The sequence below is a fragment of the Leptodactylus fuscus genome, chromosome 2, assembly GCF_031893055.1.
Source record: "Leptodactylus fuscus isolate aLepFus1 chromosome 2, aLepFus1.hap2, whole genome shotgun sequence".
NCBI lineage: Eukaryota > Metazoa > Chordata > Amphibia > Anura > Leptodactylidae > Leptodactylus > Leptodactylus fuscus.
In genome coordinates this window covers 80,041,352-80,102,569 of record NC_134266.1, presented here as the reverse complement: position 1 = coordinate 80,102,569, position 61,218 = coordinate 80,041,352, and the positions used below count along the sequence as shown (strand labels likewise).

The 61,218-nt window shown below is 39.3% G+C and overlaps 1 protein-coding gene across 1 annotated transcript; it reads right to left on the bottom strand.

Annotated features, from left to right (window-relative positions):
- Positions 1 to 586: 586 nt before the first annotated feature.
- On the bottom strand, positions 587 to 53,838 carry WNT2B (Wnt family member 2B). Its single transcript, XM_075264060.1, has 5 exons — positions 53,482 to 53,838; positions 22,617 to 22,837; positions 11,541 to 11,818; positions 10,431 to 10,695; positions 587 to 981 (listed from the first exon to the last, which is right to left on the bottom strand). The coding sequence occupies exons 1-5, from the start codon at positions 53,664 to 53,666 to the stop codon at positions 752 to 754; spliced, it is 1,179 nt and encodes a 392-aa protein (XP_075120161.1). The 5' UTR covers positions 53,667 to 53,838; the 3' UTR covers positions 587 to 751.
- Between the last annotated feature and the right edge of the window lie 7,380 nt (positions 53,839 to 61,218).

Below are 61,218 nucleotides of genomic sequence, written 5' to 3'. Positions count from 1 at the left end.
TACAAGCAAGTTTACAAAATGAGGGTGTCACAGTCACATCCATAGTCCTCTATAGCCAGAATCAGTCTCCATTTTTATACCATTTTTATTTTTCTTTCTTTTTCTTTAACTTTAAGTCGGCACAGGAGATCTTCAATGCGTACGAGTTTATCAAAGAGAAGTTTCTGAAAAATCTCCATGATCTTCTAAGCAGCTTCATAAGGATTATTGACTTTACCAGTTCAAATATAGTCCCATAAATTGAATTGCCATAATCCAAGCATGAGGATGTCTGTGTGTGCATGATAAGTGCAGCTACGTCCTTCCAGTGAATTGTATCCATGATTCTGAAAATGGAGAACCGTTGCTGATCCTGTCCCAAAAATACTTGAATATTTGGAGACTTCTGCAATAGGTTACTTTAATTTTGTTTTATCATTAATATATGTATGTATGTTGATGAAAAGCACTTGCATATAAGGACCAGACTCCATTAATGATAACAGCCACACAGCAGGAGAAAGCTGTAAAGCAGCAGTTTGGTGAGTACCGCTAGTAGACCAGGAATCACAATTCGAGAACCATTTATTTTATTGCAAACTTCTTAGCTGGTCTTTGTCAGAAGAGCCACACTGCATCCTGGGAAGTATAGTCTTGTCTTTAGTGCCTTGCAGAATTAATTAAATAAGAAGCCATGCAGCCATTCTACACTTATACCCAGAATCCCGTGAGGCCCGGGACTTCTTGTCCAACCAGCAGACCTTGCTTGAATTCAAGTCTGGTCAAGCCATTCCGCCCTTTTTGGTGCTTTACACGTATGCACATCCACTGTCTCCTCGCATTCTTTACACCGCACGGCACAACACCAGTGGAATTTGCACTCGCATTTGGTTGTCCGCGTTACTCGTGTGGTGTCATAGCCCCTCCCACAACACATAACTTCACAGCCATCTGTCCCACGCGAGATCTTGTCACATACTCTTCCAGCAGTGCCTAAGGATCCTAGAAAGAGAGAATCAAGTTATAATATTTGGTTAACCTTAGCAAACTACAATCATAAAACAAGTTTCATGAAAATGCATTGAAGTTACACACTGAACATGTATCATTTTAAGCTGGGTTCATACTATATTCAGGCTCCTTGTATAGTGAGTACACTAGGAAACATTGCTGATTGATGTGTCTAAAGAGTCAATGCACTAGCATACATTTTGCAGGTATATGTTAGCATACATTTCACACAAATATATTAACTCTGCATTTCACTACAGCTGTATAAATAAAATATATGCAGTATACAGTTTGTTTTATAGAAGTAAGTCCCGATTCACTTCTGCGTTTGGATTTCCGTTTGGGTAGTCTGCTTGGGGACACCCCAAATAGAAACCTATGTGCATAAAAAAGTAGCTTCCTAAGGAGACCCATGGACCCCATAGACTATACTCGGGTCAGTGTGGTGTTCTGCTCGGTTTACGCATGAAAAATGCAGAGAGAAAAGTGTTGCTTGCAGGACTTTTCTCTTCACATATTTCATGCGGGTAGGGGAGCAGAATGGCCTGAACGCAGATGTGAACCAGGTCTCAATGTCATGATATACAACTACAGCTATTATATTTATTGGTTCCGGTATTGTAAGTTGAAACCATTGTAACTTGAGACCATGCCTCTATGATAAACGAGTAAATGTCATAAAAAATGTAGAAAAATAGATTAAAGAAAAATTATCAAATAACTAATATACAGTAGATATAGCAAATCTTTACACATAAAATTCAGAAACCGCTCTCACCTGGCATAGATAAAAGCCTGTTCAGAACATATAGTACTATGCTGTACTGTAGATAGGTACTACTGGTTCTACCAGTGAAATGACTGTTTGTACTTTGTAGGAACCTCCAACCATCCATTGTACAGTATGTTGAGTCTACTTTCAATATACAATGGTCCACGGTATATTGAAAATGTTGTATCCTGCTTATTTTTACCATGTCGGATTTCCATTATTTCTAAGTTACAGTCCATAAGTACAGGCAGTAAAGAGTGTGTATAGTTCATTCAGCCCTACAATATATTTCTGTTCCTGCTGCATGGAGATTGGGTAGCCCAAAGGAGTTACCATGTTTGATAATAAGCTAAATAAATAATAATATTGTTCATGCCCTGGACTTGCCTGCAGACGGGTGTAATGGCTTTCTAATCTATAGGGAGCTCATCTGAAAGCTCCCATATTTTTTACTATTGTATAGTTGCAGTTTGTGACAGTAGCACTGCTGCAGTATAAAGTAGAAGAGGAGGCCCAAGCCAAGGGCTCATATAGAGGATATTTAATCATCTCCAACAATTCCAGTTCTTTACATCAATTAATAGCTGCTGCTCCACTAATTCTGAAACAGATGGCATTTTTCTCTAGCCTCCACCATTCCTGAGCAATCAATGCTGTTAGTTTTGGTTCTTGATATGTTATCTAGGCTCTGTACTGTCAAGAGGGTTGTGTCAGGTAGTAGCAGGCAAAGTGTGTGATTCTGTTCTCTGACACTGGCTGCCTCTGATTGAAGCTTTTAATTATGCCCCCTACCTGACATTACAGTGCTTAAATGGCACCTCAGGCATCAACACTTCCTGCACTTGCTGCTCAGGAATGGCGGGCGTAAAGAAAAGATTGCTGATCTCCCAGTGGAAAGCTCTAAGTAAGAACCTTTTCACATGATCCATAAGTGTTCATTTAATTTTTCACGGATGTCTACTAGGAAACCAGCCACAGAGCCATACATTTCATTAAAGAGGACCTTTCACCACCTCCAACAAGTCCAGCTCTTTACAACCATTAATAGGTACTGCTAAACTGATTCTGGCACAGTTGGAGCAATATTTTTTCTGTAACCCCCACCATCCCCGAGCAATTAATGCTGTTAGGTTTGGTGACTGATATACTATCTAGACTCTGTACTGTCAGGGAGGATTGGAGCTCTGAATCACAACGCATTCCTGACACCACCCTGACATTGCAGAGCTTAAATAGTACTTTAGGCACCAAAATAACTGCACTTGTTTCTCATGAAGGTGGGGTTTAGAGAAAAAAATTGAACTGTGCTGCAATCAGTGGAGCAGAGGACATTGACCTCTTCCCACCAGAGGCATTTTTCTATTTTGCTTCCAGGACAAACTCTTCTTCAAAATGGTATCATTTATTATTTACTGTACAATGTAGAGGGAAGCTGTTCATTTGTGCTTCTTTCTCACGGGCTTCATTTTAATGGCGGTCACTATACAGCCAAAATGACATGTCACCTATATTCTATGTTTCAGTATGATTCCAAATTTTAAACCCTTAACAAAAATCCAATACTATGAAAAAAATATATTTTTATGAAACTCTCCATATTCTCACACCCGTAACTTTTATATATATATATATATATATATATATATATATATATATATATATATATACAGTCCTATGAAAAAGTTTGGGCACCCCTATTAATCTTAATCATTTTTTGTTCTAAATATTTTGGTGTTTGCAACAGCCATTTCAGTTTGATATATCTAATAACTGATGGACACAGTAATATTTCAGGATTGAAATGAGGTTTATTGTACTAACAGAAAATGTGCAATATGCATTAAACCAAAATTTGACCGGTGCAAAAGTATGGGCACCCTTATCATTTTATTGATTTGAATTCCCCTAACTACTTTTTACTGACTTACTGAAGCACAAAATTGGTTTTGTAACCTCAGTGAGCTTTGAACTTCATAGCCAGATGTATCCAATCATAAGAAAAGGTATTTAAGGTGGCCAATTGCAAGTTGATCTCCTATTTGAATCTCCTCTGAAGAGTGGCATCATGGGCTACTCAAAACAACTCTCAAATGATCTGAAAACAAAGATTGTTCAACATAGTTGTTCAGGGGAAGGATACAAAAAGTTGTCTCAGAGATTTAACCTGTCAGTTTCCACTGTGAGGAACATAGTAAGGAAATGGAAGACCACAGGGACAGTTCTTGTTAAGCCCAGAAGTGGCAGGCCAAGAAAAATATCAGAAAGGCAGAGAAGAAGAATGGTGAGAACAGTCAAGGACAATCCACAGACCACCTCCAAAGAGCTGCAGCATCATCTTGCTGCAGATGGTGTCACTGTGCATCGGTCAACTATACAGCGCACTTTGCACAAATAGAAGCTGTATGGGAGAGTGAAGAAGAGAGGGAGAGGGAGAGAAAGAAGCCGTTTCTGCACGTACGCCACAAATAGAGTTGCCTGAGGTATGAAAAAGCACATTTGGACAAGGCAGCTTCATTTTGGAAACAAAAATTGAGTTGTTTGGTTATAAAAAAAGGCGTTATGCATGGCGTCCAAAAAGAAACAGCATTCCAAGAAAAACACATGCTACCCACTGTAAAATTTGGTGGAGGTTCCATCATGCTTTGGGGCTGTGTGGCCAATGCCGGCATCGGGAATCTTGTTAAAGTTGAGGGTCGCATGGATTCCACTCAGTATCAGCAGATTCTTGAGAATAATGTTCAAGAATCAGTGACGAAGTTGAAGTTACGCCGGGGATGGATATTTCAGCAAGACAATGATCCAAAACACCGCTCCAAATCCTCAGGCATTCATGCAGAGGAACAATTACAATGTTCTGGAATGGCCATCCCAGTCCCCAGACCTGAATATCATTGAACATCTGTGGGATGATTTGAAGCGGGCTGTCCATGCTCGGCGACCATCTAACTTAAGTGAACTTGAATTGTTTGTCCAAAATACCTTTATCCAGGATCCAGGAACTGATTAAAAGCTACAGGAAGCGACTAGAGGCTGTTATCTTTGCAAAAGGAGGATGTACTAAATATTAATGTCACTTTTCTGTTGAGGTGCCCATACTTTTGCACCGGTCAAATTTTGGTTTAATGCATATTGCGCATTTTCTGTTAGTACAATAAACCTCATTTCAATCCTGAAATATTACTGTGTCCATCAGTTATCAGATATATCAAACTGAAATGGCTGTTGCAAATACAAAAATATTTAGAACTAAAAATGATTAAGATTAATAGGGGTGCCCAAACTTTTTCATAGGACTGTATATATATATATATATATATATATATATATATATATATATATATATATATATATATATATTTCTGTGTACTGGGATGCATAGGGCTTTTTTTTTTTTTTTTTTTTTTAAAGCAATATGTATGTGTTTCAAAGTAACTTTTTAATTCTATATGTATTCTAGGGAAAGGTTGGTGATTTGAAATTTTAAGTTTTTTTTTTTAAGTTTTGCTATTTTATCAGCCTCTTAGGGGGCTTGAACCTGAAATCTCTTGATTGCATGTTGCACTGTCTGCAATATAGCTCAATTGCAGTCTATGGGTTTTTTGCTATTGAAGCTGGCCATACACCAACCTCAATAGTAATATTCCTATGACAGGCCTGGGAGCCTTAACTTTGGCTAGAGGGGCTGGGAGGTTGCAATGCCTGTTATCAGAGTGGACTCTGATAGCGGGCATTAGCACCAGATCTCCATTGTATATTACAGCAGAGACCTCATAGCTATGGAGGCAACACTGCAGCAGAGTGGCCACAATTTTTTAAGACCCTGCATCAACTGTAATAGTTTGGTGGATGTCAGGAAGGGGATAACAGATGCTAAGAACTTGAATTGGTGGAAGTGGTGAAAGGTCCTGCAAAACAGAATAGAATAGGACTAGTCCAGAGTTTTGTCCCCAGGCTCATGGCCCCCTCACACAGGCCCATGATAATACACAAACAACACTTAGCATAAAACATAACTTTTAATGTCAAATATGGTCAGCTAAAATCTTTCAACGGTATAGCTAGGGCTAAAATTAGAATACATAACTCAATAAGAAAAGTAGGGAACACTATAGAGATATAGCTTTTTTGCAATGTTCCTAGATACTGCAGGGTAGTTCAGCTTAGGGGAGTGATAATCACACCTTAACAGGTGACGGTTAGCACTAAATAGGTGCCTAGATGATGATAATCTCACTGATACTGTAGCTGATAACAATGTTGTATAGAGTAAATACCTTCTTCCCCCCTACTGTTTTGATGCTGTTCACACTGCCCTAAAGTGTCCACTCAATAGCAAAGTTAACCTGACACCTAAACATATAACTAGTGTCCCTGTCCATTTGATAAATATGCCATTCTATAGGGTTCACACTAGATATGCTGTAAATAATAAATCTCTCTACGCGTTTCGATTACATATTCTCATCAGGAGAGGATAAGGAAAAATAATAAAGAAGATGTTGCGGTAAAAACCAAATTTCCCGGTTCCCCGATGGTGGGAGCCAGTACTCAGTGTCATGATAATACACAGTCCTATGTAAGGGGCTATAAGAAAATAATGTGTCAATGTGCTAACTGTAAAAAGACACCACTAGCACCCTGACAAAGTACGACAGTGAACTTAGTAGAAAAGTTACTCTAGGGAGTAACTTTGCAATCCTTGTATTTCCAAAGATTAACATACAAGTTAATTCTGCTCAGACCATATAAATATGTTGCACATTAGTGCATAACCTGATAAAATCTACACTATACATTTTGCTTTCTTTACAGTTTACCCCATATACACTGTAGTGTAGCCCCTGGAAGCTGCAGCATTACAGTCCTGTCAATGAAATATCTTCAAGTATCGGTTTGACATCTCCAGGTCTTGTTCCCCATCCACCTCATGTCATGTCTAAATGACATTGCATTCTTCTGGTAATAAACTCCTTTTCATCTTTTCTGTGTGGCCTTTTCCATCTCCCTCCAGCAACTGGAAGAGTAAAGGGATTAAACACCCATTGAAGCTACTCAGAAATGTTCCCTCAGGGCCTGTGCTACTTGCAAGATGATTTGAAAAAATAATTTTCTCCTTGGCAAAATGAACTCCATGGAATAGAACTCTCTAAACCTTTCCTTGTCAACAGCTTCATCTAGGTCATCATTTTCTATGACTAAGGAGAAAGAACTCTTCTCATCATTTCAGTGTTACGGACAGACGGGAAGACTTGTTGGGTTCATATGCTTAAACATGGCGTCTGAAGAAGGCACCCTTCAAACCCTAGACAGCCGGAGCAGTTTGCTCACGAGGAATAGGTAAAAAATACCTGGTGAGTGTTAGGCTGGGTTCACACAATGTATTTTGGCACGTAATGTGGCACGTAGACGCCGCGGGAGCTTTTGTGGGCCGTATACGCTCCCATTGATTTCTGCGTGCCACATTACGTGCCAAAATACATTGTGTGAACCCGGCCTTGCAGAAATCACTTGATTGCAACGATAGCCTCAAAACGTTGTGCAACAAAATGGCCATCATTTTTGTCCAGGTCAATTTCATCAGTATATTATGTAAATGAGTCTGTTGAACCTCAATTCCAAAGTAATGTCTGATTTTCATTAGTTGATTTTCAATAAATTTGCATTTATTGATACTTTTGCCAGTTTCCAGTTATTTCATTAACCATTGGTGTTTTTTCTTTCTTTAACAGAAGGGTACCAGAATATGCCAGAATTTTGATGCAGTTTATGCCAGACAAGAAAAGCACATACGGTACTGTATATCACATTTATTAACCGTTTTAAACATGGACAGTTTCTGCGCCTTGTACAACTGGTGGACAGCCTTTCAGAAAGCAGTGGAGTTCGTAGGAAAAGTGAGTGGACTATGGGACACCAAAAATGATGGAAAATATTGTTGCATTTTTTTTCCTGAAAAGTAAACTAACTCACAAGTGGTATGAAATTTTAGACTAGATTGTATAACCAGATTTATCATTTAGCATCAGCCCCTGAGATAAATCTGGTGTATTTTAAAGCTGTAGTCTAAAGCTGCCCTGTATTTTAGTATTAGTATTCTGCCCCACCATGTTATGAGCATTACAAGGCTTGATGGGCAGATACATAACACAGCAATTCTCTCTTTTGTGCAGAGGAAAAAGGTTTCAGAATACCGTCATCTCTGTCCCAAGTCATAACTATTGCTGTCAGGAGGAGGAGCCATAAGCCTGAATGTAAAACTCAGTACAGGTCCTATTCCTGTCCGTTCGGCTTTTTCGGCTCATTCATTGAAGTTTATTGGTCTATGGAGAACATGGATAGCACACAGTTGCCATCCATGTGCTGTTTGTTCCATTTTTCATACATCCATACAGAGTACATGTTTGCATCCAAGTAGCCTTACCAGTAAGTCACTTCCGGTTCCGCTATGGAACAAACAGTTTTCCATACAAAAAAATTAAAAAGAGGTCATCACAGCTTTCTGATGTTCTATCTGTCGATCACATGGGTTACTTTCCTGCAAGCCACATTAGGGTATGGTAGGTTACAAAGAGAGTAGCAGGAAACATTACTTTGTACTTAGCATATGGCCCCAGATCCCAATGGCAGACCCGCACCCATCATTGGACATATTGAGAACAGTAGTTATATATAGGCATGCACAGACAGTTCTGGGTGGCCTAGACAGACAATCAGTAGAGAAGATTGTCTGGTCCAACAAGACAAGCTCAAGCTGTTCTTGAAGTTTCTTTGCCCAACATCTAGACACAGATTGTACCTTGATTGTACACCCCTGGCTCTGCCTGGACCATTTTCAGGTGCAAAGAAAAAGGAAATTTGGTGTCACGGTGCCTAGTATATGTCCTTCCATTGACAACCAGGGACTGTTTCAGTGGTGTTGTGAATGGGAAACCTGGACTGCTACAGACTGAAATTGTATAGCATTGAATGATGTATCCAGGTTCTCTTTGGAATTTGACAATGGTTTAGGGACATCATAGTGGCTCAGTGGCTAGCACTGCAGCATTGGAGTCCTGGGTTCAAATCCTGCCAAAGACAAAACATCTGCAAGGAGTTTGTATGTTCTCCCCATGTTTGTGTGGATTTCCTCCCATATTGAAAATGTACATTGTGGGGCTCACAATCTACAAAATGAATTTGACAATGGTTAATTTAAGTATGAAGGTCTCATAGTAAGTGCATCAATCCTGCCTGTGCTGTGGAGCAACACACTACCCCAACTGCTAATATCATGATCTGGTGAGTAATCTCATATGATGGTTAGTTAGCCCTAGTTGTGATGTGAGGGACACTAGCAGGTCAACTGGCATTTTTCTCCAGGATAATGCTTGTCCACAGGTAGCAACACTTTCTTGGCCTGCCTGCTGACCATATTTATCAGCATTTGAGCATTTATGGACCTGCAGACCTAGCTGCAGCATATGCCACAGAATACCATTTTGGAACCTGTATGCCTTCATGCCCTACCTTATCTCATCGTGCATCCAAACTAGAAGCAATCAACAGGGAATTGAGTTGGACATGGCTGTGTGATTACTGAACTGTCTGACCACGCTCTTGAGATGAAGAAATATAATGGCAACGTAGTGATTCCCATCTCTTCCCACTGACTGGTATATGAGAGTTTTTGCCTGTTCAACTCTCTGAGATACATACTGTATGTTTTCGCTGATTCCGCAGGAACAACATTTGGATAAGTAATACTGATATGATAATGGGGGAGTTTGGTGGATAGTTATAAGAATAGTAATATCTCAGCTAAAAACTCTCTTGCATCCATGACCAATTTAAGATTCTATTTACATCACATATTGCATTATGCTCAGTTTGTCTGCATATTAGGGTCCATTCAGACGGAGGAGAATCATGAGGAGTTTGGTGTTCCACACCAAATTCCTCATAATTTTCCTCCATGTGACCCTTAGAGGATCAGAACATTTGAAAAATTGATGCAATGTTTGATAGATTTATTTAGCAGAAATGGTAAGTTGTTAATAAACCTCATAGATAGTTGCTTTGCTGAAACATTGCTCTGTTTACCCCATTTCATCACAATGGAGGACGACAGAAGCATGCTGATACAATTTTTTAAATTTTATTAGCGCTATATATATATATATATATATATATATATATATATATATATTCCGTTGAGATGACCATTTCGTAATGTCTCTGCTTGTAAAAGTTGGACGCCAACAGGAAAAAGTCATAAGTATGAACAGAGGTTAATCCTCTAATTTTGCCAATGGTTCATTTTGACATTTTTACAAATCATCATACAAAACATCCTACATAAAATACATAATTTTGTGCTGTTATAACTTGTGAGTAATGTCTCAACCTTCAAAGAAAGCGTGTGTTGTGTCAGGTAGGTTAAATAGAACTCATTTAACATAACTGCAACATTATAATGTCTAATAAAATGATAGAGATCTGATATATCAAAGCAGCTTTTCCCCCCTGATGACTTTTAACCAAGAGGAAGTGTCTGACTTCTTCATGTTTTGGCTGCCAGGAGATCAAACAAAGTGATGAGTTTTGCAAGAGTTATCTTCTGAAAGCCTGAGGGAATTTACAGCACTTTAGTGAAATGTTTCTCTACCAAGACAAGCCAAATGAGTCTTACCTGCAGACTTGTCCATCACACAATAATCAGGAGAATTCTCAAAATAGACAAGATCCTTCTTGGTGGGTTTTCTGAAGTTCTGATTAGCCACTGTGAAGCTAGTCCCATCTTGATTCATGGTGACCTGGATTGCTCCATTGTATTTCCTTCTAAGATAGTCCCCTGTTTTTCGGAAATCTGACATGGCCTTCCAACAAGTCCTTAATGTGCATGACCCACTGACCCCATGACACTTACATTCAAGCTTCATGAAACGTTTTACTGCCTGTTAGACAGAAGACAGGAATTAGATTGGAACATCACATAAAAGGTTTATAAGCACTCACTACACATAAGACCAAGCTTTTACAATCACTATAGTATGATTCATGGCACCTAGTGGGCTGTCACTAATAGTGAGTCCGGCAGAGATTTTACTTTGCGAATTCTTCTTAGAACTATGATTTTTGTTTTTATGAAGAGATGTGTTTATTAAATTAACATTTAAGTCCTGCAAATATAGTGATGCTTATCTAGATCTGTGATCTGTTCAATCTATCCTTACCAATCCTATGGAAGCCTGATATATGGCCTTATTACTACAATATGGTTCTTTTTAACCCAAAAACAATTTGTGACATAAGGTTTGACAAAGCAATTAAACTGCTCAAAAGAGACAAGAATCTAAAATATCCAATTGACAGATGATGCTACATTATGGACCTAAGAAATCTGGCAGATTAATGTTTCCCATAAACCCCCTCCTCTTCAGATGTTATCTTATGACTCCCTTTGAAACCATAACTATTTATTTTCTTTGAGCTGGAGGACCATAAATTACCCAGCGTGGAAATTTATTTATTGCACAAAATATTTCTGCCTCAACCTCCAGTGGGCTTTTTCCAAACAGCATTGATAGCTTAAAAAGTTTAGACATTATACCCAGATCTGGAGACATCTGGAAAGTCTTTTCCTGTCTCTCCACTTTTTGTTAGCTAAGAGAAATTCACTTGAAGGACTTTTTGGTTGCATGAGTCAGCTAAGCAGAGCATTCAGTTCTAGATCATGTTTTATGTGAAGCATTCATCTTACTTTGTCATTGTCACGTACACTTCTGTAAGTGCAACTTACCATTCTTCCAACGCGGTTGTTATGCAAGTTCATCAACGCCCGAGCATCCCTAACTCTTCTTTCCTTAGCATCCACAAAATCCTTAGCAAATTCAATTCCAAAGTCAATGTTGTCACTGCAGCCTCCCCAGTCGAACTCCCCACGTTCATCTCTGAAGCGCCCTCTCTTTTTTGGGTCACAGCTACATGATTTCAGTTCACCTTGACTGCAAGCACGGGTAATGGCGTACACCACTCCAGCATAAGAAATGGCATAAACAAAAGCTGCCTCTCGGCTACCTATATAAAAATGGAAAACAAAGAAGTTACTTCTAGGTATATATTGTTATTAGACTATGCTGTGTAAGTGAAATATACTCCAATCTACTTCCAAAAGACCACTTCATTGAGAAGACCTCTTTCCCCCATCTAGAACAGATTTTCAGTTTCCATATATCCCTGATACATCATATTCTTTGAGAGGACTATCCTTGTAGAGAAGTTTTGCTAGTCACCTCAGAGAGTTTTTCCTCTACTTGTGCGTAGGTGGAAAATTCTAACCATCCAACCAATGTTTTATTTTGTAAACTATATGAAATAGCATTTTGATCAATAATAATTCTACTCCCTATAAGGACAAGCATACAGTCTGTATTATGATGAACATCTCCAGTATAAGAATTGGACTGGAGCGATAGATAACTAAAGCATTAGCAAGATTGTAGTGGGTCATAGATAAGATATACCGTATATACTCGAGTATAAGCCAAATTTTTCAGCACAGTTTTTGTGCTGAAAAAGCCCCCCTCGGCTTATACTCGAGTCTACTGAATATAGGGTATCTGCAGTGCTCCTGTTCCGTTGAAAAAGGGTTAATAGGAGCACTGCAGATACCCTATATTCAGCCAGGCTGAATTCCAAGTGGGAAAAAAAAAAACAGTCCTCAAGCTCAGGGAAGGGGCAGACAGACAACCAAAACACCCCCTCCCCTTCCCCAGCACCCAGCATCTACTCAAAATCTCCGACCATTTTAATTTTTGAGATTTTGCAGTAGCTGCTGCATCCCCCCCCCCCCCCCCCGGCTTATACTCGAGTCAATAAGTTTCCAAGTTTTTTGTGGTAAAATTAAGGGGCCTCGGCTTATATTCGGGTCGGCTTATACTCGAGTATATATGGTAAGTAACCAGCTAGTACTGTAGAGGAAGATTCCTGCTAAGATCTGAAGGATCACATAAGCTATGTCACATCTCTGTTTGAAGTTTCATCAGGAGTCTATGTTAAAGATTCTGTCCGCCATGCATGCAGCGCTATTTTTTTTTTTTTTGGTAAGCTATATGTCAGCGCAGTTCTTTGGCCACAGTTATTGTTGTCATGTGACAGAAACGATACTGCAGCATGATTTTCGTTACAAATGAAAATTGCGCCACAGAGGTCAGCAGAGCCTGATATCCATATTTACTCTTTGGTCCATATAAAAATACAGTGAGGTTAACCCATTTATGCCAGAGTCATGATCAGCAGCCTATTGTTCTGAAATATTAATCGCACTGTATTTTTATGTAGACCAAAGAATAAATATAGTAACTCTTGAAAAAGTGATTGCGACACATTTTTTATTCACTCTGCATATATTGTGAATAAATGAACACAACTTTGCAGTGGGTGTTAAGTTTTTCTATATGATTTTGTTATCTCTCCTTTGCAGACTATAAATTTATTATAGTACATGGTATTATTACTATTTATATTATGGGTTTATTACACTATATATTAAAAATTTATTAGACCTTCTATGTCAGTTCTCTGGCTTAAAAGTAATGAAAAGCTGCAAAATGTTTGTACAAATTGTTTTTTAAGCAAAAATTCTATACTTTTTTCTCCTTGTAATTAAGGGGCATCCTCAAAAAGTGCAAAGGCTATGTATACTAATAAAAAGCAAAACCTACAGCTTCCTCGTATATCTTTCATCATTCCTATGGATCTGCTATGTAGACTAGTGTTGAATATGCCAGTCTTCTATGGGAATAGACAACAAACAAACTGTTTCGTCTTATCCTGTAGTCATATTTCCTTCTATTAGTTGTCTACTTCTGGCTAACCTCCCAGATGCGTAAGTGTAAGTAAGTAGGAGACAAATGGATGAAAGTATAAGACCGCAACACTGTAGGATTACACTATGCATTATTTGTTTGCTCTCTGTCACCATGTACACACATAGGCACTGTACAAGCAAAACCAAAATTTTAATGAAGGCCTATTGCAAAATTATTTATTTTTATTCTAGGTGTATAAGACTCATTTAAAAAAATTGTTCTATTGTGGCCTTAATCTTTAAGAAAAATAATTCCCAACTTCGATATATGTCGATTAAATGATCAACAGCTTAATGTTAAAGAAATTACATTGCCTAAAAATAAACCAACAGTATTCAATATACCAAGTTAATTTCTTTCCCATATAGAACAGAGCCATACAGAGTTAATGCACAGTAGGGCCCCATACATTTCTATAGGTAGATATTTCTGTGCATAATGATCTTGCTTTTTGGACTGTGATTAAATAATCATATCTTAATTAGAAGATCCATAGCAAAACATAATAGAAAATGATACTTAATATCCAGGTGTGTTATCATGCTGCGTATTACTATATGAGCTCTTGGATTTAATAAAATACAGCTGTTGTAAAAGCTCTATCTCCTGCTGGGAAGATTCACCAACTGGTTGACTTTTATCTCTTACCAAAGAACATCTACAAGAATCACAGATCTCAAATGTACCATAAATCCAACAGAAAATCAGAGGAAAAAAAAAATTCCAAAGCTCTTCTGGACATGGTGTCTGGTATTTGCTGGCATTTTAATTTACAGAGCATTTAAAGAGTTGTGAAAAAAAAACTGTAAATGAGAAACATGAGGGCGTCAAAACTACCTGTCAAGCTTAGGTACTGCTGAAGAAACAATGTGGTAAAGCTATGTACTTAATTAGGATTCTGTCAAGTAGACGCCAATGGAGATCACGCAACAGCATGTTTTCTAGTCAGCAGAGTATGATTTACTGGCGTATAAACCCTAGGAGGACTTGTTGACATGTTGCTATAATTTTGATACATGGTTTCCAGCTACTTTTTATATTTTCATGACCATCATAAAGAACCCCCAAAATTGGTTAAAAAGCTTAGTGGTACTGATAAGTCATAGTCTGCTGATTCGTTATGTTATTTATGAATATTACAATAAACCTATGAATTAAAGTACAACATGTTGTTTTTCACTTCTGCTAATATTTTATTTCTCAGTCTATAACCTTTTGGTTGGCAACCTTGCTCTCACAAGTACTCTATATGAGGTTCCAGCCATTGGCATGCATGAAAAAGATTGCAAAGATCACGTGTACCCTTCATTATGGTACTGAGTTTTGTCACTCAGACCATGTTTGTCTCTCTAAGGGCCCTAGAGTGGTTATTTTGACTAAAGCCTAAAACCTGCTGATTTAGAGGGACCTTCTGAGCAACTAAGGTGGAAGGGGTGTCCTGATTTTTTTCAACAAGAGCAGATGTTTGGTAAAGAAGGGTCGGATCATTGAATTTCAATGCATGTTTCTTTGTTTTTTGGGGGCCAGATGTGTATGGAGGCAGCTGCCCTCTCCCCTAATAGAGTGTGCATATGTATGGTTCAGAAGAAATAGCTGCCAGCTTAACATGTATTTAGCTAGCAAATGTCTAATGTGTATATCCAGCATAGTTGTATCTGTTTATCACATAGTTAGCACTGTATATGTAACTGCTATATGTACAAAGTTTTATTGTAAGCTCTATCTACAATAGATTGAGATGGCAAATAATGGCACCACTGCCTTGCAGACCTGCGGTCCTAGGTTTACATCAATAGGGCAATATCTAGAGTTTGCATTTCATAACTGAGAATAATCTACCATGTGGCTTGTGTTTTCAACTTTGGGAAAAGCAGACCGTCTTATCTAGTGCCTGGATTCAAAAATATTTTCTTGAAGACATTTCTTCCACCATAACCTTCCACCTTATCCAAATATTTACATATCCAATTACTGTTTAGAAATGTCCCTGTTGTTCTGAGACATCCTTAACTTGCACTGCGTTTGGAGCTACAATAAGCATAGATGACCCTTTGTCTCATTTATGCAACAATTGAACACATAACAGTAGAAGAGGAAGGATAACAGAGAGACAGGCCACGACAGGCGGCGTGTTTACAGGAAACAGACCGCTCTTCATTAACAGATCGGCTCCTTCCCAGCAAAAGAATCTCCGTAAAGTCCCGGATTAATATTTAGTTCTATAGCAGCAGCCAATAAATATCTTTGAATGTAAAGAATTCGCCAATTTACAACCAATGAGAGCACAGTTTGCTGTTTAATGCGCAATAAACATACAAAAGACGATGTGCAATGCAGCAAACCAGCAAAAACCTGACATGAAATAGAATCCTCTTGATGGTGACAATCTCGTGGTCATTCTGAGTTTTCACGTTGTGACCAATAATACAACGAACAATACAGACATTTTTTTATTTCAAAATGGTTTGTTCGAGGTTTGTGAAAATTGTCATTATGGCATGATCAGTGTTTCCTTCGTTTCCTTGGTATAAGAAGCCGTTCAGTAATCACAAATGATATATGTATATATATATATATATATATATATATATATATATATATATATATTTATATATATTATACTTTGCTTTCTAATAAGCGCCAAGGTTTTGCAAGCTATGACTATTCAGGGGGTTGTAGACTAAATACTGATGTAGAAAACATATTCTGTATGATTTTTGGTAATCTGAATTATATAAAACATAACATAACCAGTAACTGTATATAACCAATAACATAACCAATAATAATAACCAATAATATAACCAATAGCCAATATCTGTACATGTGGTATTTTACTGATATAAGTATGAATGAGCTCCATGGTGTTATGGAAGACAAATTCTAAAACTCCATTAGAGATAGCCATTTCACTAAGTGGCCTTATTCTGACAGATCTGTCTTCACAACGCATGTATTAGTGCCCGCTATGGGAGTTTCATGCCAGGTGAACCTGGTGCTCAGCTATGTATTCACTGCCAGGCACCTATTCATAATGTATTTAACACCCAGGATTGGAAAAACATATCAATTATGATTGTATCATTGAAATGGTACCTTAGGGAGCTAGCTCCCTCTGTCAAGCAGTGGCACCCCCAGAAACACAATTACAGGGTGCCAACGCCATTACCAGGCACCTGGCGGTTTAATGAAGGTCCCACAGCCCTTCCTACAGTATATGCCATTAGGCTCTGCCAGAGGCATAACTTAACCCCTCATTCACATCTGCATTTGGTAATCCATTCGGGGACCCTCTGAACGGAATACCAAGCGCACTGGCAAGCAGTGTGCAGTGAAAGCACATGAACCCCATAGACTATAATAGGGTCCGTGTACTCTCTGCATGGTGTCCGCACAGAACATTCGGACAGAAAAGTACTTCGGGATCTACTTTCAGGTTCGTGTGCTCTCCACGTGGTTCCCACACGGACCTCATTATAGTCTATGGGGTCCGTGTGCTTTCACTGCACACTGCTTGCCTATACGTTTGTTATTCCGTGTGTGTGTGTGTGTGTGTGTGTGTGTGTGTGTGGGGGGGGGGGTTATAGATTCCCCGAACGAATTACCAAATGCAGATGTGAACGAGGGGTAATACACTACCTGTTAGTTTGATACTGACAGAATAATACACTGCTCTACATAAATAGTGCAATGTATTATATAAGTGATCAAAAGAGGAGGCCTAAAAAATAAGTGTTAAAACAAATATTAAAATATATTAATATTATCATATTAAAAGTATATATAAACAAAAAAGTTAAGAAACCATACATTTACCCCACCAAAATGTTTTATAAGTAAAAAAAAATACAAAAAAGAAAAACACTTATTGCTGCGCCAGTAAAAAACAAACAAACAGTACAACTGCCACATTATTTACCCGTCAGGGTGAGCAACATAAAATGCCTGCTAACATAAAATGGTTATAGAAAGCTAAAAAAGGTCTTATTTTCCCCAAAATGGCACCACTAAAAACAAAAGGTAAACATAAAGACCCCATGCAATTCCAGGGTAATCTTATAAGGGTCTAGGAGGCAATAATCATCTAAACAAAGGTCTATGTTTACAAGCTTTTATGCAGAAAGATGTACAACCGTCATACGAGTATTTTTATGTTCTCAGCAACCACGTGATCAGCTGACGACCAATCGCTAACATGTCTACATATAGGAGGGAATGGATACCAACGTTCCTTCAGTCAATCTTAGTCTAGAAGTCCCTTAAGATACCAGCTCACATGTTCAAACAATCTAAGGAACTCAAAAAGGACCTTTCACTACTTCCACTGATTCTAGTTCTTATCCTCTGTTCATAGCTGCTGCTCCACCAATTCCAGTGCAGTTGCAGTTCCTCTAGTCCCCCAAGCAGTCAGTGCAGTTAGTTTTGGTGTGCAGTGTCAGAGCTCAGAATCACACCCCTTGCCTGCTCCTATCTAACATCACTCAGCTGACAGAAGAGAGACTATAGTATATGAGGCACCAACAATAAGAGGACATATTGTTTGGGAACCATTTGGGCTAGAGAAGAAATCCCACCTGTGTAGGACATAGTGGAGTAGTGCCTGTTGAATAATGCAAAGAGCTGGACTTGGCGGAGGTGGTGAAAGTCCTCTTTAACCCCTTGGTCTCGCAGGCAGTTTTGGGCTTTATGACAGTCCCATTTTTCAAATATGACATGTGACACTTTATGTGGTGATAACTTTGGAACAGTTTTTACTTTGTGTTTTGTTGCAAATTTGGTGAAAAGTTTGAACTTGCCCTCTTTTCATATACAGAGTTATACCACTAAAATTAGCTAATTAATAGAATTTATCATATCTCTGCTTTATGTTGACATCAAATTTTAAACATTCCTTTAATTTTTTCGGGACATTATAAGGCTTACAGTCTAACAGGAATTTTCAAGAGATTCCCCCCCCAAAAAAAAAAAATATATTTTTTTTTAGGGGACTAATTCAGTTACAAAGGGGCTATGAAGGGACTTTGTATTAGATACCAACATAAATAACCCCCTTTTCAAAACTGCACCACCAATTCAAGACAGCATTTGGTAAGTTTGTTAACCCTTTAAGAGCTTCACAGGAATTAAAACAAAATAAAGATGAAAAATATACATTTCAATTTTTTTCAATACTATATTCATTTACCCGTACAATTTGCACATTCACAAGGGGTTAAAAGAGAAAATGCTACCTATAGTTTGTTGTACAATTTCTCTCAAACACAAACATACCCCATGTGTTTATGTAACCTGCTGTTTGGGCACACGACAGGACGCAGAAAGGGTGGCATTGAGCTTTTGGAGGGCAGATTTTACTTGAATCGTTTTCAGGTGCCATGTTACATTTGCAAAGCACATGAGATACCAGAACAATAAAACCTCCATTAGATTACCTCATTTAAGAAAATACACCCCTCAAGGAATTTATCAAGGGATATAATGAGTACTTTGACCCTACAGGTGTTTCACGGTATTTACTACCATTGGGATATGAAAAAAAAATTACACTATTTCCAGTAAAATGGCTCTTAAGCCCCAAATTCTCAGAAGGGGTTCAAGGAGAAAATGCACCCCACAGTTCATTAGACAATTTCTCCTGAACATGGTGGTACTCCAAATGTGGTCGTAAACTGCTGTAAGGGTACATGGCAGAGCTTGGAATAGAGAGAGCGCTATTTGTCTGTTGGAGGGCAGATTTTGATGAATAGTTTTCAGGTACCACTTCGCATTTGCAGGACCCCTGAGGTGCCAGAACAGTGGAAACCCCCAAAATGTGACCCCATTTTAGAAACTAGACATCTCAATGAATATTCCAAATGGTATAGTTACCATTTTGATGTAAACTGTTACACAGTTGTGTATACTGTATCTTTCAGACTATAAGACTGACTATAAAATGCACCTAGGTTTTAGAAGAAAGAAATCAGGGGAAAAAATTTTGAAGCAAAAAAAGGTAAAATATTTAATACATGAGAGTTGTAGTTTTGCAACAGCTGCAAGGCCGCATTGACAGGTGACCCTGTAGCTGTACGGGGATGTATAGAGCGTTTTTTTTACAGGACTAGATGCACTTTTTAGTTATAGCATTTTGGAGAATGTCTATTGCTTAGATCACCTTTTATTTAAATCAGAGGCAAAACAGCGGAAAAAAAACAAAACGGTTTCTAGTGGTCTGGAACAGCTGAGCTCCCAATGCTCAACCGCAAGAAAAAAGCCCTGGTAGACGCGACGTTAATGTACATCGTGGTGCGCAAATTAGGTCTCTCCACGATGTAACTGTACGCTGCGCTTAAAGGTTAAGTAGAAAACCTATGTTAAAAGTATGTATATCACTTAGAGTACAAACACTGCTATGGATCAGTAAATAATCTGCATGTCTAGCAATGGGCAGCATAAAACTTTAAGGATGACCCTGAACTAGAGCCATGTGTTCTAAAAAGATTGTTTTAGTGTTATTCGGTATAATTTTTGAGCAATGAGGTCACTGCAAACTATGAACTGACATATCAGGCCATTCACTTAATGGGTGTGCCTGCGAACAGAAATGATTTACACACCCCTCCACCAAAGAATGTGTTAATGAACATGCATGCAACTCAACCATGTCCAAATAGATTTCTGTTTTGCATCACATGGATTTTTGTTTGAGGAAGGTGCTGCTGTTTCTTTAAGAAGTGTGCAATGTTTGAGTAATACAAAATACCAATATGTCTTACACTAGATAGGACAGTATAAGGGGCATACTGATCTTCATGCCATAAAATAGGAAAGAATATAAGCATAACTTGTAGATCAGTGGAGGTCTAACTGATAAAATCCCCACTGATCGGGAGAATGGGTACATTCATCCTCCATTCTGAATGCAGCGACAGTTTGCGTATCACTCCATTCAACTTTATTTGAGTGCCAGAAATAGCCAAGTGCTGTACTTCAGCTATCTCCGGCACTCACCTTGAAATAAATGGAGCATTGCCTGACCACTGCTTCTTTCCAAACGGAGAACAAAAGTCCACCATTCTCTTGATCAGTGGGGGTTTGAGCAATCAGAACCCCACAGATCTGTAAGTTATATCTTATCCTAAGCATAGGAGATAACTTGGCTGTGTGGTACCTCTCCTCATTTTTTACTTTGTTGTCAGATAAGTTGCCCTATGAAGTGCTGTTTTTCCTGTTTATCTCAATAATATAGATCAGTCTGTATGGTTGTTGTATAAAGATGCTGCAGAAAGAACCACATTTATATGAATGGCATTAATTTTTAGTCTGAGAAATTTCTGATCTGCCTCATGTGAATGTAGACTATAATTTTGGAAATGGTTATTTCTATTTAAATTCTTTGGATTATATATAAACTAAAATGTTATTTTTGGCTGATGATCTTAATCACACTGCTTTATTGCTTTGCAGTACTGCTTGTTGTGTGAATGATGGAGTACTGGTACACTTACTGAAAATCCTTCAGGGAGCCTATGCCAAGAATCTTGTGATATAAGGGACTCTCTTCAATGAAGTGGTGTAATTGTACAGTAGTAAAGGTGTGACTATGATATTGATTCCTGTGTTCTCTTCACTATTTACCATGCACACTGACATACACTGTAAAGTGGTTGCTCTTGGTATTGCAGGCCAACCCCATTCATTTGAATAAGACTGAGCTGCAGCATGGCCTTGTGACCAATGGGTGTGATGTCACTGACCTGAGAAGAGGAAGTGGAGATCAATATTGCAGTCTTGGACAAGCCATTTATATGAGTTGTCTGATTTAAAAAAAAAACAAAAAAAAAAAAAACTGAAAATATTCTATTATATTATTGTGAGAGAGAAAAACAGAATTAGGATTCTAATCTATTAACCAGAGGTCATTGTGTCTAAAAAAAGACATCTATGTTTTGTGGTTGCCTTGAAATTTATAAATTTGAAATCCTTTTGACAAAAAGGTATTTGCAAAGTTTTTTTTTATTTTTTGATATGTGGATATGTGGACTACGGGGTGTAGTGGGAGGGAGAGATGTGAGGTGTTGGGTGTAGTGTAGGTCGGAGAGATGTATGGGGTGTAGAGAGAGAGATGTGTAGGAGGGAGAAATGTGTGGGGTGTAGGGGGAGAGAGATGTGTAGGGGGAGAGAGATGTGTAGGGGGAGAGAGGTGTGGGGTGTAGGGGGAGAGAGGTGTGGGGTGTAGGGGGAGAGAGGTGTGCGGTGTAGGGGGAGGTATTTCCAAAGTTTACAACCAGTTTTGTTTTAAAGATCTGAACAATCACTTTTCAGGTCATGTACCTCAAAATGTGCAATCTCGGGAATTGTTGGAAGACCCCATAAATAGTAGTTGCTTGATTAGCTGAATGTTCAGGTGTAACCTGCTGTCAGACACCTCTGTGCCCCCTTTCCTGTCATTTCACTTTGTCCCAACCACCAAGACACACAACACTGAACACTGCTGACATCTCAGATAAATGGCACATCAAGAGGCATTGCACAATCATCCCAAACCACTTGATCTGATTTTAGAGGTTTCATGTGAGTAAAAATCTTTGCTTTCAATCTGATTTATTTCCCCCCTACCATGTGCCACAGATTGGAGCTTAGGTGCTTGAAAATATTAACTTTTACAAATCTTAGCAACAACTGTGGCTGCCTTCATTTGTATGATCCTACAGCTTGTCCTTCTTGCCATTACAGTTTCAATATTGAGGAGTATAGTTATGTAAGAGGACAATAAAAACAAAAAGCAAATATTCTAATTACATAGAATTGTACTGTTTATTAGGATTTGGTGCCCTTATATAGATTCCCTGTAATTGTGAAAGTCTATACAATCTATATAATATATTTCTCTGTTGGGTGATGGTAATCTACGTCAAATATTACTTCACCCATCACATACCCTTGGCATAATATGTAATAATATCATCATTCCACAATATATTCCCACATTGCTCAAAGAACTAGTTTTAGGTATGACAACATACTTCTTAGCATGACTCTACCAAAGACTGTGTGATCTCTGTCCAGGGTGCTGCAGTTCCAGCGATGATGCCTGAACTGATGCTGGCACTCTCTGATCCATTCCTTAGCTCCCTCGCCAATGGCTTGCATAATATCAGGATGCTTCTGACAAAGTTGTCTCTGCTTATTGACAAGTCCTGGAATATTATCACATATTACTCTTGCTCCAAGTGCGCCAATGTACCTAAAAGAAAAAGAATATTTACTGTATATAAATCACGCCATGAACAATTGTAATCAACATATACTTGAAGGTTACTTAATATAGGTCTTGAGAAATCCTCGTACTACAAGTACAATTCAACCATGAGCCTCCATTTATTATAACAAGTTGAGTGTTAGGTTTTGAAGTCTGAATTTATTACATATCCGCTGCTTTTTCACTTTTTCCATTGTGTTTAACTGATTATATTTTAAATGGATTTTTAACTTTAGAAACAAAGTTGATACAAAGTGACATTTCCTGTCACGTGTCATGTATTACCTAGTCACACGAGAACATTCAATTCACACGGCTCAGTATAAATTATGCAGAAAACACAGACCATATTATAAACAGTGTATTGCAGAATGTACACAATATATTTCATTTAGAAATCCATTACTAGTGCATAGTTTTAGATTTTTTTTCTTTTTTAAGATTAATTAGGTGTTAGTGCTTGGTTTCGAGTGTATAACTAAGTCCTTGACGTAGGAAACCCATTTACAAATACCTTATTAGTCATTTCTGCAGTAAAGGAAAACTGCCTTCTTAATCTGGGATGCTAGGCCACCAATAGGTCCTAAAGGACCAATGGTTCAGTATCCCTATTATACTGGAAGAAGGGATGTTAGGGGACAGGTCTGCCAGTGCCTCATTGTAAATCCATTATTATAAGAGATGTCGGCAGCTAAAGGTATTACTACACTGGACAATTTGTTAAATTGTTCTTGGATATTTACCATTGTAGAATTGTGTAGGCCTCCGATTTTTTTGTATTACATACAGATGAAAACTGCTTTGATGAAGTATAAGGGCCCCTTCACATGGCGTAAGCGCTCGTCTCATTCCGAGCCGTACACGTAAGCGCTTCTAAACACTTCCCATTCACTTCAATGGGAGCGTGCGTAAATCCGGCTTTACGAGCGCTCCCATTGAAGTGAATGGGAAGTGTTTAGAAGCGCTCGCGTGTACGGCTCGGAATGAGCCGAGCGCTTACGCCGTGTGAAGGGGCCCTAAAATTGTAAAACAAATAAGTGAAATTAAAAATCCCTTTCCAAGATTAGAATATTGTGTACAAAAATATCAAATGCTATCTAAAGAAATGATCCTTCTTATGAGGAAATGGGAGCTTGAATTAAAGGAGTTTCCCTTGGAGGTTTGACATAAGGCTCTTAAAGAAGACCTTTCATGTACTCGAATATTGGCCTCTAGAAAGCTGAATTCAGCACACTGTCAGTTTTGCCAATATCTGCCCTGGTTGCTGAGACATTTGTGCTGTTTATTTTGGTACAAGATATCCCTGCACTGTCAGAGAGACTGTCCTTACAGCTCAGTCTTATCGCTGGTCAGTAAAGAAAGTAGGGGTACTGACAGTACAAGACCACAGAAGAGTACTATCAGGGGGTGTTTCCTTACTGCCCAGTAATGATGCTGAGCTGTAAATCCAGCCTCTCTGACAGTGCAGGGATATCTGTACCAAAACTAATCTATCTGCAACCAGGACAGATACCAGCTGACCTCAGCACACTGTCAGCTTTCCAGCACTATATAACACAGCCGGTGTTAGAGTACATGCAAGGAACTCTTTAAGTCAGTGGTGCAGAATACCTAATGTATAAACCATATACTGGTATTCAGTTGAGGTGGCCCCATCACCTTGTAAGAATTGGGAAATTTGCAGGGTGGCAATTCTTGCTGTGTTAGAAAGGTTGTAGAAATAAAGGTGACATCTCTTGTTAGAAGTTTTTGCCCACGATTTCTCAAATATGTAAAAAGGTAGTTGGTAGAGATGAGCGAACACTGTTCGGATCAGCCGATCCGAACAGCACGCACCCATATAAATCAATGGAAGCACCTGTGACGCTGACTTTGCCGGCTGCCGGCTGGCGTCACAGGTGCTTCCATTCATTTCTATGGGTGCATGCTGTTCGGAAGGCTGATCCGAACAGTGTTCGCTCATCTCTAGAGTTACTCCTTCTTATGATCTGGGCTTGCTTAATATTGGACTAGAAGCCATCCCCACTTAGGCAAGATGGATCGCGACTAGGATATTGAATGTGGCAAGATTAGAGATATTGATTCCTGGGATTATACCTGGATTTTGATGCAGATGTGAACATAGCTTTAATAAGATATGAACAAATCTATGGAATCTATCTGTCAATGAATGAGTGTAAAGGCTGGAGATTCAGTAAGAACGTTGACCAGTCACTTTTGTTATTACTCAGCAGTGTATGTGAGACGACAATCCAGTCAGCTGGCACAACACAGACGGATTGTGTATTTCAAGAGAGATGGAACTGCTTACGAATATCTACAAAAAGCCGAAGTAATAAAGCACAGAGATCTGTAACTATTTCCTCTCTCAATCTCACAAGATACAAATTCCCCTCTGCACCTCACATACTAGACAGGCCAAAGTCTCATAAACATTAATTTAGACCCAATGGTTCTAGGTTGACATTTACATTTAGGGGCTGTTCACACTACCGTTGGTGTCCGCTCAGCAGTGTCCATGGCTATTGTCTGTACAAGATTTTAGTAACGGACACTAGCTGGCCCATTTTCAATTACCATTCATTTCAATGGGATTTTATCTTGTGTTCTTTAGAGTACATTTGTGTCCTTTAGTGTCCGTTTACAACCATGTCCGTTTACAAACCATGTTTTTTTCAAGCAAACAAAAAAAATACTACATGCAGTACTTTTCTGTTCGTTTCGAAATACGGACAGTAGGAGCTAGTTCACACAGGCACTAAGGGGACAGATTATGGTGCATAATCCATGTCATAATCCGCTCCCTAACAATGGTGGTCTATGTAGACCGCCTGGCTACTCTTTGCTGCTCACGGAAAAAAGAAGCAGGCTTCCCTTTCTTCTGGTGGCTTCCGCAGCTCGTTAAGCCACGGCGTTCGCCTGGCGGCAGCAACCTCCGTAGTCGGCCCATTCATTTGAGCCTGCTACTGTCGGAATCCACGACAGTCGTAGCAGGCGAGTTTTGACCCAAGATCGACTCGGCTCCCCGCCTCACTCTCGGTGCCAAAATCCGCCGTACCGCCCCCCGTGTGAACTTAGCCTAAGTGTCTGGTTTTTTTAAACATTGAGGTCTATGGGCAACAGACAGTAACTGATGATTATGTGTCCGTTACGATAGGTTTCCATTTTTTTTGTATGATTGTTTGTTTTTTTTTAAAACGGACACCTTCTGATCGGACACCAACGGTAGTGTGAATCCGACCTAAGATTAATGTTGCAGATTTCTATATCATTCCTATGAAGAATATCGAATTGAGTAAAGTTAAAGTAAATGGAAACACAATTCATAATCTGAAACTTAATAAGGAAAACCAGATTTTCGATTTTCATTATTTTATTTAATTACATTTTTGACTAAAGAATAGCAAAATATAACGAAACGCAGACATAAATGAATATTCATGAGGCATAGTGCAAAAGATTTTCCTGAGAATTCATTTGGAAGAGAAGTGGGATTTTCCATATCTGTTCTCAACCCCTGGCCAGGCTCCTTAGTTATCTAGCAAGAAATAACTGTATTCTCTGTGAGCTCCACGTGTCATGAAGACGATGGAGCCAGAAGCTTCAGTGTTTCTTACATATGCAGAGTGCAGGAGTGCGGGATAGGCTAATATTACAGATACTTCATTCTTCTTTTAGGAGTAGATTTAGCAATTTAGAAAAGCTACAATCCTGAATTCACCTATTAGTAAATATGTAAGTTTTCATGTATTTAATTTATGCAGTCCACTATATTGTACTGTTATAGAAGTGAAGGGGTTCTGAATGTCACTAAAAAGCTGGCAGTAAATGGGACAAGGTGAAATAATCTAATCTTTAACCATGTCAGTTTTGACATCAGAGCAGGGAAATATGTCGTTAATGTATTGTCTAGGAAATAGTCTTCTATATGCAGGCCTAAACTAACGAATTTCATGGGTAACAATTACTGATAGATTTCTTAGAGACACCAGAGGCCGACAATGTTATCAATACGGATGGCAGTGTGTAAGTGGTTAAAAAGGACTTGTTACTAGAGATGAACGAGTAGTATTCGAAACGGCCATTTCGAATAGCACGCACCCATAGGAATGAATGGAAGCGGCCAGCTGCTTAACCCCCTGCGTGCCGGCTGCGTCCATTCATTCCTATGGGTGTGTGCTATTCGAATTGGGAGTTTCGAATAGTACTCGCTCATCTCTACTTGTTACCCTTTTCTTGCATAACCCCTGAGATTATTCATTTGTAAAATGTATTATTAAATTGACATGGGGGTGTTAACATTCCCTTATCAAGGGGGTGTGTCCCTGCACAATCTAACAGTGCTGAATGAACAGTGAGAAGGTGTGCAGGGACACCCCCCCAACTGGTACCACCCAATTGTCACTCTATTCAGAAGAAATAACAGATATGGCTCATATTTTGACTCACAATAGAAATGAACTCTTTAAGATTTTCAGATCATCCTAGTAATCTCTAACAGAATGTAATGATTTCCTTTTCTGGAACTGGCCGTACACACACAAGACAGTTGGACGGCTTCCACATAAATTGAATTGAAGCTGTGGTTTCTACCATCATTTATCTAATCATTTGATTTGCTAAAGACTGTACTGAGACTTACACAGAAATGGTAATATAAAGTAAGTTACGTTTCTCACAGAGACCATCTATGATTCCTTCTGTTTTAGGAATGCTGGCGTCATGACAAGGTCAGATGAGGATGGAAAGTGCGTATTTGTGGACAGCTTACTATGTGGATTGTGTTAAGTGCAGTCAATTTACAAACCTAAGGCCTCATTCAGATGGCAACATTCTGGTCAGTATTTTATATCAGCATTTTTAAACCAAAACCAGGAGTAGAAGCTACAGTACCTGCTTAAACAGTGCATTATACTTTCTGTAGATTCTGTAAAGTACTGATCACAATACTGCCATCTAAATGAGGCTGAATGTTGTAAATGCTAATATCGTTCTATTCATCTTTTACTTCTGTACCTTGCTTTAATAAATGTCAACTGGTTGCTTGCAATAAATTCCCAGTCTCCATTGATTATTTTATATGACCTCACTTGGACATAGTGTACATTACAGAACAATAGCTGTCTAACATCACTGCCACTTCATTATGCCTAGTATTGTAGATAATAAGATCAGGCTGCCTCACACACCTACAGTTATTAAATGGTTAATATGACATTTTTTGTAACTTACCCACCAATATGATTTTTTGGAGTGAACAAGAAAACTACAGAACTTGGAAAAAACCTTGGCAAACATGGGGAGAGCATACAAACTACATACAGATGTTTCTTCTTGTTGGATTTCAACCCAGGACCTTAAAGTATCAGGTCTAAATACTGACCCATCTTGCAACTCAATTTCAATTGCATAAGGGGCTGTGTTCACAATTACGTATCTATATACAGATATGCACTATGCAGCATAGCAGTAGGTTCAGTTTTTTCTTCATTATATTTTATGGGGCCAGTTACTTGGTATAAATAAACACACCCCAGTTTCCCCACCAGGTCAGTTAATAAAAAAAATAACATAGAGAAAACACCTATAGTAATGACTGATATCCTCAATACATGATCTATTGGGGGTACATGGGGACCAGATCTCATTCAACTTTAATGGGAAATGGTGCAAATGATCTAATAAGAATATTCTTTATGATGGTCTACCTTTAACCAGTGTCGAACTGGGGTGCCTAGAGCCCAAGAGTAAATTTTTTCTAGGGCCCACTGTACTACATATAAATATTTCCTGACGCAAATTCGCCTGTGGGCCCTGTCAGTAGTCTGCTTACCTTCTCTTACTTTACGGCACTTATACTAGCCCCCCCACACGCTAAAAGGCCCACACTTGGTAAAACGCTCCCTTTACTGTCCCCACATGATATAACATCCCCTTTTCTGGCTTCACAATGTATAAAGCTCCATCACACTATATACTGCCTCCTTATTGATCCTGATACAGTTTTCTACCTCCTTTACAGGCTCCCCACACAGTATACTACCCCTTTTCAGGCCCCCATATAATAAGTGCCAGACAACCCCTTTAAGAACAATGTCCCATAGTGCATACAGTGTCATTTTCTCTGCACAGAAGCTCGTACACTATACACAGTGAGAAGCAGGAAACAACTTTCAATAGTGAAGCAAGGGAAATAATAAAGAAATGCAGGATTTCATAGCAAGGAGTCAAAATTTGTTAATAAAGTACAATACATAATTTATCAATGACACACATAAGTGTAAAAGCATAAAAAGTCATATGCAATTGTTAAGCTAAGTAGTCACAGGGGTCAGAGAGCAGCTTCAGCCTAGTCACACTGTCCCCTTGTTCATCATGTCTCCTGAGTATGACTGACATCTCTCTTGTGATATCAAGGAGTGTCACTCATATCTCGGTTCATAGTTTGTGAGCAGACAGTATGACTAGGCTGAAGCTATTGCAATAGAAAGGTCATTACTTGATCCTGCACATGACTTATATATATTATCTATCTATCTATCTATCCATCCATTTATCTATTGTGGCAGTGTGACTGCTGGAGTGGTATAGTTTTGCCACTCAAAGTACAAAAAAAGTATATATTTTACCCTGGGAAAGCAGTGTAGAAGAATCAAGTCTTTGGAAAGTTGGGTGTTTCATTTGATTTGCAGACAAGTGAGTTATTAATAAGCGTTAATTAGCAGCCAGGTAGAAGAGCTCTACAAGTAAAGTGTTAACCCTTCCCATAATGCTCCCTGTCCGGGGGAAGACAGGCTAAGCCACTGAATGGGACACTGAACGTGTTAGTAGCCAGACGTTGTACTGTGATGTACATGTTGCTTGCTGTGTATACAGAAGGATAATGCTGGCTGAGGTCAGTTCTAAAGTGAATTCATTGTGTGGCGTGAGAATTTATTGAAGGTTCCTGATGTGTGAACCATCTTGATGTGATCCTGTGAGCTAAGATAACCCTCGAATTGTCGCACTATGTGCAGTGTACTTTTCACACTCAAACTGATGCAATAGTCTTGTACTCAGTTTCAGCACTCTCCGAACATGTGACTTTTTGCATAACAAGGAAGAATCAAAAACTTTTACTCATCATTCTAATGTTCAACTTTTACCCAAGTTACAGAGATGATAGGAAATTATGTCAGTGTTACAAAGAAACTGAAAAATTCAGCATGTAGAAAAGGAAAAAATGTTATTGGGTACAGTCTAGTCAAAGTATATTTTTGTAATTCACCTTTTAATATCATTCAGAAGCCTTTCTGCTTTTACACTGCTCTTATTCAGATTTCCCTTAAGAACATATAGCTCAACCTGTGGACCACCTCATATCTCTGCGAAGCTGCTGATAGGGAGTAGCCCAAGCAGGTAGACTCCCTCTATAACATTGACTCCAAATGTGCAGCACACATACCCAAGGGATTACGTGGGAAACAGAGTGGCGAGTATTGGATGCAGTTCGCCACTCGCTCCCAAGGTGCCAGTAACTGCAATGAGTACCTCCATCAGTACTGAAGCTCTCATTGCTCTTCTAAAATAAGGATGGCATCCGTCCTGGCAGGAATACCTGCCTGCAATGCAGTGGGGTTCATTATTTTTCATATGGGGGCCATAATATTACATGTAGAGACACTGTGGAGGCCATTATGTTATATGTATGGGGAAGAGTGGGGCTATTACATAACTGTCACAAGTCATTTATAAGTCATCGTTCTTTGGGGGTACTTGGTTTGGACTTTTCTCACTAGGAAGTACTTCGCTTAAAAGGTTGAGAAACACTGCTCTATAACATGTACAGTATATGCTCTATAACATGTATAACATGTACCGTATATGCTTGGGTATAAGCCGAATTTTTCAGCACAGTTTTTGTGCTGAAAAAGCCCCCCTCGGCTTATACTCGAGCCAGCAAAAAAAAAAAAAATTATTTATTTATTTATATTTTTTTTTTTAGGAGGGGGGTTCTATGACCAGTTGCAATATCAATGTATAGAATCTCCCATAATATAGTGGGAAAAAAAAGAAGCTTTAAAAAAAAATAAAGTTGTAAATCTCTCCTTTCCCTAGAATACATATAAAAGTAGAAAATGACTGTGAAACACATACACATTAGGTGTCCCTGTGTCTGAAAGTGCCCGGTCTACTGAATATAGGGGATCTGCAGTGCTCCTGTTCCGTCGGGAAGGGGTTAATAGGAGCACTGCAGAAACCCTGTATTCAGCAGGGCTGAATTCCAAGTGGGGGAAAAAAACCCTCAAGCTCAGGGAAGGGGCAGACAGACAACCAAAACACCCCCTCCCCTTCCCCAGCACCCAGCAACTACTGCACCCAAAAACTCCGACCATTTTAATTTTTGAAATTTTCCAGTGCCTGCTGCATTTCCTCCCTAGGCTTATACTCGTGTCAATAAGATTTCCCAGTTTTTTGTGGTAAAATTAGGGGCCTCGGCTTATATTCGGGTCGGCTATTACTCGAGTATATACGGTATATGCTCTATAGTATTTATATGCTCTATAACACATATATACTCTATAACATTTTATATGCTTTATAATATTTAAATGCCTTATATCTCGGAAGCCCATTAAGCCAAGTGGGCTATCAGTTACGGAACTCGACACTATAGGACTGCAGATGGCATGGCAGAAATTTAGTGACACAATAGTGATTGTGAAATAATCCTCTTTATAAAGTTTATATTACTTCCAGACCATCTCACTCCATTCCCCCATGCCACCCCTTTGTTGTCTAAGGTGACATTTATATGGAAGTTATCTGGTGGACATGTCCAAATTGCTCTTTACAATACTGTACATGGCCATATAACCAGTAAGTTGTTGTTATGGGGGTTGACTGTCCAGTCAAAGTAAAATGTAATTATGTTATATACTTATATAGTTCCATATTTATATTGTACTATGTTAAATACAGCAGTATATTAAATATAGCCATTATATTGAGTAGATTTCTATATTAAATATTGTATTATATTCATATTGCAATATTATCCATCTTGAATCTCAATTACCAATAACTTGAGTGTTACTGTATATCTGAAAAAGTGCTTGGCTTGCACATACTGGAGACTTATGAGCTAAAATGTTTACTCCTGAAGTGGAAAGTACTGTGACATCTTTGGCAAAGACATAAATCTTCTAGGGTTCTGTGAAAGCAAATATTCTATTTTATATCTATTATGCCTGAACCAGCCAAGAATTTAATTTGCTGCATTTCATAAGAACTATTTTATAGCATATTTTGCATAATTTATTACAGATAGTAGCAAATTTACAAATACAGAATACAGCCTTGAGAATAGGATAACGTAGTGCTGTACTCGAAAAAACAAAGTTCACATATTCAATTTATTAAAGTATTGGGTATATCCATCTTCAGGATCCTATTCAGACTTGTAGATTAAGGTAACTGAAGTGTTTTACCCAATACATTGCTTTATCTATCTTTCTCCATTTGCCAGATTTTGCTTATTCTTCCTTTTTGGTGTTGCCTAGGTTATGGACCACATCTTGGAGAGGACACAGGAGGGCATCTGAAACCTGCAGATCATCACCTTCCATTCATAAGGCTCTTACGTGACAAAGGAACTTTATGATTCCACTGCATTCTTGTAATGATATCACTATTAGACCTACATAATAGGCGTGTCCAAGATTAGAAAAACATGGCTGTTTTCTTTCAGAAATTGTCCATGGGTTATGTCTGGTATTGCAGCTAGAGTCTTTTAAGTCAATGGGACTTGGTTGTAGGACCAGATATAACCTGTGGATAGGTGTGGCACTATTTTTGGTAGACATCTATCTGATCCCATTCTGATTTTTGATCAGGTGGCACAGGAAGTGTAAGGGTAAGTTCACACGGGGTTTTATTGGTCAGGATTTTGAGGACATATCCTCATAGCCTGAAAAACCTGACCAAAAAGACAGCTCCCATTGATTTCAATGGGAGCCAGTCAGTTCTTTTTTTCCGGGAGGTGTTTGTTCCGGCTCCCGGAAAAAAGAAGCAACATACTCATTCTTCAGGACGTTTCGCCTCGCAATTCGGCCTGAAGACACTCCCATTCATTGGGCCTAATCCGGAGCGGAGTGCGCAACTGGTTGCCGATGCAGTGCACTGGCATTGAGTCGCGGCTACCCGTTTTTTGGTCCGGAACCTGAGGCCCCCGTGTGAATTTATCCTAACTGTTTCTTATTGTGCTGTGAAGTATTAACATAACGGCATTTGTAACTGTCAGCATCTTGCAGCTACATGACTGCTGATGTTAATACTGTACCAAGAGAGGGGAAGACTGGTGACTAGTTTCAGGCAATGGGAAACTTAACTATACAAGAACTGGAGGGGGAACTGAAAGACACGTTATATGGAGATTTGCATATAGCTTCACATTTACTGACTAAAAATAATAAATACTTCCCTCTCCTGGGCTCAGCATCCTTTCCAGGGATCTTCTGTCATGTGAATGAGGCCTGTGATTAGGCCCCAGCGGTCACATGGAGCATGATAGCATAATGACGTCAGTGCACCCCACGTGACCACTGAGGTCCAATCACAGGCCTCAGCAGTGACATTTGTAGAGGGCCAAAGATGCTGAAGACAGTCAGACAGAGTGAGGATGACCAGGAGAGGCGAGGCCAGGTGAGTATGTGTTGTTTTTTTTTTGTTTTGTTTTTTTTTAAAAAAAACACCTTCCCTGTGCCTCCAATTATTATACTCTGAGGTCTAAGGTGACTGTGGACACTGTGGAGAATCAAATGCTGTATGGGGGCCACTGTGGAGCAAAAAATGCTGTGTGGGGGCCACTGTGGAGCATATTATACTGTATAGAGCTCTGTAACCATCACTAACAAGAGTTTGCTGTAGGGAGGGGGCAGGGGCCTCTGGACAAAAGTTTGCACCAGGGCCCACAAGACTTTAGTTATGCCACTGATACAGTCACATCACTTTGTGCATTTTTCCTATACTTTGAGATCACTGTATGCATTATGTTCTGTGTATATTATCTCTGTACTGTGACATCACTGTATGCATTATCCTGTTACTGTAACACACCTATGTATTATTCCTGTAAATAAAGAAGACCAGAAAATCATTTTACTTCCAAACTTGCTGCCAATAGTTGCCAATCCCCGTTTTGCTACATGGCGCACTGGTTACCTGCTACAACCCTGTAAAGATCTCAGCACACATTGCTGGGAAACTATAGGTTACATGTCAACAGTTTATTCTTTTCCTTGGACTTGTGAATTTATAGTTGAGTGATAAAGACTGCAACAAGAATCTTACATGGATAAACTATTTTAGTATATGTATTACAATAATATACCTAGATAGATCTCATTTTACTATGTGGGTGGCTGATCTCTGCTGTCCTTTGCTTCTGTCCCTGGAGGCATGAAGCGATGATCAAATGATTCATCCTTTTGTAAAGCTCAATTAAAAATAGGAGCCCTTGGCATTTAAGCCAGTAGCTTAAATGAAAAACTAACACCACTCCACTGGGCTGCATTCATTATGCTCATTACATGGAATCATGAACATCTTGGCCAAGGCTACAAGAGCAGTGGTTAGGAGGATTTCCCACTGGCACCCTGCCATTAGATTATAGACATGAGGAACATAACCCTAGACGGTTTGTGGATAATTATATTCGGAACCCTTTGACTGTCATTATTACAAGAAGTATGGTTAGAGAGAAAGAGGACTCATCTTCAAGGACTTATCTGAGGTGTAACATGGAAATAAGCACTTATTATAAATTATTATTATTATCAATATTAACTGCATAGAACAAAAGGTCCCTAGTTTGAATGCATAAAAATTTGCTGCAGCCTCTGCGGGAAAAACATCCAGGACTTGCAGAACATTAAGTAATATCTGTCCAAATGTTCTTGTTCTCTGATTTTACACAAATCATGTTACAATGATGGAATGCCTATATTATGCACTATTAGAAGGATGTCATTATGTACAGTGACTTGCTGTGATCCACCTGAATTTCCAATAGTATGTCATATCCAAAATGACTGCTCAAGTATTTATTGAGGGTTCTGGCCTTTGAATCAGTTTTTCTTACCAATGTGTCAAGGAAAGGAAATCTACTGTATTCAGCCATGCCTCTGGTCTTTGTTAGGCTCCCAGCTGTAACCTCAATGGGCTGACAAAATGATGGTGGAATCTAAGCATTTAGAGAGGACCATTCATGACTTTTTGCATACTCTACTGTCAGATGAGTCCTGGGTTTCCTGCTCAATGCCAGGACCACCCACCTGACATTTAGAGAGTTTGATTAGAATATTGGGTGCTGAAATTAATAGCATCAATTGCTCAGGAAGGGTGTGGGTTAGAGAAGAAATATCCAGCTGCAAGTTCTTCTTTAAATGGTGGGGATTATCTGATCAGTCACAGCCATGCTCCTGTTTCTGTCTCCATGTATCATAAATCAATATTTTATCTCTCCCACCCTCACCTCCTACAGCAGACTCTTCCTCTCTCTACGTAAACTTGTATGTTAGGCTATGTTCACACTCTGTATAGAGACTCTGATGCAGAGTCTGCTTAAAATCTCAGACAAAAGGTCCTGAAAGCATGACTTTTCAATCAACGAAATCACTGAGAAAATAACTAATACCCCCTCAGGGTCAATAGACAGATCCATCTTTTGTTAAGTCCTTTCTTCTGTTTAGTCCAGACTAAAATGACACAGATATGAACCTAACCTTCAAAATAAGGTATCTGTATTTGTAAGGTGGAGGCTACTGCCTTCTACAAGTAGTCCTGGTTATGCACTGCATCTGTACATTTGTATATGCAGCATTGACTGTAATGACTCAGTTTTTATGATACTGTCCCTGTTTGCTGCTAAGTCATCACAACTTTCTCAATCTGACATTTTCTGGAAAGAGCGTGGCGTGATGATTCCCCTAAGTGGGTAGTACTTTTTCGCACCACTTATAATAGAGTAGTAGGGAGGATAGGGGACAAGTACACAGTCCAGTTATATTAATGTGACCACCGCCTACTTTTGATGTCAACGTTAAATAACCAATCACAGAAGGCACATTTCATCAGCCATCTGGGTGCACTCATCACTGTGGAAGGCACGATGGATCACCACAAGTATGCATCTATCCTTGCGGACCATGTTCACCCCTACATATGAATTGTTTTTCCTCAGGATGATGGCATCTACCAGCAGGACAATGCGACATGTCATAACGCTCGCAATGTACTTGTGTGGTTCAAGGAGCACCAGGATGAGTTTACCGTACGCCCTTGGCCAGCAAATACCCCGGATTTGAACTCAATCGAGAATCTGTGGGACCACCTTGATCGAATTGTTCGCGCCATGGATGCTCAACCGTGTAACCTAATGAAGCTGGACATGGCACTGGAGTCGGCATGGCTCAACATCCCAGTGAACATCATCACAACATGCCCTGCAACGTGCACATTCCTGCACGTCTCACAGTGGTCCGCTCTGCGAAAGGTGGTTATTCTGGATTCTGACAGGTGGTTACATTAATGTGACTGGTCTGTGTATATGGAGCCCCTTACCTAGACGTTCAGACCTAACTTCTATAGTGTCATTTGCAAAGATGACTTTTATAAATTACTTTTAAAATAAATTGTATTCAATATGTCACATGTAACAGCTTATTTCTGTTTTTAGGGGGTGACAGTACTTCAGATATATCAGATGGGGTCAGGATGGTGATAGGTTGTTAAACTGATAATATATTAATATATATGAAAGGTTAAATCACAATGACCTCTTTCACAATAATAGACGCTCATTTCTTTAAATATGTCAATTGTGCTCCAGTCCTCCAGACTTCTGTATAGATCTCTAGTAGTTTTCCTGAACAGTAACTGGTGAAACGGGAAAGCATCAATGGAAAGTATTACTACACTGGCAAGTATGCCAATGTGGTGAGGTCATACAGCTTTTGTTAAAGGCCAACAATCCAGGTTGACTACTAGACAAAGTGTTTCTACATTAGTATTTGTCATGCTATTTTTGTTCTGACCATGGCAAAAATGACTAAAAGAATCTCAGAACCACCATCAACCACCATAATTCTAAGTCAGGCAGCCGGAAAATATTTACACAGAGCTCAGGCATCTTTTTTTTAGGCATAAAATGGCAGATCATTTTTAATCTGCGGAGTAACAAGGTAATAATAAAATCATCATTGTTGACTCTACCCTCCGTCTTGGCAGAGCTGTTGGGAAGAATCCTATCACGCAACCTGAGTTACGATGAACTTGGCAGTGACACCGTTGTATCTGACATGATGGACTCCATCTGCCGGCTGTTTTTACTTCCCTTCTGCCGTGATATAAATATTATCTATTCCAAGCCAGCTCTGCTGTAAAACATATTCCAGGAACCAATTTACATTTCAGCCCCTTCCTAAGTTGTTCTAAATTCAATTGTAGAGGCTGCAAAGTCACATTAAAAGATAATAATGTTCATAGTATCCGCAATGGTTAATGTGATACAATGCAGAGGCTCTGTTGGGATTGGGATTCCTTTAGGGTGGTCGTCAATAATCACCACCAATGAAATAGGGCAGCAGACGAAATAATAGACCCCACTGTTGATGGACATATGACGAACCATCCCTGGCTTGCTTTCCAGGACAGAAAAATATAAAGTCCTATTGGAGATGCGAACTCAGTCTTAACTGGTTATCACTATTGATGCAAGTTTGGATAACAATATGGGAATAGTCAGTTTTAGACACAATAAATTTCATCTACTCTATAAAGTGCTATGGTCTGAAGCTCTTAACAAAATAGTCATGTAGCCACAGAGAGGTAGTAGGACCAGGATCGTTGACAAGGTATTCTTTTACTATATGTACACGTTTTTGACTTTTTAGTCTAAAGCTCTTTATGACATACTTGGCTTTTAGATGGTAACGTATTTACATTGTGTCCCATACTCTTTGACTTACACTTTTACAATACAAACTTTTCGCGTTTACAATACAACACAAAAGTAAGGTGTCCATTCTGACATCAAGCATTGGATGTTGATGGAGATATTTCCAACTTTGATTTTAGCCACCATAACAAATTTTAATTTCTTAAGTCTATTTCATTGTTTAATTTTAGCTGAATAGTTATATACGCTGTTATTGCTGCTCTACAAATAGATGAGACTTTATCTGTAGCTAGTGAAAAACTCCCTCATACCGCCCAATTCCTGCACATTATCTGTCAGTTTACTATTTTTTTGTGCAATTTTTATGGACATGGCCCAGGCAAAGCTGTGAAGGCGAAAAACCAGTGTCAGGCTATTACTTGTCGTGCCATAGAGATGTTGGTGTTTTTGTATGTTTTATTAGGAAATGTTGTTTTTTGTTTTCGCCTATCAGTATGTCTTTGGAGTATGGTAGGAAACCCATGCAAACACGGGGAGAACATACAAACTCCTTGCAGATTTTGTCCTTGGATGGATTTGAATCCAAGACTACACTGCCTACTAGGAAATGTTTTATATTGACAGACCCTATTATTTGGCCCATATGTTTAAAAAACTAGATAACCCCTTTAAAGAGGCTCTCCCAGTGTTTCTGACTTGTTTTTAGTAAATATAAGAAATACCATCTCTACAGCATCATGACATAATGTAATACAGTGTTGGCCAAAAGTATTGGCACCCCTGCAATTCTGTCAGATAATACTCAGTTTCTTCCAGAAAATGATTGCAAGCACAAACTCTTTGGTATTAATATCTTCATTTTGCTTGCAATGAAAAAACACAAAAGAGAATGAAAAAAAAGTCAAATAATTGATCATTTTACATAAAACTCCAAAAATGGGCCGGGCAAAAGTATTGGCACCCTCAGTCTAATACTTGGTAGTACAACCTTTAGACAAAATAGGGCCCTACATTATGCTGCAAAATTTGTTGGTGGTCTTCAGACTTCATAATGCCATGCACACGGTCAAGCAGTCCAGTGCCAGAGGCAGCAAAGCAACCCCAAAACATCAGGGAACCTCCGCCATGTTTGACTGTAGGGACCGTGTTCTTTTCTTTGAAGGCCTCTTTTCTTTCCTGTAAACTCTATGTTGATGCCTTTTCCCAAAAAACTCTACTTTTATCTAATCTGACCAGAGAACATTCTTCCAAAACATTTTTGGCTTTCTTAGGTATCACTTTTTCCTAATTTACTTTTGTTTGATGATTGTAGACTTCTTTTCTTTACATGATAATATGGGGACTACCATCTCGCCTGAGCTTCTCTTTTGCTCTGCTCATCTGGTCCCATTTCTCTGCTTCTATCTCACTTAGCACCTACTCTTCCCCCCTTCTCTCTATAGACTTCTATGGTGAGTTGAAATGTGATGCTCCAGTGAGCTTGCAGTTTGCCTTTGGAGACCAAGACTGTTTCAGCAAACATTTCAGAGTCAATGGCAGTTTAGAAGGGTGAGGATAATGGGAGGCTGATTTGTTGATAAAGAAACCTGAAAATATACATTGCAAAATTTCTTACATTTGTGATGTGCATAGCCCAAATATTTGGGCCTTTTTTATTGTGTTGATTTTATATTTTTATTCTTGCTGAGTGGGAGTGAGAAAAAGTGGAGTTCCTGTTCCTTTCTGGATGCATCGAGAGATGGCTGTACATATCCATTGTGTTCCATTCATTTCTAGGGGACTCCTGGACATAAAGTAGCCAAGCACAAAAGAACATGCATCTCTTTCACTTCTGAGACTAATAGGACGTCTGTTCTTGACACCATAGGAGCTTGTGTGCATGTCCAAGAGTTCAGAAGATGTCCCAGGACAAAAGACATTATCAATCAAGCCCAAAGGTGTTGCATACAGGGTATAAATACTGGGGTAGCAGTGGTAGCAGCTGCCATAGGGCCCAAGAAAGTAATGGCCCCGACAGACCCCTGATGTTTTGTTTTTGTTTAAATGTAGATTGAGAGCCCACATAGAGCTCACAATGTACATTTTTTCCCTATCAGTGTGTCTTTTTGGAATATGGGATGGAAATCCATGCAAACACGGGGAGAACATACAAACTCCTTGCAGATGTTTTTTGCCTTTGGTGGGATTTGAACACCAGAACCCCAGCGCTACAGTGCTAACCACTGAGCCACTGTGTGGCCCCGATGTGTTTTTTTTTTTTGTAATAGGCCGTTACCTGCTGAAGAAACCCCAGCAGATAATGGGTACTGTTCACTTACCGCTCTCCACTCCTGCTCATGGCCACCTGCATTTCCCCTTCTGCAGAAGCGGCTGTGAGCAGGAGAAAGTAAGGGGCCCGCGAACCCCACAAACGCTGCTAACACTATACTTTAGGGTTTTTGTGACCCCAGAGTATAATGATCAGAGGGCCAGGGAGGGTGAGGGAACATAAGAAACACTGTTACTTACCTCTCCTTTGCTCTGGCAGTCTGCAGGCTTGTTTGGTAATGTCCCAGATGTAACGTCAGCAAAGCCGGCGTCATTATGCGTTGCAACGCCGGCCTGGCTCACATGACGTCTGCTCTGAAATTGAAGAGGGCCGAAAGTAGCAGGGAGTGTGCTGGGGAGAGGTAAGTAACATTGTTTTTTATGTTTGTATCCTCCCCATGGTCTCTGATTATTATACTCTGGGGTCTGAAAAGAATAATAATTGTTCATGGGTGATCCCCAATGGAACATAATACTATGTGCAGGGGCCACTATGGGGAATAATACTGTGTGCAGGGGCCACTATGGGCAGCGCTGCACCTTCCATGAGGCGACCTGAAGCAACCGCTTCAGGCGGCGCTATGTCAGGGCCCCAGGGAGGGCGGCATTTTTGCTTACCTAAGCCAGTCCAGGACAAGCTGTCCTGGACTGGCATAGCACCGAGCGGTGGATTGGGGAGGCCGCTGGAGCAGCGCTGCTCCAGCGGCTTCCCCTCACGCTCAGGCAGAGAGCAGGTCCTCCCCGTGCCTGCTCTCTGCCTGCGAACACCGCGAAGCCCCGCCTCCTTCGCTTTGCCCCCTCCTTCCGGGGGGGGGGGGGGGCGGCGGCTTTCTGTCGGCCGCCTCGGGCGGTGATGAGGACAGGTTCACCCCTGACTATGGGGAATAATACTGTGTGCAGGGGCCACTATGGGGGATAATACTGTGTGCAGGGGCCACTATGGAGCATAATACTGTGTGCAGGGGCCACTATGGGGAATAATACTGTGTGTAGGGGCCACTATGGGGGATAATACTGTGTGCAGGGGCCACTATGGGGCATAATACTGTGTGCAGGGGCCACTATGGGGCATAATACTGTGTGCAGGGGCCACTATGGGGAATAATACTGTGTGTAGGGGCCACTATGGGGGATAATACTGTGTGCAGGGGCCACTATGGGGGATAATACTGTGTGCAGGGGCCACTATGGAGCATAATACTGTGTGCAGGGGCCACTATGGGGAATAATACTGTGTGCAGGGGCCACTATGGGACATAATACTGTGTGCAGGGGCCACTATGGGGCATAATACTGTGTGCAGGGGCCACTATGGGGCATAATACTGTGTGCAGGGGCCACTATGGGGCATAATACTGTGTGCAGGGGCCACTATGGGGCATAATACTGTGTGCAGGGGCCACTATGGAGCATAATACTGTGTGCAGGGGTCACTATGGAGCATAATACTGTGTGCAGGGGCCACTATGTGGCATAATACTGTGTGCAGGGGCCACTATGGGTCATAATAGTGTGTGCAGGGGCCAATATGGGGCATAATACTGTGTGCAGGGGTCACTATGATGCATAATAGTGTGTGTAGGGGCCACTATGGGACATGTTCACCTTGGGGCCAGCCATTCCTAGTTACGCCACTGGCTATATGATGTCTGACCCCATCCAGAATGTCAATTATTCCACTATAGCTGTAATCACAACAGATCCATATGACAGGTTCCTGTTATCAAATTTCACTTACCTATGCTATTCTGTGTAAGACAAAATACAGGTTTCTATTAGGGTGAACAAATGTATATAATTGCATGCATTTGCTCTTTCAAAGAAAATCCTTACATTTTCAAAACACCATTGTACATTGTGTTTTAAATATATTGACCTTGCATACAATTCCCTTTGCAGCACAAAATATAGCCATGTGATATCCTTGCGCAACCGTAGTGTGAAAGAGACATCCTGGAGCAGAGCGTGGGAGGAGAGACGTATGGTCCAACTAAATAGGATACTAAAGTATATGAAAAATGAGGATGTATACACAAGCTCGAAGTCTTGTTTGCCTGATGAATTCTTCCCGGTGACTCATTATCTAATGATAGTTTCCCTATTTGAATTCCATAGCAGAATTTTCTACATATCATTCGGTACTGAGTCACCCAAGAAAATTCTTCAAGTTACTAAATTGGCTGTTTTGACTTTAAAAGGACACTGGAGGAAACAAAACTGTATCTAAATTATTATTCATTGATGTGAAGATCAGTTCTTGAATGTTGAGCCACCTGGCTAGAACATTCACAAAGACAGATTTCCTGAATGTAACACAGGTTTCAGATTAGCATGACAGGTTTTGACTATTCATGGAAGAGGCCAAGTATGTGTAACACACAAGTGCTCATGATCCAAATCCACAGAGGATACATTCTAATATATTCTAAAACTAAAGATGTGGATGACATGTGAGAAAAATAAAAAACAAAACTTCACAATTTTCTATTTAGACCCACCTGAATACATGATTGAATTGATTTAATTTATGCTTTTCATAATCTCTAATAATTATTATTTGTGTCCAATATTCCATAATATATAACTTATTCTACTATAAACAGGGCCGCCGATAGGGCAGTACTACCGCTACTGGCGTCAGGGGCCCGGCCAAATTGAAAAATTGGGGGGGCCCGGCCCCTGGCGCCAGCAGTCCAAGGGCTGGATTGGGGGACGGGGACCGATCGGGGCCCTGACATTTCGATCGGGCCCCTTGCAGTGCCCACTGCCCAGGTCAGAGGAGGTTGTTTAAGCCAGTGTGCCGCGGGGAAAGTTCCCCAAATGCGTGCCAAGATTGGCACGGGAGACCTACTGTATATTACAGGCACAGCAGCCAGTCCCCGTGTACTTGTAAATGTAGACGGAGCGTCCTTACACTGCTCTGCTAGAGCTCAGGTGTAGGACACGCCCCCTTCTCTCCCTGCCCACCAATCAGAGGTGAGCCTCTCACTGCACAGGATAAGGGCTCCCTGGACCTGCTGCTACATGTGAGGAGGAGCTCCTGCCGTCTGCAGCCCAGAATAGGAGAGGAGGAGAGGAAGCTGAACAAAGTGAAAGTAAAAGAAAACACCAGGTTAGTAACTATTCTTATTAATGTCAGGCATTTGGGGTTATTAATTTAGTTTTAGTAACTCCATGTACCTCACATTAATAGCAATTAACCCCATCATGTCCCTCATATTAACCCCTGTGTGGCTCACATAAGAGTTAATAACATGTGTGACATATGGGGGTACTATATAATGAAGATATTTACTTAATTATTACCTCCATATGTCTCACATATCAGTGTCCCTTATGTAAAGCACACAGGGGGTTAATGTGAGGGACATGATGGGGTTCACTGCTATTAATATGAGGCACATTTAGTTGTAACCTGTAATATACATGACCAGACTTTTTATACACAACTGTGGATATAAGTACAGACCTATACATTTCTAAGGACCCATATATACAGCCATTCTTTTTGTGGCTGTGTATCTGGGCCAAATTGAAGAGCTGAAAATTATAGAGCAGGTCCTATATCTGTCCTATACATTCCCTATATCTGTCCTATACATTCCCTATATCTGTCCTATACATTCCCTATATCTGTCCTATACATTCCCTATATCTGTCCTATACAACACCTATATCTGTCCTATAAGTACCCTGTATCTGTCCTATACAACACCTATATCTGTCCTATACGTACCCTGTATCTGTCCTATATATACCCTATATCTGTCTGCATTTGTGGCCCTGTCAATTAATTTTTAATGTTTATATCAGTGAAAACCACATGCGTGCCACTTGTATGCAGGAGGCGTAAGGCTGAGGCCCCACGTTGCATAAACGCAGCGTTTTTGTTGCAGATTTTGCTGCAGTTTATTTCAACCAAAGATTCAACCATTTAGAATCTATATTATTAACTATATGTATAATATGTACTGTTTTAGTGTCATTTTGTGCCATTTTGGTTGGTGGTGTGCCCCGGGATTTTTGAAGTGTAAAAAGTGTGCCGCGGCTCAAAAAAGGTTGAAAATCACTGGTTTATTGTCGCAAAATGAAGTAGTCTTAAAATGGTGGTGGTGGTGGGGGGGGGGGGCAGACACTTAGGCTGTATGGGGCCCCAAAATTCCTGATGGCGGCCCTGACTATAAATACCAGTTAAAGCAGCTGCTGTAGACAAGTCCCCCCCCCCAGATACAGGTCCAGGAGTCATATGTTCTTTGGGCACCCAGTATGGCTCCATAACTTTTGGCACCTGCACACTATTATAATTCACCCATGATACTAATGATGTCATAACATTATTGAAATCTTGGCACCATGTCTGGAATTCCATAACTGGCAGTGGACACCATGTTAAGATCTTTATTGCTGGCAGTGGACTCCTAGATCAGAATCATATAACAGGCACTAAATGCTAGATTACATTAGTCACATTGAAACGTTCTGTTTGGCTTCTTATTCTTTTTAAATGGCACCTATCAATTAAAAAAAATAAATTGTTTGGCGTTTAAGGGTGGTTTCACATGTCCATTGCTCTCATCCGTCACAAGATGAGAGCAGTATACACTAAATGACAGATGCAAATGGAGACCCCTCTCTCTTTTGTCTTCATTAGCCCCTTGTAAAAAAAAGAAAAAAATGATGGCATATTTTATTCCATCATGTTTTATACTTTTCTGATGGAAAAAAGTTGTGTATATAAGACATGACAGATGACAGCAATGAACTGTAATATTGATAGTGTGGACATACCCTTATCAGTATAAAAGTTAGAAGATTTGATCATTGGGGTCTAGGTGGTGAGAGCAGTATGATCCATAAACAGAATAAACAGAATAGGCAGAAGTGCTCATTTGGACACTGCACCCCTTAGTTTCTGATCACCTCACTTTAGAAAACAGTGGCAGTGGAGTGTGCGCTCACAAGAAATGTATGGGGCTTATTATGTTATCATGTTTTGCGCCAGATGTCTGCTATAAAAAAGTTGCAAACCAATAACTGTCACAGCTGGCATTTTTGCATCTTCCATACTACTTTCATAAAAGTGGGAGTACTGGCGGATCTAGGCTGAAGCCCCACGTTGCAGAAATGCACCTTTTTTTGTTGCAGATTTTGGTGCGGTTTTTTGAGTCAAAGCCAGCAGTGGAATGAGCAAAAGGTAAAACTATTAGTATTTCCTATATATTTCCCATTCCTTTTGTAGCCATTAGCCTTAAGATAATGTGGCACGTATACAGCGTGTGAGACTTTGCGCGCTGTATACGCTCCCATTGATTTCAATGGGAGTTAGGACCGTATGCGCCACGTTATTTTGCGGCCGCAAAATAACGCGGCGTATACGATACTAACAACCATTGAAATGAATGGGAGCTTTTATGGCGTGCAAAGTCTCACACGCCGTATACGTGCCACATCACGCGGCACGTTACTCTGTGTGAACGCACCCTAATAGTGTCAAAGTTTTTTCACTTAACACAAACGATCACTTTTTCTGTAGAGAATGACCAAAAGAAGTAAAAGTTAGGTTTCAGAAATAAAATCTCTATTTAAAAGTGTAAGTGTTATAATAAATTATGCCGTTATGCCCTATCCATATAATAGGGAATAACTTTCAGATTGGTAGGGGTCTGACCGATCAATTGGAGTACCAGAGAGAAATGCCCAACCAGTGCTCCAAAACTGCTCCCAAACGGGAATACACCTTTAATACGCATACATCCAGCACCAAATATTGCATTACGATTTGAGTATCAAGGGAAAAACACTAAGATTCTTTTTGTCTGTTATTATTCAGTCATTTTAACACTGAATTATAGGATTAGTGTGGTAAGTGTTTATGGCATTTGGCACCTATAAGGTGTGTTGCTCAGTTAATAGCAAAAAAGATGTTTAGGAATTTTTGTTGGCGTATGAACTAAAAATTGTTTGGAATATATCTGACTTAGTTTCAGCATCTGCCAATAATTACTACTACATTACATATACTCCGAACGATGTATATCAATGAATCACAGTCTGTAAAATGGAATAATTATGCAGGAATGACCCAAGCTTGTACTGTGCAATATACTGGCAGCTCCAGTAGGTCACTGGAGTGAGGTAGGTACATGGACATAGATCAGACACTTCTATAACATGCCACAGATTCTACAACCCAATTTTCAAAAAGTTGGGATGGTGTGTAAAATGTGCCATGTTTTTGAATTCTCATACAATCATATTTTATTCACAATAGAACACATAACATATATCTGAAGTTGAAAGTTAGACATTTAGAAACTAACAGCAGCAATGCACCTTAAAGGGGCATTCACATGGAGTAACGCGGCGCTGATTCTGCCACGATAACTCCCCGCAGAATCAGCGCTGATAAAAAGGCTCCCATTGACTTCAATGGGTTCCATTTAAAATCAATATATTAAAAAGCCCATTGATGGGAAGAGTTTCATCAATCTGAGAAAAAACTGTGTCTAATGACTGTGGAAAAATTTCAGAAAATTGCAAAGACTTTGAATGTCCCAATGGGGGGATAACAAATAGGCATGAATCGATAATGCACATCACTGCATGGGCTCAGGAATATTTCCAAAAACAATTCTATGTGAACACAGTTCTCTATGTAATCCACAAATGCAAGTTAAAACTGCATCATGTAAAGAAGTTATATATCAGCACAATTCAGAAAAGACACTGTCTACTCTGGTTCTAAGCTCATTAAAAATGGACTGAGGTCAAATAAGTCAAGGTTTGACAGTCTTTATGGAAACCACATACGCCATGTACTGCTGACTTAAGAGGAGATGCACCATCCAGCTTGTTATGAGCTCAGATCAAAAGCCTGCATCTCTGATGGTATAGGGTTGCATTGCAGGAAGAGTTCACATCTTGAAAGTCACTATCAATGCTGAGGAGTATATAGAGGTTTCAGAACAACATATGCTCTCATAATGACAATGTCTCTTTCGAGGAGCTACGTGCGTATTTCAGGAAGACAACACTAAACCTCATTCTACATCCATTACAACAACATGGCTTTGCAAAACAAGAGTCTAGGTGCTGAGCTGACCTGCCTGCAGCCAGATCTTTCACCAACAGAAAACATTTGGCAAAAAATTAGTCAATGCAACAAGAGTCCTACATCAGACAAGAATTGGCCAACATTCCTCTCTTAAAACTCCAGCAATTGGTTCCTCACTTCCCAAATAATTTCAGTTAATTGTAGAAAGAAGAGAAGATACCACACAATGGCAGACATTGCACTCTTCCCAACTTTTTTGAGATGTGTAGCTGCCATCAGTTTTCTAAATGAAATGGAAAAATCTCTAACTTTCAACTTTTGATACGTGTTCTATGTTCTATTGCGAATAAAATATGAAATTTTAAGATCAGTACATTCTTGTTTTTCTTACATTTTACACAGTGTCCCAAGATTTTGGGGTTTGTAATTGTATTAAATGTTACTTTCAGAAACATTCTACATAATGAAATTAAGTGTTCTAACAATCTTGAAGTAAGATTACTGGTAATGATACATGTCCTCTCTTTGGTTAAAGGGGAAAAGAGAAGATGGAAAGAACTTGAAAAAATTCAATACGATAAGATCATAGGGTTACCAGTGAGGTCGCTTTATAACAGTTATCTAAAACTACCCATAGCAACCCATCACTGGCGCACAGTAAGAAATATAAGCTATGCTGGGACTGGCTGCAATAGTATGATATAAAATATAAGATAAGATGGAAGTACTCGGCAAACTCCACACATTTCTGCAGGGGGGACAGATGAAACTTATGAGGGTTATCAGAGTTCAAAATTCAAAATGTGAAGATCTGACTCTCAACCCAAGACTTGGCAAGTCTTACACAGCAAGTTTAAGAAATTAATATTGCTGAAAGTTTTCATCTTTCTTAAAGTAGAACCAATATAAAACCAGCAGTCACCAATAATGTGTATTCCATGTCTTACCTGATAGCATCTCTGTAGGTTCTAGAATCTACTTTGGACGTACTATACAGTACAACAGTCATTATTACTGATCGCTGATGATTGCTTGGTCCCTACTATGACAAGGATAGAGTAAATGTTGTGGGATATGTGAATATGACCAAAAGAAAATGGTTTGGAATGGTATCCAATTGAGCTTTGGGTGTTGGTACCCTATAACAAAGTGTCCATAGATAGGTGTTATAGGATAAATTGGGAGTGCTCTACATCTTGCAAAGCCCCTTGTATTCCCCCAGTTTAAGGGTAACTAAGTCTTGAGCTAAAGGCAGGTGTAATCTGAGGCAGACTGGTTGTCAAGAACTTAAAAGGGTATTCTCATTTTAGTCTTTCATGGCTGAGATGAGAATATCCATGTCTCTGGCTGCCTGAGGTAGTAGGGATTATAGATACAGCCAAGTACGGATGTTCTACATTACTTCTGTAAGTCATAGAAATAGTTAGGAGTTATAGAAACAGCATAGTACAGAGTGCTGCACTGTTTCCATAACTCTTTAGGTATGGAGACCCCGTACTCACTGTATTACCCTGCTGCTGTAACTCACATTCACTTCTATGGGATTTATGGATACAGTCTTGTGTTTCTGTAAGTCCCAACCTTGTGACTGGGACTTCAAGCCACATATTCCTATCTCAGCCTGCCTGGAAAATCCCATTAAATGAAACCTGTCATGTTAAACATGGTGTCTGATCTACAGTACATGCAGATAGAATATAGCATAGGAGTATAGAAGACTGACATATAATTTTTTGGGAAAAATGTAGAATAACTTGTATTTTATTCATTTAAATCTCTTCTATTTCTTAGGAGTCCAGAAGGCGGTACTATCTAGAGCCTGATAGCCTTTCCTATGACTTTGAATACAGAAATAGCTGTGAGTCACTAAGTAGGATGCCCATTGGACTCCTAAGTAGAAAAAACAGGGATTCAGGTTAGTAAAGAACAAATTATGCTATATATCAACCTGCTCAGTTACTCCTGATCTGTACTGTACAGCCCACAGATAGGACAGCATGTGCAATGTCTCATCAAGTATACAGAGTACAGCAACGCATTTATAGCAAGTAGTCTGTCTTATATAGAGCGGGCATTACACTGGGTTCTACATTTGTTAATGTGGTGTATAGTCATACAAAGTACAAACAACCTTACAATACTGTGCGGAAAAAACTACTGCCATATGTTGGGCAATAGTGTTAAAATAATATAGAAGATACACCTATATACCTAAGCAAATACCACCATACAGTGTTCAAATTATGACAACATACAGTGACCAACGTCGTATATATAAACCAATGTAAAAACGGCGCTATACAATGTCTGAATAAAACTCCAATACTGTTAAATAGAAATATTTCTGATAATCACAAACCTTATGGATGACAGCTCATGTGACTGTACAGGTCTCAGACATAAGGCTGGCCTGGTATATAACTCCTATAACTCAGCTGCATATCTCTACACATTTTTGCACTGTGCTCCAGCCAAGTCATATTATTACCAGCTGTGGTATAAATCAGGTTTTTATTAAAATAAATCTAACTCATCAATAGCATTATGGGAAACCATGTCTGTGTACAAATTATTAGATGTAGTTTTCGGGTTTAATACTTTGAGAAGGCATAGAGCAAAAATGTAAGTGTAATGAGTTATGGGATGGATAAATCCCAACATTTTACAATCACATGTTATCTGATTACACCGTGTTATTGTTTTGGCTTCTGTTCTAAATTAATATGTTGCAACTCATAAATGAATTTTCTCTGGCATTTTAAGTTAATTTTTTGTTGGCTCATTTGAAACATTTTCATGTGTAGATGAACCTATGACCTTAGTAGTACTACGCGAGAAACCAAATACTAGGGCACTGTTATTAGGAGAGTCACAAGGTCTACGCTGCCAAAGTTGTGCAAGCTTTCCTATATTCTTCATATTGGCATTCAAACTACAGTTCAGACAAGGAAATCCATATCAAGTTTACTGTACATATGGAAGTTTGGAGCAAGTAAGCGACAAAAGCAAAGTTAATAGTGGCTGCACACATGCAACAAATCTGATGAAGGGTTACATTAGCAGTCCCAATCCATTGGTCTTCTATAGCCTCGGAATTACTTAAAGGGGAATGATTTCCAAAAATGATGTCATAGTTACATGCTGAAAAAAAAAAATCCCATCTGTGAAGTTTGCGACTACCACCCACCGATTACTAAAATAAAACAAGTTTATTGTACTCTGTAGAGCAGATGATTTCTATAGGAGTGTGGGGATATAAGAGATTTCATGTACTATAAATCAAGCACCATCTGCATTATGGACAGTGATGAATAAATCTAGATGCGCATCATGTAGAAAACAAGTGAAGGCCTGAACCAAACGTAAGCTTCTCATACTTCTTGGTGACTTGTCAGACCATCACTTTTGGGTGGGTTTTGTACTTTTAAGAAGCTTAGATTCATTGAATTATTCCTTGAGAAATCAAAAGTCACCAAATGTCTAAGAAAAGTCTTCAGGAAAGGCTGTAAAAGATCCTGGGAAAGATTGGTGGCCCAAGTCACTTGTTATACAGTTTAGATGTCAAATAGTATGTACTTATCAATAAACTCTTTCCTTATACATAATGTTCTGTCAAAGTCAGTGGCACATGTGAAGACTAGCCGTATTAAGATAATATACTATATAAGATTTATACTATAATATGACATAAAACTTCATTATAGCTACGTTATAGTGTGCAGTTTATGAAGGCCGATCTAGAATAGTGTCCTGAGATAACATATGAGACTATTGCTCTTTTCTATCTAGCATTTATGGTGAATAACGTCCGATAACACCCTCCTGGCCCCAGTACCTAAAAATGACTATACTACCAGCAGGTCTTATTCACCTTACAACAAGCATTTACATTGTCCATTTGGGAATAAGACAGGTAAGCTAGCTCCTAGAAGTCAAAAAATGGAATTCATCCTTATATATAATAGTAAGTTTGATGCATTTACACATTTACTAGATCATTTATTATTACCAGCATCCAAAGCATCTTATACAGAAAATAAGTAGCAGGGAGGGCATCTAGGGAGAATAAAAACTCAACTGCTTTATATTGTAGGGGATGTCTTGTGTATTTATACATTGTTAGCACGCTTTTCTAATTCTATAGAGAATATGCTATAGCAAGTATCATAGCTAGGATTCACTTACTCATTGTAAATTACATAATATCTGGTAATGGACTCAACGTCTTCAAAGAGCAAAAGTCATAAACTAGTTATCAGTGTAAATGTCAACATCCCCCCCCCAAATAATAGCAATAGTGGCACCAATCATAAAAATATACCAAATGTCCATGTATATCTATCTTTCTATTATATCCTATCTCTCTATCACATATCAGATATATCTTGATAGCAAGAGCAGCGACAATGAAAAGATGCCAACGTTTATCTAGTTGATATTTTTCTATCTCCTATTGTTCCACTTCATATCTATTAGCCTGTCTTTACATAGACATGATAAATGTGACATTGGAGAACAATCTAATAATATATGTTATTATTACATGTGGACTGTACAGTATAGGGCAGGCGAGGATTTCTATAAGCTCTTGGCTAACAGTCTGGAGCAGTATTTTGGTATTATGTTTTATGACCACTACGATTAAATATGTGAATTGTTCTACGGTCCAATAAAAAGAAGGGTTGTACACCAGAGCTACGAGTGGATTTACTATACTCATGTGAACATATGGAAATATTACCTTTTACTGTCTTTTTCTATAAACTTCCCTATGACAGTCACACCGGTCAGTTTTCCTATACTCTGTGTGTTCTCTCTTTAGTAGATCTTCTATGATAATTGAAGACAATGACATTTCTTGTAAGAATGGCCTAACCTATGTATTTCATTTTCACATTTTAGTTCATTGACCTCCTTTGACTTCTATGTTGCATTGTACAGTAGTTTCTATTTTCTGTTAAGGATTTCCAGTTGGCTTAAGTTTACATAGGGCACCATTCCTATGTAATTGCTGATCTGTGGTAAAGTAGTTGGCTGAATATATAACATGCTGCTTCCTACATCTGACCAGTTCTGACTCAATTCATCTGAGTGTTCAGCAACTGATGGTTTCGTGTTCGTTCCCATTGTGACTGCTGAGGTTGTAGATATTTCTTAAATTTCAGCAAGAAAAAAAAATCTGCTTTGCAATTTTTATTTTGCTGTATGACTTAAATATATATTAAATGAAATAAATGTCATCAGCAATAGTTTAGTAAAAAGTATGAGATATTCTATCTATCTATCTATCTATCTATCTCCTATCTATCTCCTATTTTATCTATCTATCTATCTATCTATCTATCTTTATATCTATATTGTGTCTGCTTAATCTATCGCTCTATTCAAATATCTATTAACTATTTTATATCTGTCATCCATTTATGTCTGTCATCTATTTATCAATATATCTCACACCTATTTTATATATGTAATCTATCTATCTATCTATCTATCTATCTATCTATGTAAACTACTATATATGTGTTACAAAGATTCATTTCTAAAACCAAATATCCACGGTACAAATTATTTTCCTATAGACCGACTATGTCAGAAAGGTCTATGAGAATGAGCTATGCTCAGAATGTAGCATGAATATTTTAATGTCTGGACTTAAGGAATTTGTTAAGCCCTGAAGGGTCAATCTTATTGTCTAGCTTTTATCTCGCCCGCAGATCAGTCGCTTCAATATACAAATTGCAGTGTATCAGTTTAACTCCTTTACAGCATGTCTTGAATAACTTATTACAAGTCACTTTGCTGGAGAATGCCAGTAGATCAGCTTTAAAACAAACAGCTGCCTTACCAAATATCTACACCACATCATTGTTCCAGCCAAAATATACTTGTAAAGCTCTCACACCACTAAATATCCCCATGTCCACATTACTAGGATCTGTACATAGTTATCTGCTGGAAACAGTGATAGAAAGCAGCGTGCTGCACACTATAGTATTTGCACTTAGTGTGATAATATAAAGATGTGGATCATTCCAAAACTACAAAGACTATGTTGTCATGTGCTGGATTAGCACAAAAGAGATGGATTGCAGGTATCAAGCTCAACTCTAATCACAACAAATGGAAAAAAAAAAGAAAGTTTTTTTTCCTCCAAAAAAAGTTAACAAAAAGCATTGACTGTAATCTTTTAAATCTCATCCCCTCAAGGTATTTGGAATAGCAGCACAAGAGAATGGATCTCATTTTCTTGCCTGCCTTTTAACTGTTTAAATGCATTACACAAATGACAGGTCCATGTGGCAGCGTGTTAATGGATGGGCTACTTACCACCAGGAAGAATCAACTCTTGGGGTCAGAATAAGCAGTATTAATAGGTAAGCAACATACATCCTGCAGTTTGTGTGGACATTATCTGATGAAGCCCCTGTCCTGTGACAATGCCTTAATCCCGGAGTTGAGGACAGTCTATGGTGACTTCTGAATGGTTCTCCTGGGTGAGATAGTCCCAGCATAGTTACTGTATCTCCAAAAAGTGCTTTATAGGCAGGAGAGAAGGACACCAGGAAATCCAGATTACCATGCAGGTAAGTGCTTCACTTCATTGGATAACTTGCTTTTTTTTTTTAATCCAAGGTCAACAGAATCAAATCTAACATCTTAAAAAGTATCAGTTCCTCCATAAGTCTTTATATATCAATCTGTAAAAGCAATTCATATCTTCTTATTAAACTACTCAAGGTGAAAATGCCCTTGAAGAAGGGATGAAGATACTGCTATTAGTAGTTTTCTATCTAGAAATGTAAATCTGTATTGTGGAAATACAATCTAAAATAGAAAGTGGTGCTGCAAAAATGTCATAGATTCCTTAACTAGTTAAAAAGGAGACGTATAGAAGTGAAGTCTGAAGAAATTCTTAAGAAAACTTGGCTGCTTTGTGTCCCTGGAGATGGAGGAGGGAAACCCATAGGTTCTGGATGTTGCTGGTGGTGAGGTCTTCCTTGTGGAGGCTGTGATGAAGAGGACAGGCAGGGATGATCTGACTTGCTCCCTTGCTCTGTGTCTCATTGGATAGGGAGAAGTTTGATGAATTCCTGGATTCACTTGAGAGGTAGCAGATCCCAGAGTTTGCTGAAACTCCCCTTTAGTGTGAAAGTGCCTCTGCATTGGGTGAGGATAGACTGAGCTACCTATGGAAAGGGCTGCAGCAGCAGCTTTATACCACCACCTGCTGCTGTGATATAGACACACAGATAGTAGGAGGAAGACACATGCATTCAGTTATAGACAGTGCACAGGGTTGAAGCTGACTCTGTCTACATGGTCTTAGTGCTCTCAGATTCACACTACATCATTACTGCAAAAAGTGCTGTTTCCTTAACAGGCAGATGCCTCAAAGAGAACAGCTAAGCTTTCTTCTATGGACTTGATTTATGGCTGACAGTGTAGGTGTGTGATCCTTTATTAACTACTAGGAGGAATGATACTATATATTGGAAAATCCAGAGTATTGTATAAATATCACATCAGCCAGAATGAGAGGAAATTTACCAAAAAAAAACAGTATCAGCTAAGTCACAAAATATTCACCTCTGAGTAGAGAATTACTAAAGTGGCGCAAAATCAGACTGTTCCTGAGATTTGGTAACAGTAATGTGTAGGATACATATATATATATATATATATATATATATGTGTGTTTGTGTGTGTGTGTGTGTATAGTATATAGCACATGCTGTACTTCTAGAGTAACTACAAAACTCCAGAGTCTCTCAGGAATATTGTACAGCGTGTGATCTGTGAAGTAGCTATATGTGTATCGCATTTTCCTGGCACTATTTGTAGTTGGAACAGGGACCTTTAGGGTTTGTTTACACAGTATAGATTTACTGTGAGAAAATCTGCTGTGGCAAAAGGCATAGCAAACAGTTCATTTTTAAAGTACAATTTATATTGGTGGGCCCAGTGCAAAGATTACTGAAATGGGTTCCCTCCATCAGCACCACTTGAAAGTACCTGGCCCAAACAAATTATAATGGCCCCCACTTAGGGTCCCTTACACAGTATAAAGCCTCCCTAGTGGCCACATACAATTTAATGCCCTTCAATGGCCCATCACACAGTCAAATACCCCTCTATTGGAGATGAGCGAGTAGTATTCGTTCGAATATCGAATCCTATTATAGTCTATGGGAAAAAACGGGAATGTTGTTCTGGTTTCCATGGAAACCAAAGTTCGACACCTTGGATCCTCCAAGTTCCGGAAGTAGCAGGATGAGGAGCACAAGGAGGTTTTTGCATTGAATTCAATGGAATTTTCCCGCGTGGTATTCGACCGATACGAGTATTCGATCGAATAGTGGTATTCGATCGAATACTACTCGCTCATCTCTACCCTCTATGCATCACACATTAACCTGTCCCCCCATAGCCCCTCAGACACTATATCATATGATAATGTCTCCATCTAGTTACCCTCACATTTTCATGTTCTCCTTCAGTTGCCCCCACATTTTTATGTCACCTTCCATTACCCTCACAATTTCATATCCCACCTACAGGTTGCACCCATAGTTTCATGTCCCCCTCCAGGTTACCCCCAAAATTTCATGTCCCCCTTCAGTTGCCCCCACTGTATATCAAACAAAGAAAACAAAAAAACCTTAATACTCACCTTTCCCCATACTCCTGTTCTCTCCTGTCACTGGTCCGAGGGGCTTCTAGGAGTAACAGATGCGATGTAAACAGCAGATTATACCCACATAGATGACATTGTTGTACCCCAGTTACCCCACTTAACAATAACAACCAGGTACAGAAGGGAAGGAGCACTATTTGGTTTTAGGAACACAGATTTTAATGTTTTAGTTTGCCAGTTTTGCAAAGCACCTGAAATGTCAGTAAAGTGGAATCCCCTGACACATGACCCTTTTTGGAAACTACAAGCCTCTATGAATTTTTCCAGGGGTGCAGAGAACATGTTTACCATCCAAGTATTACATTATTTTATTTTCTAAAATGAATGCGCAGCTGTAAAATATGCCATTTCAGTGCACAATACGTTGTGCCCACCTTGTGTCAGAGATGAACACTCCAAAAGCTGTTGTGCCCAAGATACCCCCACTGAATGGTCTTTGGAGTGCAGGTCTCTGCTGACACAAGTTGGGCACAACATAATGGGCACTAAAATGGCATATTTCTTTAAAAATTTCACTTCCACATTCATCTTTGCTCACAATACGCCTTGGCAAATCCCTTGAGAGGTGCAGTTTTTAAAATGGGATCATATGTTGGGGGCAGTTTTTTTTTAATGTTAACTCAGAGTTCCTGCATTTGCCAATGCAGTATAAATAACCAAATTTGGCCTCTAATGCCCATGGTGCTCCTCCAATTCCAAGCCATGTCACATTTCCAGGCAAAAGATTAGGGCTGCGTGAAGGGTGTTTCCAAAATCAGGAAACAGCATAACTGGAGATCAGACCTCTCACAGTGCCATGAGTTGGGCATGACATATTGGGCACTCAAGTAGCATACAGTATATCTGGGAAAGTATAAATAAAGAGACGAGTTTCTCCCAAACGCATCAGCCAGACGCTTTATATGCACGGTAGAGGTTATATTTTTTGCGTATAGCATCCACTGTTTTTATTGTAATATGTTTTTTTGATTAAAAGTCAAGTTTTATTGGATGTGTTTGATTGCTTGACATCACCCTTTCTACCGTGTTGATCTTGCTCCAAGCTGATGGGGCTTATTGGTCCGTGCATCCGTCATCCACAGACAACGGTGTGAACCAGGATATTGACTTCCTTGGAAGGTCTCGTGAGTGGGTTGTGTTTTCCTTTTTCCCATTTTTCCTATTGTTGAGCTATTTAGGAAAATGTCAATTTTCATTTTGCATTTCCTTTTGCCAACCATCTGTTCCAAATGATCACTATCACTATACACCTTGATATTTTTTTTTCGAGGGGTGCCATTTAAAAAATGAGGCCACTTCTTGGTACATCCAATTGCACAGGCACCTTAGGGGCTCTGCAAATGCGGCAACCGAAAATGATTTTGCCCTTCAAAAATCTAATGGCGCTCCTTGCCTGCTGTGGCCTGCTGTGTGCTTTCATCCACATATGGGATATTTTAGTACTTGGGAGAAATTGCATAGCAAAGTGTGGTGTGTATTTTTCCCTTTGAACCTTTGTGAAAATGAAAGACTTGGGACTAAATTGGTGCTTTATTGGGAAAAAAAGTTTTTTTTTTTTTTTTTTTTTCATTTTACCTTCAGAAAGTGAATAAAATCTGTGAAACGGCTTTGGGGTAAAAATGCTCACTATATCCCTTGGTGAATTCTATGAGGGGTGTATTTTCCAAAAAGGGTCACTTTTTGTTGATTTCCATTATATTAATATACTTTAGGGGTGATGCAAATGTAAAATGGAATCTGAAAACTATTCCAGCAAAATCTGCCCTCCAAGAGCAAAATAACACTCTTTGTGTTCTAAGCCTCACCATGTAACTATACAGACATTTAGGACTGCATATGGGGTATTGATGTTTTCAGTAAATATTGTCTAACATACTGTGAGGTGCTTTAACCCCTTGTGAAAATAGAAAATTTGGGACTAAAGTAAAAAAAAAATAATAATAATAATTTTTCATTTTCAGGTCTCAATGTTATTGACATGTATGTAACAGCTGTGGGGTAAAAATGCTCACTATACCCCTGGATAAATTCCTTGTAGTTTACAAAATGTGGTCACTTTTGTGGGGTTTCCACTGCACTGCTACTTTTGGGGCTCAGGAAATGAGACATGGCACCTGAAACCTATTCCAGCAAAATCTGCTTTTCAAATACTCATTGTCACCCAAACATTAGTTTACATCCACGTGTTGGGTGTTTCTGTACTCCAACGACATTGCGTAATAAATTGTAAATTTTCTCTCTTAACTTCTTGTGAATGTGTACATTTTAGGGCTAAATGAACGTATTATTGAAAGAAAAATGAAATGTCTAAATTTCAACTCCATATATGCAATGAAATGCTTAAAGTGTTAACAAATGCTGTTTTGAGTTATATGAGTGTCGAAGTTTTAAAAAGGGATGATTTATGGGGGATTTCTAATATATAGGCTTTCAAAATACACTTCAGGCTAAGGCCCCACATTGCGGAAACGCAGCTTTTTTTGTTGCAGATTTTGTTGCTTTTTTTTGAGTCAAAACGAAGAATGGCTACAAGAGGAATGGGAAACATATATTAAGTTCTTATACTTCTACCTTTTTCTCAATCCACTTCTGGCTTTGGCTCAAAAAAACGCAACAAAATCTGCAACAAAAAAAGCTGTGTTTCTGCAACGTGGGGCCTTAGCCTTAGGCTTAAAACGAAAAGACCGCAGTGGAAACGTATCACATTTTTTTCCACAGTCCTCTATGGACTTTCTGTGTCTATTATACCTATATGGAAAACGGCATAATTTCTGTAGGTATAATTGACATGCTGTGTTTTACAAAAATGTCAGTATTTTTGAAATCACAGGATTTCCTCTGCAGATTTTTTTCTGCAAGGTACGAATGGGATTAACCATAAAACAATCCACTTAGATAATGTCAAATGCACCATGCGTTTTCGCTCCATTGTCCGCGGTCTCAGAAACAAAATCTAGTTCCCTAGCAAATGGGTTTGCATAAATAAATGCCAAAAATATTGATCAAAGTTTACCACTATTATGCAGTACAATGTGTCTAGAAAAAATAATGTCAAAATCACTTAAGTAAAAGTATTATTGCTTTATTGCCATATAAAGTGACATATGTCAGTTTTGAAAAATGGGCTGTATACTAAAGACGGTTTTTGTCCATGTCCTTAGGGGGTTAATCATCCCGGCAAACAGCTTTTGATGGAGAGAAAGGCCCTGTAAGGTCCATGGTTAACTGCTTTATAAGCAGATGGGGTCTCCGTCTTCGGGTCCTCTTGCATACATGAACGATGGAAACCCAAATGATAGTGTTAAACTAGAGTGACTGTGCTTACAGAAGTCAAAATTATTACCCAAAAGTATCAGTGTCAGTGGCGTAACTAGGAATGGCAGGGCCCCGTGGCAAACTTTTGACATGCCCCCCCCGACTGACACCAAAGACCTCGACTGACCCCCTCCTACGCATTCCTGCGCACTCTATTATGCCCCATAGCGGCCCCTTCACACAGTATTATCCCCCATATTAGCCCCTGCACAAAGTATTATGTCCCTTAGTGGCCCCTGCACACAGTATTATCCCCCATAGTGGCCCCTGCACACAGTATTATGTCCCACTGTGGACACCCATAAACAATTATTATACTCTGGGGTCTTTTCAGACCCCAGAGTATAATAATCCGAGAAAAACATAAAATAAACCTCTGTTACTCACCTATCTCCCGTCTCCTACACTGTCGGCCTCCGAAGTAGGCGATCTTCAATTACGTCAGACGTCACATGACCCGGGACGCAGGCCGTGGTCATGAGACGTCAGACGACTAGGCCGAAGTCTGCCCGGATCGTGGAGAGGTAAGTAACAGTGTTTTTTATGTTTCTTACCTCTCCCGGTCCGCCAATCATTATACTCGGGGGTCCGAAAAGACCCCCAAGTATAATGATAGCAGCGGCAGCGGCTGTCACTGGGCCCCTAATGTCCTGGGCCCTGTGGCAGCTGCTTCTGCTGCTACAGCGGTAGTTACGCCACTGATCAGTGTATCTATGTTACAGAGTTCCCTGTCAGTTATGGAGGACCTTCAGTGTAAATGATCATGGCTAGACAATAGCCATGCTCATTTGGGGCAGCATGGTGGCCTTGCAGTGCTGGAGTTCTGGGTTTGAATCCTGAAAGGAGTTTGTATGTTCTCCCTGTGTTTGCGTGGATTTCCTCCCTTACTCCAAATACATACCGATAAGTAAATATGTACATTGTGAGCCTGAGATGGAGCTCACAATCCACATTTAAAAAAATAGCCATGATCATTTACATAAAGGCATTCAATCTTGCAAACATTGTGTAAACCCACATGCATTGTTATTATGACAATATAGCGTATATACTGTATCTCCTGTTACTATATTACATATGTGTTCACTTAAAGTCCAAATGTGAGTTTTATCCATCTATTTTTTAATACAGATAAGTCATTTTATTAAAACAAATTCATCTGTGGTTTTACTGGAAGTAATGTGTAAACTGGTATTTCATTTGTAAATTGCTGTTACTGTTGGCTTATAGAGATTCATTGATTCTCAGGGGTACTTATGAAGAAATGTTCCGCAATCCATGTGTCTTGTATTTGTAGAATATATGGTTATGGTATCATTTAACTGGTCATAAAGAATAAAGAACCCTGGAAAATGCCTTAGGGGTTCAGCACCACTTACGTTATTTTAACCCTTGAGGACACTAATGTACAATATATTGCTGGTTTAGATTTGTATTTAAAAGGTTGTCTGGTTTAGAGAAACCAAAATACTCTGAATTAAAGGGGATGTTTCATCAGAGACTTAATCAACCATAACCAAGTAGGCCATCCATATAATAGAATGACGGTTTGAATCATTCATAACTGGAGTCATAGGAGTCTTCTGTGGGACATTATACTGTGTGGAGGGGCCACTATGGGACATTATATTGTGTGGAGAGACCACTATGGGACATTATACCATGTGGAGAGGCCACTATAGGACATTATATTGTGTGAAGGGCCCACTATGGGACATTATATTGTGTGAAGAGGCCACTATGGGACATTATATTGTGTGGAGGGGCCACTATGGGACATTATACTGTGTGGAGGGGCCACTATGGGACATTATATTGTGTGGAGAGGCCACTATGGGACATTATATTGTGTGGAGAGACCACTATGGGACATTATACCATGTGGAGAGGCCACTATAGGACATTATATTGTGTGAAGGGCCCACTATGGGACATTATATTGTGTGGAGAGGCCACTATGGGACATTATATTGTGTGGAGGGGCCACTATGGGACATTATACTTTGTAAAGGGACCACTATGGTACATTATAGTGTGTAAATGGGGTGTTATAC

Excerpts from the sequence above, each read along its gene's own strand:
- WNT2B (XM_075264060.1), bottom strand. The coding sequence starts at position 53,666 with ATGCTGGGACTATCTCACCCAGGAGAACCATTCAGAAGTCACCATAGA. Across the intron at positions 22,838-53,481 it reads AGAGTTGATTCTTCCTGGTG|GTACATTGGCGCACTTGGAG; the intron begins GTAAGTAGCCCA and ends TTTTTCTTTTAG. Across the intron at positions 11,819-22,616 it reads TGGTAGAGTCATGCTAAGAA|GTAGCCGAGAGGCAGCTTTT; the intron begins GTATGTTGTCAT and ends ATTTTTATATAG.